The 72,089-nt window shown below is 43.4% G+C and overlaps 2 protein-coding genes across 2 annotated transcripts; both read left to right on the plus strand.

Moving 5' to 3' along the window:
- The first annotated feature begins 6,594 nt into the window (after nucleotides 1-6,594).
- Nucleotides 6,595-32,515, plus strand: LOC113887991 (melanoma-associated antigen B4-like). The gene is made up of 5 exons (XM_027535366.1): nucleotides 6,595-7,610; nucleotides 8,570-8,690; nucleotides 31,882-32,071; nucleotides 32,233-32,364; nucleotides 32,451-32,515. The coding sequence occupies exons 1-5, from the start codon at nucleotides 6,595-6,597 to the stop codon at nucleotides 32,513-32,515; spliced, it is 1,524 nt and encodes a 507-aa protein (XP_027391167.1).
- A 14,146-nt stretch (nucleotides 32,516-46,661) lies between these two features.
- Nucleotides 46,662-50,688, plus strand: LOC113886806 (melanoma-associated antigen B2-like). Its single transcript, XM_027533288.1, has 2 exons — nucleotides 46,662-46,749; nucleotides 49,275-50,688. Exon 2 carries the CDS (start codon nucleotides 49,336-49,338, stop codon nucleotides 50,443-50,445), a length of 1,110 nt encoding a protein of 369 aa, XP_027389089.1. The 5' UTR covers nucleotides 46,662-46,749; nucleotides 49,275-49,335; the 3' UTR covers nucleotides 50,446-50,688.
- The last annotated feature ends 21,401 nt before the right edge of the window (nucleotides 50,689-72,089 follow it).

The following is a 72,089-nucleotide window of genomic DNA, read 5'->3' on the forward strand; positions in this document are numbered from 1 at the left end:
GACAGATCCAGCCAGTAATCAGTTCCCTAAGTGTTCTCCACAGCCCGGAACACACTAAGAGATTCACCTAGTTGGGTAGAAAAGAAAAGGGGGAGGGGGGGAGATAGAGGTGACCTGGTGGAGAAAAAGGAGAGTCCTAAGAGGGATAGAGCAGTCAAGCCAGTAATCTCGCTCCCAAGTAAAAATGGGTACTGAAGATTGGGTTCTTAAAGGTACAAAATTGATAACAAATACCAAAAAGCAAAGATTAAAAATCTAGAGTAGACGTTAGAGTCTCAAAAATACAATATTAAAAAAACAAAGTCATAAAAATTATAAAATATATGTATATGAAGTTTGATTTAAAAAGAGGGTCTTTTTTTTGGCAAGGTAATAGTAGGTTATAAAAATGAAAATTAAAGGAGTAATAGAGAACTTAAATTTTTTTTAATTTTAATTAAAAAATTATAATAGTAAAAATACATCTAGGACTTTCTCTGGACCTTTTGTGGACAATGTTGTGTCAGTTCATTTTCAGATAGTTCCTTGATCCGGCTTATACTTCTCAAGATCTAAAGGCCCCTTCCTATGTAGTCATTGCTAACTACAGGGTTGTAATCTGTTGCACTTGTCACTTCCAAAGCAGTTCTCTCTGTTTATTTTAGCTTCTTCTGTTTGCTGGTCTCTTCAGTGTCTAATTTCCACCCTGACACAAGGGGGTGGTGGTGGTCACTTTTTTTAGGCTCCCTTGTTGAGTCGTGCTGCGGGGATGGAGGAATACTGCAAGCAAATGTTTGCGGGGAGTGCTCGTACCACACTGGGTTTGCCCACACTCACAGTGTGTGTGCTTTCCCAGTCTACACTGCTCAGGCTCTAGGCTGCTCTGCTGGGAACTATGTGAGGCGGGGCTTGGGGTGCATGCACTTCCCCAGTCTAAGCCTCTCAGGTTCAGGTTCTCAGGTACTCGACAAAGGCCCAGACGGTTGGGCCAGCGTTTTGTGCCCGTCCCAGGTCCGAGCAGCTCAGGTGACCAGGTGCTTGGCGAGCACAGTTGCCCCAGTTGGAGGCTGCGTCTTATCGCCTCCCCTGTCCCAGCTGCTCAGTTTTCTGGGTGTAAAACGGGCAGGTCTTCTCAGGTGTGCCATGTGTCTCTTCTGGGGAGCTAATCTCTGGCTGTGACCCTCCTGGTTGATCCTCTGGTCAACCATCCAGAATCCCAAGAAGTCTTGGTTAGCAATGAAGCCTGCTTGCAGTTTGGTAGAGGATGCCTCTCTGGAGCTGCAATTGCCCCCTTCTGGCTCTGGCTGCCCTCGCCTGCCTGTCTCCAGTGAGGGATGGGCCAGTCCACAGCTGGCTAGCTCTGCTCAGTCCTTTGCTCTGTGAGCAAGCCTGGCAGTGTCTTAGGTTAGGGCTTTTCGTGGCATAGCTATCCCACAGTCAGGGTTGCTGTCTCAATTTAGTTCCCTCAGATTGCCCTCGGGGCATTCAGGCCCGGGGTCTTTACCCTAAGCAATGCAGCTGGTGCCTCCCTGTCCAGCCCGCGCTTGCTAGTGGCAGATGCAAGTGTCTGGGCTGCTGTTCCGCTGGGAGTTGCCTTTAGGCACATAATCTGTGGGTTTTAATTATTTATGTATTTATTTATTTTTCCTCCCAGTTATGTTGCCCTCTGAGATTCCAAGGCTCGCCACAGACCTGCCAGTGAGAGTGTTTCCTTGTGTTTGGAATCTTCTCTCTTTTTTAAGACTCGCTTCCTGGGATGGATCTCTGTCCCTACCTCTTTTGTTTCTCGTGTTCTCTTTTATATTTTGTCCTATCTCCTTTCGATAAACAATAGGCTGCCTTTCTAGGTGTCTGATGTCCTCTGCCATCATTCATAAGTTGTTTTGTGGAATTTGCTCAGCATTCAAATTTTCTTTCGATGAATTTGTGGGGGAGAAAGTGGTCTCCCCATCCTATTCCTCTGCCATCTTAAGACCACCCCTTGCAACATGGGATCCTAATTCCACAATCAGGGTTTGAACTCATACCCCTTGCACTGGAAGCACAGTTTTGTTTTTTGTAATTTGAACGTTTATTTTTTGCGTGGGGATAACCAATTAACAATATTGTGACAGTTTCAGATGAACAGTGAAGGGACTCACCCATACATATACATGTATCCACTCTCCCCCAAACTCTCCTACCATCAATATTGCCACATAGCACATAACCAAAATAATTAAGAGAGATACAGGAGAGAAAGAGATAATGCTCAGTAACCATATGATTATCTGCATGTGCAAATTCAGACACCCTCAAGTCATCAAGGGCTTACAAGATTATCAGGTGCTATGCTTCTATGTAGAAAGTAAATACTTAATTTTTTTAATTAAAAATATTTATTTTTGGCTGCTGTGAGTCTTAGCTGTGACACTCGGGATCTTTGTTGCCACATGCAGGCTCTTTAGTTGTGGCATATGAAAGTTTTAGTTGTGGCACATGAACTCTTAGTTCTGGTATGTGGGATCCAATTACCTGACCAGGGATCGAACCTGGGCCCCCTTCACTGGGAGTACAGAGTCATAACCACTGGACCAACAGGAGAGTCCTGAAAGCAAACATTTTAGAACCACCCTAAATCTGGTGGCTCAGAAAGTAAAGAATCCACCTGCAATGTGGGAGTCCTGGGTTTGATTCCTGGGTTTGGTACATCCGCTGGAGGAGAGCAACTCACTCCAGGATTCTTGCCTGGAGAATCCCCATGGACAGAGGAGCCTGGCAGGCTACAGTCCATGGGGTTGCAAAGAGTAGGACATGACTGAGCAACTAAGCACACACTCAAAATCTGGCTGAGGAGAAGAAATATATCAGCTCTTTTTCTCTGACAGCATAACATCTGTCCTGAGTTCCTTGATTTCTGCTGCATTTTCCTAATCTTACATCACTTTGGGGACTGAGACCCATTTTCTCCAAGATTTGCTAGAAGGTAACTGCACAAGTGTTCATAGGAATATGCATTTCCCAGGAAGCCTTTAATCAAGCGACAGAAGCTGATATTAGAACTCCATGAAAGAGGACTGTGGAGACAGTGACTCCTGATTATAGTGGTCACCCAAAGAGCTATCTTAGATCAGTATAAGGAGCAGTCCCAGGCTGTGGTAGATGTAGTGAGGATGCTGAGCAAGAGCAATCAGAAGGACTCAAGTTGCATCCCCACTGCCTACTTTCAGAGGCCTTTATGGAGTACGATCACATGAGGGTCACCCTGACGTCCAACTTAGAATTCTCAAAGACTAGGATCTTGATGTAAGACAAGCAGCTTCACAAAGCAGAGACTGGAGTTACATGGTTCATCACATATCAATGTGAGGATGTGAAAGTGCACTCACAGTAGCACACACTGCATCAAAGGAGGCCCTGGAAAATCTCTGTCGCTGTTCTCCCCAGGAAGCTCAGGGCACAGATGTCAGGTTGATTTCAGTCTGGAAATTCTCAGTGGGGTGTGGCCTCTGTCTAATAGGATCTGCCTAGTTTCGTGGGTGGACGAACCTGAGCCCAAGCAGGACCTCAGATGACAATGCTGAGTGTTAGCGGGGACCGCTGGAGAGGGAGCCAAACAGCATTCTGTAAATTCTTAGCTCTGAGAGACCCAGAACAGCTACTTCTGAGTGGTCCCCTCATTCCACCTGTGTGAACTCAAGAAGGGCAAGGCCTTCTGTAGCAGGATAGGGCCCCAGGTCTGCAGAGGGGTGTCATCTTGACCATAACCGGACTTAAGGTGAGGACGATGAGAGATAATGAGAGGATCTCTCCCCAAAGAGGGAGGCTTACAGAGTGGTGCCCCTCCTGACAAGCAGAGATTCTCAGAGCAGTGCCCTGATACCTTCCACTAGGGACTTGGGTTGGAGAAGGAAATGGCAACCCACTCCAGTGTTCTTGCCTGGAGAATCCCAGGGATTGGGGAGCCTGGTGGGCTGCCATCTCTGGGGTCGCACGGAGTCGGACACGACGGAAGCGACATAGCAGCAGCAGTAGCGGAGACTTGGGAAGGCAAGGGCTTTGTTTGGGGGCTGTAGGACTTGTGTTCATAGATGGAGGCGTTTGGGGCTCTGATAAACTGCACACGGAGGACCCTGAGAGAGAATCCAGGGACGGATGAATATTGAGCTACAGGGGTTCCCGTAGCACGCCGCCCTTGCCGTCGACCGCAGGCGACGTCACGTAGGAGTGTACGCAGCTCCCCTCCACTTCTGCTTGGAAGGAGAGAAGCTTGACCGGTAGCCACTGCGACCGTTTGGCAAGACTTAGGTTCCAGGACTCATCCGGAACCAAGGTGAGGACCTGAATGTAGCTGAAGGGACTTTCCCAACCCTCCCAGTAATAAAAGTGACCCATCCACATCCCACCCCTGTGATATGGCTCTTGTGGGCCCCTCAGAGGGGTCTAGAGGTCTAGAGTGTCTCAGGCTAAGGTGTTGGTCTGTGGGGGTAGGCCCGGATTCTACCCCCGGAGGTGGTCTAGGACCTAGATTATGGCCCTGAGGGCTGAGGAGCAGAGTTCGACACTGCAAGGGGGCCCTACTGAGCGACTCCCCTATACTGGGCTCTGGGAGGCCTCGGGTAAGTTGGCCAACTGTGGTGCCCCCTGGTGTCCACTGGAGGTGGTTTTGGTGAAGTGACAGCCTTGCTCTAACAGAATAAAACCAGTTCAACAAAGGGAGCTAGTCTGCAACATGATTCATGGTTGTGACACTAAGGATGGTGGCCACTTCCTTAAGAAACGGGGCCACATAAAGCGCCAGCGCTGTTTTCAGGCCTGGGATAATCGGGTGTTTTGACATGACACTTCCCGGGACATCTCATGAACTGAGCAACCGGGTCAAAGGGGGCAGCCTCAGCTTGGCAAGGGAGGCGTTCAGATTTGGAGGGGTCATGGTGAGAACCTCGGGGGCTTTGGGGATGTTCCACACCACATCATTCGGACCAAATCCTCCCTGTCGTCATCCCTGGCAGACCTCAAGAATACATGTCGGTCCACACTTTGGGCTAGGAAGTGGTCAGCAGAGCGAGAACTCTTATACCCTGTCATGAGTCAAATGTAGACCTTGGTTACTTCTATGTCCTGGCTATTGTAAATAGTTCTGCAGTGAACATTTGAGTACAAGTGTCTTCTTCCATTACCATTTCTTTGGGGTATATGCCCAGTAGTAGGATTGTTGGCTCATGTGGTAGTTTTATTCCTAGTTTTTTATGCAAAGTGAATTAGGTCAGAAAGAGGAAAGGCAATATCATATATTAATGCATTTATATGGAATCCAGAAAGATGGTACTGATGAACCTCTTTGCAGGACAGCCTGGAGATGCAGACATAGAGAACACACTCGTGGACACAGTGGGGGAAGGGGAGGGAGGGACAGACTGAGAGAGTAACATTGAAAATGTACACATTACCATATGTAAAATAAATAACCAGTGGGAATTAGTTTTATGACTCAGGGCGCTCAAAGCCAGTGCTCTGACAGCTTAAGAAGGGTGGGATGGGGTGGGAGGTGGGAGAGAGTTTCAAGAGGGAGGGGATATACAGTATACCTATGGCTGATTCATATTGATGTGGGGCAGAAGATAACACAATATTGTAAAGATATTATCTTTCCATTAAAAGTAAATGAATTTGTTTAAAAAAGACATATAGAATAAAAGAGGAGCAAAAAAAATTTTTTTTAACTTTGAATTGGGATCTTGGATGGGACCACAGGGACATCAACCTGCCTGCAACAGCTTCCATTCTTAGGAGACGGTGTTTGGGAAGATGAGGTCATCTTCACTTCCTCCTGTGGGGACACAGGGTGATTGGCTTTTACTATCAGGCAGGTATCAGTTCAGGAGAAGAAGGAGGTTTTCTGCCAGGAGCTCAGTTGAGGAATCTGAGTGAAGACTCAGAGCATGCGCCCCAACCCTTGGATTTCAGCCCAGGAAATCTCAGGGATGGGCTGTTAGGTTGAACATCTGCTTTACTGTTTTATACCAAGTCTAGGGGAGGGGAAATGTCTAGTCTGAAGGTGCAACCACCAATCAGCAAGTGGAGAATAGTGCCCAGCGTTTTAAGGAGCCAAGGTAAGGACCATGAATGATGATGCCAGTGAACTCAGGATAGAAAAGACCCTACTGAGCTCTCAGCACTGGGTGTCCCCTGGGAGGGAGGTGGACTGAGGCATCCCTTCACTTGCTTCTGGATCATGTGGAGGTCTGAAGTGTCTGCATCAGAGTAGCAGAGAGAAGGGTGCCCAGGCTCCACTAGGACTTGATGTGATAATACTGAAGATGAGCTGAGAGGACCCCACTGCCAGCCCCTGCTGTCACCTCAGTAAGTCCAAAGCAGGGCTGAGAGGACGCAGAGGACAAGTAAGCCTCTGTTCTTCCTCTGGGATTCTCAGGGGACAGGCTAACGAGGAAAACAGGAGCCTTGTGGGTTCCTAGAGCAGTGTCCTCAAGGAAACCTGCAGAGGCGGCCTTTGATGAAGCCAAGGTAGAATCTCCCTGTTTTAAGGTGCTCATGTCACCTCATTCTCCATCCTCCAGGTGCCCCAATCTCCTGTCTATTGGCCCAGACCCCTGCCTGCAGTCCCTGACCACAGTCATGCCTCGTGGGCGGAAGAGTAAGCACTGTGCTCATGAGAAACGTCACCAAGACCGGGCTGAGACCCAGGGTCTTCATGATCATGCTACCACATCTGGGGAAGAGGAAACCACCTTCTCCTCCCCTCCTGATTCAGAGAGCACTCCCTCAAGCTCCTCTGCTGCTGGCACCCTGAAGGGTCGTCAGGGAGCCCAAGGCACCACCAGTGCTGCTGCAGGTGCTATATGCAAAAGATCTGGTGTCGGTGGCACAGCAGACTCGAGATCTGGTGTAGGTGCCAAGGGCCAAGTTCAGGAAGGTGAAAATTCCTCCCAGGCCTCAGCTGCTGCTGAGAGCTGTCACACAGATCTGACCAGGGAGTCAGAGAGTTTGCTGCGGTACATGCTGTTTAAGTATATGATGAGGGAGCTCATTAAGAGGTCAGAAATGCTGAAAGTTATCCACAGAAGTTACAGGAAGCAATTCCCTGAGATCCTCAGAAGGGACTCTGAGTGCATGGAGCTGGAGTTTGGCCTGGTGCTGAAGGAAGTCAGGCCCAACAATCACTGCTATACCCTGGTGAGCAACCTAGATCTCAGCGACAGTGAGTCTATGAGAGGTGACTGGGGGCTGCCGAAGAATGGTCTTCTGATGCCTCTGCTGGGTGTCACCTACCTGAATGGTCACTGCGCCTCTGAGGAGGCCATCTGGAAGTTCCTGAATATGTTGAGCATCTATGATGGAAGAAGGCACTTCATCTCTGGAGACACCGGGAAGCTCATCACACAAGATCTGGTGCAGGAAGTGTACCTGGAGTACCGCCAGGTGCCCGGCAGCGATCCCCCTCGCTATGAGTTCCTGTGGGGTCCTAACACGCTCACACAAAACAGCAAGACAAAAGTCCTGCAGATTTTGACCAGGGTCAATGATTCAGCCCCCGACACCTTACAGCCACGTTATGAGGACTCTTGGAGAGAGGAGGTAGAGAGCTCCAGAGCCAGAGCTGCAGCCGGGACCGGCCCGTCTGCCTCAGCCAGCACTGGCCCTTCTGCTCTGCCAGTGCTGGCCTTTCTGCCTCGGCCAGGCCTGGTACTTCTGCTGCAGCTAGGGCTGACATGTCTGCCACGGCCCGGCCCGGCCCTCCTGCCTCGGACAGTGCTGGCAATCCTTCCTCGGCCAGATATGTCACATTGGCCTCGGCCAGACATGGCACATCGGCCTCAGCCAGGGCTGACATATCTGCCAGGGCCAGTTCTGGCCCTTCTGCCTCAGCCAGTGCTGGCCCTTATGCCTTGGCCAGTGCTGGCCCTTATGCCTCAGCCAGTGCTGGCCCTTCTGCCTCGGTCAGTGCTGGCTCTTCTGCCTTGGCCAGACCTGGCATTTCTGGTGCAGCCAGGGCTAGCACTTCGGCCTCAGCCAGTGCTGACCCTTCTGCCTTGGCCAGAACTGGCACTTCTGCTCCAGCCAAGGCTGACATGTCTGCCAGGGCCAGGCCTGGCCCTTCTGCCTCAGCCAGTGCTGGCCCTTCGGCCTTGGCCAGTCCTGGCACTTCTGCTGCAGCCAGGGCTGGCACTTTGGCCTTGGCCAGTGCTGACATGTTTGCCAGGGCCAGGCCTGGCCCTTCGGCCTCAGCCAGTGCTGACCCTTCTGCCTTGGCCAGAACTGGCACTTCTGTTCCAGCCAGGGCTGACATGTCTGCCAGGGCCAGGCCTGGCCTTTCTGCCTCAGGCAGTGCTGGCCCCTCTATCTTGGCCAGGCCTGGCACTTCTGCTCCAGCCAGGACTGGCACTTTGGCCTCGGCCTGTGCTGACCCCTCTCCCTTGGCCAGACTTCGCACTTCTGCTGCAGCCATTGCTGGCCCTTCTGCCTCGGCCAGTGCTGACCCTTCTGCCTTGGCCACACCTGGCACTTCTGCTGCTGCCAGGGCTGGCAGTTTGGCGTCAGCTAGGGCTGACATGTCTGCCATGGCCAGGCGTGGCATTTCTGCCTCAGCCTAGCCAGGTCCTACTGCCTCGGCCAGTGCTACCACTTCTGCCTCGGCCAGTGCCCAGTCCAGGGCCACATCCAGCCACTCATCTCGCCCCTGGTGTTGTCCGAAGCCCGTTCTTCACTTCGTGGTTGGAAAAGCCTTTCAATCTGTGTTCCTAATATGCATCAATAACTTGTTGACTTCCCCCCCAAATTTTCAGTATTACTTTTCTCAACAGAAACTTTATTTAGTTTAATGATAGAAGTATATTATTTACATGGGTACACATTGTTTGCTGTTTGTTAGATTTAGGAGTAAGAGTTTTGTTTTTTGAAATACATACTGGAAATCCTTAAATCACTTGTGATCCAGGATGAGAATTACATCACTTTAGGATAAGAATATGCTTAGAAATGTGAAAGACACCACACTAAAAGAGGCTCAGAACATTGATACATAAATAGAGATATAGCTGAAAGCTAGTCAGGTTTTGGTTTACTTTCCTCTCTGTTTAGTTTCCCCTTTTGTAAAGGTAAAAGTTATATATCTGAATCTGCTTATGTTTTTGAAGAATGTTTGAGAATATAAATTATCACAAATGATTTATTCGTGGTTCTTCTTTTACACAAACATTAATTGAGCATCTGCTCTTAAGAAGTCTTCATGCTTATACTGGTGATATTTAGTCAAAAATGTCCCAGCCTCTTCCCATTCAATTATAGTCTCTCAGAGAAGCTGTCATCCTATGGAAGAGGCTGAGATGCTCTCTACCTCAAGAAGAAAAAAGGGTAAAGTGGGGTTGGAAACAGCATATTACTTTGTTTTCATTGCTAGGCAGAATTTTTGCTAGATTCAGGAGGTTGGGTATTTTTTTTCCCCTTCAGTTAGAATGCTGCATAGTACCTGATATCTCTTACATGCAAAGACAAAAAAACAAAAAACCAGCTGATGTAATCCCATCTGATTATCTGAGGTCAAGATAATCACAGTAATAACTGCCATTGCCCCTAATGTCTCAGTAGAGTCAAGCACCATGACAGATGCTTTCTGTAAATACATATATTCCACCAGTCCAATAGGACAGGGCCTATCAAACACAGTTCATGATGGAGAGCCCGAGGCGCATAGAGACAGTGTTTGATTTTTGCTGAAATACTTCTGGGTGGTAAATGTCAGAGCTGGGGCTAGACTCCTGCTCTATAAACTACTGTAGCACTCATACTATTTTCACCCCCACCCCAAGACATACCCTTGTCTTTTTTAAAAAAATACTTTTAATATTTGATATTTCATTTCCTTTTTCTTATTGATTTGGCTGTACTGGCTCTTAGTTGTGGCACGGCACGTGGGGTCCACTTCCCTGACCAGGGATCGAACCTGGGCCCCCTGCATTGGGAGCTTGGAGTCCTAGCCCCTGGACCACCAGGAAAGTCCCCACCCTGTATCTTTTATTTCAGGGTTTTTCTCAGCACTTCAGAATTTGTTCTAGGTGATAAAAAGGAATGCCCTTGTGCTCAAGCTACTGGATCAGAATGTGTAGCCAGAGCAGTAAGAATACCAAATACATTTAACAAAAAATACATACCCCTTATTCATTATTCACAGATTAATGACACAGTATTTGGTGCCAGCATAAGCATGTATGTTGGCCATGTTAGATAACCTCTGAAGACCAAGGGCTCTCCATATCATGCTTACAGTCTCTTGCCTGTAGAAAGTATACTGCTGTTACTGCTAAGTCACTTCAGTCGTGTCTGACTCTGTGTGACCCCATAGACGGCAGCCCACCAGGCTCCCCCATCCCTGGGATTCTCCAGGCAAGAACACTGGAGTGGGTTGCCATTTCCCTCTCCAATGCATGAAAGTGAAAAGTGAAAGTGAAGTCGCTCAGTTGTGTCCGACCCTCAGCGACCCCATGGACTGCAGCCCACCAGGCTCCTCCTTCCATGGGATTTTCCAGGCAGGAGTACTGGAGTGGGGTGCCATTGCCTTCTCCGGGTAGAAAGTATATCTATCAGAAATAACATGAGAATCTTCACCTGTCTGATGAGGAGATAGGTTAATGTACTTTTTTCCCTGATGGGTGACCACCTGTCCTGGGACTCCTGCCTTGGGCTATAGCTTCTCCATCTCCCATCACTCCTAGGACAGGGACCCATTCTCTGTAGCACTGCAGAGCAAACACGGCTCAAGAGTTTGCAGAAATGTATAATTTCCTCAGAAGCCTTTAATCCAAGACACAGCAAGCAAGATGGGGAGGACCCCATGTAGGAGGATTAAGGAGAGCATACCCCAGAAAAGGAGGGAGTGTTCACTGGAACAGCATTCCCGACTGCTCTCAGACACAGAAGACCTCAGAACTGTTAGGCAAAGCATAGCCTCGCTTATTCTTCAGGGTTCTCAGAGACCTAAGAAACTTGGAGTTGGGGCAGAGTTCTGAGGTTGGTTAGGAGTGAGGATCAGTCTCTCAGAATTGATGGTGATTAACGTGAATGGGGGTGATAAAAAGACCCAGCCATAATGGAAGCAGCCTGTAAAGACCTGTCCTCATTGGCAAGCCCAGAAAAAGTCCAGAAAAATCCAGGCTGCTGTGGTTAATGGCTTCACTCCAGGTCCCGGGAAGGTGGGGACATTGGGAATCAGCAGAGTCCTCAGCCTCAGTTCAGCAGACAATAGAACGCCACTGCTGCTGCTAAGTCACTTCAGTCGTGTCCAACTCTGTGCGACCCCATAGACGGCAGCCCACCAGGCCCTGCCGTCCCTGGGATTCTCCAGGCAAAAACACTGGAGTGGGTTGCCATTTCCTCCTCCAATGTATGAAAGTGAAAAGTGAAAGTGAAGTCGCTCAGTCGTGTCCGACTCTTAGTGACCCCATGGACTGCAGCCTACCAGGCTCCTCCGTCCATGGGATTTTCTAGGCAAGAATACTGGAGTGGGGTGCCATAGAACCCCAGGAAGGATGCAAATTGAAGACCCAGGGTGTGGATATGGAAACCCCTCAGCCCCAGCCGACAGGGCTACACTTAGTCCCTCCTCTCCAGTTAGCCCTGGTAGGCATAAGTGCTGGCCAGCTCAAGGGGCCCCTGACTTCTGCCTGGAGGGTGTCAAGGAGATATGGACATTGATTTATAGGCTGGCTCTTCATCAGAGAGTGGAAATCCCAGGCATGACATTTGCACAGTCCTGTATGAGGAGTGTGTCAGCCAACTATGCCATTACAGATAAATTCTTAGAAAGTCCTACAAATGTAATGGGCCCTGGGAGGGAACAGGCAGGGCTTTCAGACTAGGTTTATTCCTTAGTTTCTGAAGGTGAATGGCTTCAGTGCCTTAAAGTCCTTGGGCTAATGGAGGGAGCCTCTATCAGCTGAGGAAGGGTACCTCGTTCCTAACAGGAGTCAACTGATGATACTGACTGACAGCGAAGGATCCCTCCCAGAAAGAAGGGGGCTACAGAGGGCACTGTCCCTGTTGTCAGGCCTGAGACTGTGCCACTTAGGCCTGGTGACATGGTGAGTCCTACTCACTTCCTCCCAGAGGATCACATGGAGGTAAGGAACCTCATCCTGATCAAAGGGAGCAGCTAAAGCTCAGCAGAAGGATGATTTCCAGGTTGTGCCAGAAGTCAAGGTAAGGACCCTGAAGACTGAAAAGACTACCTGCCTCAAAACAGTGGGGGCAGAACATATTCCTTCCACTCCTGTTAGCCTTGGAAGACCATGTGCTGAGTGGCCCATGAGGCAAATTGCACTTCTACCTTGAGAGTCTCAGGGAATTGTGGGCCTGATTGGAGAAGCGTTAAGGCAATTCAGGGAATATTTCCAGGTTATTTCCAAGTCAAATTGAGGATGATAAAGAATGTGGGAACACACATACCAGGATGTCCACACAGAATCCTCCCTACTGTCAGGCTACAAGGCCCCAGGCAGAGTTATCAGGCCAAGGGCCCTTCAGTTCTGACCGAGGAGTAGCAGGAAAGTTAGGGTTTTGATCTGATGGTGGTGGTCCCATGTTAACAAGAGGGAATCTTGGGCTTGGCTGAGAGTCAAGTTTGGGACCCTGAGGGGAACCATCTGTCATCCTCAAGCAGCTTCCAGAGCTTTCATCGTTGTGAGACTATTGGCAGGCATGGCTAGTTAGGGCCACCCTTATTTCTTTCAGGCTCACAGGGAGGTATCGGTCTTACTATGAGGAGTTCAAGAAGGACGGGATTCCCCAGGCCCCACCAGAATTCAAATTGTGGAGCCCGAGTGGAGACTACCCATCCTTGAATAGAGGGGACAAAAGAGAGTCATGCCCTACCCTGTGAAGTCAGTTCTAGTAGATTAGGGCATGGCTGTCAGCACTCTCCCTAACTTCTTTATATCAAGCCTTTCTGTTATTATTGAATTGCTAAGTCATGTCTGACACTTTTGTGACACCATGGACTGTAGCCCACGAGGCCCCTCTGTCCATGAGATTTTCCAGGGAAGAATTCTGAAGTGGGTTGCCATTTCCTCCCCCAGGGGACCTTCCCGACCCAGGAATCAAATCTGTCTCCTGCGGTTCCTGTACCACAGGCGGATACTCTACCATTGAGCCACCAGGGAAGCCATGTATCAGGCATAAGGAAGGTCAAATCTTTGTTGGAAAGTGCAGCCACCAGTCATGAAAAGGGAGGGATATGGTGCCTGCTAGGCACTTTATTTACAGTTAGCACCAAGGCCACCAGTCCTTCCAGACAGGGCTTAGCACACTCAATTCACAGTTAAAAAGCTGAGGCACTCTCAGTTTAATAACGTGACACACTTCCCATGGCTGGTAAGTGACAGTGATGGTCGTAGGCCCTTGATTTGAGTTAGTCTAAAGCTCACCCTCTCACTCCTGCAAGCCTGAGCTGACCTTATGCTCCTAATTCCCTTTTTATTCGCATTACTGTGAAATGTATCTGAAGCAATAAGAAGAGGGACTCTCATGTCCAACTCTTGTATTGTAATACATAGCCAGAGCAATAAAAAAGCAAAATATATGTGACATATGAAGAGAGGAAAAAAAGAGTTATTATTCGCTGATCATCTATCCATACATATTAGGTCTCAGATAAGCTTAAAAGATCTGAAAGCTTTAAAGATTCAGATAAGCTCACAAGATCAGGATTCAAAAAAAAAAATCACCTCACAGCCATTTCTTTGTATAAAGACATATCTATTAGATCTAAAATATAAAGTTTATTTAGAACAGAGGTTCCCTGAGAAGTCTGGCTGAAAGAGAGAAGGGACAGGTTACCACGTTTTGTTTCCCTCACAGGTCTCTACCTGGACCCCCTTACTTATGCCATGGATTTTCCCATCTCTCATCACTTGTAGGACAGGGACTCCCCTGCAAGGTTTGGAGTAGGGAAGCTGATCAGGGCTTTTCAGGGATGCAGCATTTCCCAAGAAGCCTCTAATCTAAGGGGCAAGGGCCTATAGGAGGACACCGTGCACCTGGACCGAGGAATGCAACGCCCCAGAATATTAGGTGTAAGAGGCTTCAGGCAGAGCTCTCAAGCTGAATATCTCCTTGCTGTGTTGTCACAGTATAGTTGTCAGGGTTTGAGACCCTAAGGAGGGCAATCTCAGGTCACAGAAGGAATTGTCAGATATATATGTGAAGCCCCTTGAAAGGAAGTGAAAGAAATAGCCACCCAGAACCATTGGGGTTCTGTAGCATCCAGTTCCTGATATCAGCCCTTGGAGGTCCTGAATTCCATAATAGGATGAGGAAGATAGAGGCCTTGAGAGCTGAGAAAGACAGCACTACTGCCATGGGTAGGACACATTCCAGAACCAAGTCCTCCAGCTCCTCCCACATAGTGACATCCAGGGCAGATCCTTCATCTTGTGATTGAAAAGAGAAGTAAGTATTCCACGTAGCTGAGTGCCAAGGTGGAGCTGAAGGGAACACATTCTATGTCTTTTTTTGTTCTTGCTTGACCTCAGTAACTGGGAGATGTATCTTTTTCTGTTTAGGGCTTTCTTTCTGATACACTTAAAATACTATTCCTTATAATTGAAGGTTTATTTGACATCCATATCTGTGTTTATGAACAAAGTATATCCCATTTATTGCTGTATTTCAGTATAGGTATAAAAGTTTTGGTATTTTGTATAATGAATCAGAAATCCTTGGATCGCCTTTTGTGGTTAGAACAAGACATGTCAAGAGAGTTGGAATTTTCTTGCCAGTGTGAAAGAACACTGAGTAAAATAGTTGGTATCAGAAAATAAAAGGATCTTGACTGAGTGGCATCTGCAGTACAGTGGAACAGGAATTCCCAGCCCCTTTACCTACAGCAACCCAGCTTTTAAAATTGTACAAGTAACCAAATACCTTTATAGAAGATCCAAAATGCAATTAAGAAATTGCAGTACCACACATAAGCATATAACTTGGATCAGCTGCACTTGAAATGGGTAAGAACAGCAATTTGACTTTATTGGCATCAGGCCCTGTCTCAGGATGGCAGAGCTTAGTAACAAGAGAGATTGTGACCTTTCTTGGTGGGGGAAAGTGAGAGTGGGGTGAATGTTTTGAGTGTCCAGGAAAATGTTAGAACTAAGAAAGCTGCAGGACACAAAATAACACACAAACAGAGTTGTGTTTGTAAACACTAACAACAAACTATCTGAAAAAGAAATTAAGAAAACAGTTCTATTTCAAAAACATCAAAAAGAGTAAAATACTTAGGAATAAATTTAACGAAGAAAGTGAAAGAGCTATACACTACAAGCAACAAGACATTGATGGAAGAAAGTGGAAAAGACACAAATAAAAAGATGTCCCAAGTATATGGACTAGAAGAATTCACACTGTTAAAATATTCATACTACCCAAAGTGATCTGCAGATTTAATGTAATGTGTGTCATAATTCCAGTGGAATTTTCCAGAGAAATAGAAATGCTAAAATTCATATGAAACCACAGAAGACCTTGAATAGACCAAGTAATCTTGACAAAGAGGAGCAAATGTGGAAGCATGGTACTTCTTGACTTGAACTATAGTACAAGACAGTGTGATACCAGCATAAACATAGACACACAGACCAACGGAACAGAAGAGAGCCTAGAAATAAACATATGCATATATAGGCATGTAATCCTTGACAAAGACACTAAGAATACATAACGGAAAAAACATACATCCTCAACCAAGAGTGTTGAGAAATGTGGATATCTGCATGAAAAGAGTAAAACTGGAGTCTTATCTTACATCATATTTTTTTAAAAATGCAAAATGGATTCAAGACTTAAAAATGAGACCAGAAACCATAAAATTCTTAGAAGAAAACATGGGGGAAAGCTCCTTGTCATTGGTCTTGGCAAAGTTCTGGGTGTTTTTTTGTTTTTTTTGTTGTTGTTCATTTGTTTTTAATTTGACAGCATAAACCCAAGGAAGAAAAACAAAAATAAGTTGGACTACATCAAATTAAAAGATTCTGTATAGCAATGGATACAATCAACAAAATGAAAAGGTGAAATAGAGAAAATATTTTCAAGCCATATATCTGATAAATTAATATCTAAATCATAAAAGGAAGTCATACAACTCAATAACAGAATAATTAATAAAAAATAACTTAAAAATGAGCAAAGAACCTAAATATTTTCCAAAGGAGACATACAAATGGCCAACAGCTATGTGAAAAAGGGCTCAGCAACACTATTCATCAGGGAGATGATAATCCAGACCACAATAACAGATCACCTCATACCTGTTGGGAGAGCTATTATCAAAAAGCCAAGTGATAAGAAGCGTTGGCAAGGGTGTTGAGAAAAGGGAACCTTTGCACACAGTTGCTGGGAATATAAATTGGCACAGCCACTATGGAAAACAGTGTGGAGGTTCCTCAGAATATCACAACTGTAACTATCGTACGACTCAGCATTTCCACGTCTGAGTATGCAGTTGACCCTTGAACAACACAAGATTGAACTGTGCAGGTCCACTTATAGATGAATTTTTTTCAATAAATACATGGGAAAACTATTCCGAGATTTGAGATGACTTGAAAAAACTCATAGGGGACTCGCATAGCCTAGAAATATAAAAAATTGAGAAAAGGTGTCATGAATGCATAAAATTTATATAGATACTAGTCTATTTTATCACTTACTACCATAAAATATACACAAATATAAAAGGATTAAATTTATCAAAAGTTATGCACACATACACTTATGGAACATGAATAGCACTGTTCATCCCTGATGAGCAATTTCTATAGTAAGCTGTGATCTCAAAGTGATCACTGATGGTCCATGGGTATTTCTCATTGTGTTTAGTACAATACCATAACCTTGAATAACACCATAGGACTCAAATGAAGTGCCCCTAGTGGTGCTGGAAGTGCTCACAAGAAACAGAGAGAAGTCATGACTTTATACAAAAAGTTGAATTGCTTGTTATGTACCACAGTTTGGGTCTGCAGTCGTGGTTGCCACCATTTCAAGATGAATGAATCCAGCATAAGGACCACTGTAAGAAAAAGAAAAGGAAATTTATGAAGCCATCACTGCAGCTACACCAGCAGGTGTGAAAACCGTGTGCTTTTTGTGACATACCTTTTTATCTTGTATTGAAAATATAGCTTGTATGTGGGTGCAGGATTGCTACAAGCAAGGCATATCTATAGACTCTAATATGATTGAAGAAAAATCAAAGTCATTATGACAACCTAAAGCAAAAGGGTGGTAAAGGATCTAAAGCTAGAGAATTTTATCCCAGTAAAGGATGGTCTGATAATTTTAGAAAGAGGTTTGACTTAAAATATCAAAATAATAGTAGAAGCAACTTTTGAGAAATCAAGAGGCAACAGATGCATTCCCAGATGCCATTAAGAAAATCACTGGGTATTAATCTTGTATCCTGCAAATTTACCAATTTATTGATGAGCTCTAGTAGTTTTCTGGTAGCATCTTTAGGCTTTTCTATGTCTAGTATCATGCCATCTGCAAACAGTGCCAGTTTCACTTCTTTCCAACTTGGATCCTTTCATTTTTTATCGTCTCTGCTTGCTACAGCTAGTACTTCTGAAATCATGTTGAGTAAAAGTGGAGACCGTGGACATCCTTGAGATTTTCATATTAAGTGAAGTCAGAAAAAGAGAGATATCACATCACTCATGTGGAAATATAATTTTTTTAATTGAAGGATAATTTCTTTACAGAATTTTGTTGTTTTCTGTCAAAGCTCAACATGAATCAGCCATGCTGCTGCTGCTGCTAAGTCGCTTCAGTCATGTCCGACTCTGTGCGACCCCATAGACGGCAGCCCACCAGGCTCCCCCATCCCTGGGATTCTCCAGGCAAGAACACTGGAGTGGGTTGCCGTTTCCTTCTCCAATGCATGAAAGTGAAAAGTGAAAGTGAAGTCACTCAGTCGTGTTGGACTCTTAGCGACCCCATGGACTGCAGCCTACCAGGCTCCTCTGTCCATGGGATTTTCAAGGCAAGAGTACTGGAGTGGGTTGCCACTGCCTAGGTATACATATATCCCCTCCCTTTTGAAATTCCCTCCATTTCTTCTCCTTTCCACCCCTCTAGATTGATACAAAGCCCCCTTTTAGCTTCCTGAGACAAACAGCAAATTCCCATTGGCTATATATTTTACACACAGTGATGTAAGTTTCCGTGTTACACACTCCATACATCTCACCCTCTCCTCCCCTCTCCCCATGCCCATAAGTCTATTCTCTATGACTGTTTCTGCATTAAGTTCAGTTCAGTTCAGTCACTCAGTTGTGTCCAACTCTTTGTGACCCCATGAACCACAGCACACCAGGCCTCCCTGTCCATCACCAACTCCCAGAGCCTACCCAAACTCATGTCCATTGAGTCGGTGATGCCATTTAGCCATCTCATCCTTTGTCGTCCACTTCTCCTCCTGCCCTCAATCTTTCCCAGCATCAGGGTCTTTTCAAATGAGTCCGCTCTTTGCATCAGGTGGCCAAAGTATTGGAGTTTCAGCTTCAACATTAGTCCTACCAATGAACACCCACGACTGATCTCCTTTAGGATGGACTGGTTGGATCTCCTTGCAGTACAAGGGACTTTCACGAGTCTTCTCCAACACCACAGTTCAAAAGCATCAATTCTTCAGGGCTCAGCTTTCTTTATAGTCCAACTCTCACATCCATACATGACCACTGGAAAAACCATAGCCTTGACTACACAGACCTTTCTTGACAAAGTAATGTCTCTGCTTTTGAATATGCTATCTAGGATGGTCATAACTTTCCTTCCAAGGAGTAAGGGTCTTTTAATTTCATGGCTGCAATAACCATCTGCAGTGATTTTTGGAGCCCCCAAAAATAAATTCAGCCACTGTTTCCCCATCTATTTCCCATGAAGTGATGGGGCCGGATGCCATGATCTTAGTTTTCTGAATGTTGAGCTTTAAGCCAACATTTTCACTCTCCTCTTTCACTTTCATCAAGAGGCTCTTCAGTTCTTCACTTTCTGCCATAAGGGTGGTGTCATCTGCATATTGGAGGTTATTGATATTTCTCCCGGCAATCTTGATTCCAGCTTGTGCTTCTTCCAGTCCAGCGTTTCTCATGATGTACTCTGCATATAAGTTAAATAAGCAGGGTGACAATATACAGTTTTTACGTATCACTTCTCCTATTTGGAACCAGTCTTTTGTTCCATGTCATGTTCTAACTGTTGCTTCCTGACCTGCATAGAGGTTTCTCAAGAGGCAGGTCAGGTGGTCTGGTATTCCCATCTCTTTCAGAATTTTCCACAGTTTATTGTGATCCACACAGTCAAAGGATTTGGCAGAGTCAATAAAGCAGAAATAGATGTTTTTGTGGAACTCTCTTGCTTTTTCCATGATCCAGCGGATGTTGGCAATTTGATCTCTTGTTCCTCTGCCTTTTGTAAAACCACCTTGAACATCTGGAAGTTCACGGTTCAGGTATTGCTGAAGCCTGGCTTGGAGAATTTTGAGCATGCCTTTACTAGCGTGTGAGATGAGTGCAATTGTGTGGTAATTTGAGCATTCTTTGGCATTGCCTTTCTTTGGGATTGGAATGAAAACTGACCTTTCTCAGTCCTGTGGCCACTGCTGAGTTTTCCAAATTTGCTGGCATATTTAGTGCAGCACTTTCACAGCATTGTCTTTCAGGATTTGAAATAGCTCAACTGGAATTCCATCACCTCCACTAGCTTTGTTCGTCTCCATTGCTGCCCTGTAAATAAATTCTTCAGTACCATTTTTCTAGATTCTGTATACATGCGTTGGAATACAATTATTTATTTTTCTCTTTTTGACTTGCTTCACTCTGTATAATAGGCTCTAGGTTCATCCACCTCATTAGAACTGACTCAAACATTTTCCTTTTTATGGCTGAGTAATATTCCATTGTGTATATATACCACAACTTCTTTACCCATTCATCTGTTGACGGACATCTTGGTTGCTTCCATGTTCTAGATATTGTAGATAGTGCTGCAGTGAACAATGGATATATGTGTCTTTTTCAATTTTGGCTTCCTCAGGGCATATGCCAGGGAGTGGGATTGCTGGGTCACATGGTGGTTTTATTCCTAGTTTTTTAAGGAATATTTGCATCATCTTTCATAGTGGCTATATCAATTTACATTCCCACAAACAGTGCAAGAGTGATCGTTTGTCTCCACACCTTCTCCAGCCTTTATTGTTTGTAGACTTTTGGATGATGGCCATTCTGACTGGAGTGAGATGCTATCTCATTGTAGTTTTGATTTGCATTTCTCTAATAATGAGTGATTTTCAACATCTGTTCATGTGTTTGTTAACCACCTATATGTCTTTGGAGAAATGTCTGTTTAGGTGTTTTTCCACTTTTTGATTGGTTGTTTGTTTTCCTGGTATTGAGTTGTATGAGCTGCTTGTATATTTTGAAAATTACTCCTCTGTCAGTTGTTTCATCTGATATTATTTTCTCCCATTCTGAGGGTTGTCTTTTTACCTTGCTTATAGTTTCCTTTGCTGTGCAAAAGCTTTTAAGTTTAACCAGGCCCCACTTGTTTACTTTTATTTTTATTTCCTTTACTCCAGGAGGTGGGACATAGAGGCTCTTGCTTTGATTTATGTCATCAAGTATTCTGCCTATGTTTTCCTCTAAGAGTTTTATAGTTTCTGGTCTTACATTGAGGTTTTTAATCCATTTTGAGCTTATCTTTGTGTATGGTATTAGAAAGTGTTCTAATTTATTCTTTTACACGTAGCTGTCCAGTTTTCACAGCACCATTTATTGAAGAGGCTGTCCTTGCCCCATTGTATATTCTTTCATCCTTTGTGAAAAATAAGTAGGTTCATGGGTTTATTGCTGGGCTTTCTATCTTGTTCCATTGGTCTATATTTCTGTTTTTGTGCCAGTACCATACTGTCTTGATGATTGTAGCTTTGTAGTATAATCTGAAGTCAAGAAGGTTGATCCCTCCAGCTCCATTCTTCTTTCTCAAGACCGCTTTGGCTATTTGGGGTCTTTTGCGTGTTCCATATGAATTGTGAAATGTTTTGTTCTAGTTCTGTGAAAAATGCCATTGGTGATTTGATAGGGATCACATTGAATCTGTAGATTGCGTTTGGTAGGATAGTCATTTTCACAATATTGATTCTTCCTACCCAGGAACATGGAATATCTCTCCATCTGTTTATGTCATCTTTGATTTCTTTCATCAGTGTCTTATAATTTTCTGTGTACAATCATTTGTCTCCTTAGGTAAGTTTATTCTTAGATATTTAATTCATTTTGTTGCAGTGGAAAGTGGGATTGATTCCTTGATTTCCCTCTCTGATTTTTCATTGTTAGTATACAGAAATGCAAGTGATTCCTGTGTATTGATTTTGTATCCTGCAACTTTGCTAAATTCACTGATTAGTGCTAGTAATTGCTGATACTATCTTTAGGGTTTTTTATGTACAGTATCATGTCATCTGCAAACAGTGAGAGGTTTACTTCTTTTCTGATCTGGATTCCTTTTATTTCTTTTTCTTCTCTGATTGCTGTAGCTAGGACTTCCAGAACTATGTTGAATAATAGTGGTGAAAGGGGACACCCTTGCCGTGTTCCTGATCTTACGGGGAATGCTTTCAATTTTTCACCATTGACAATACTGTGTGCTGTAGGCTTATCATATATGGCCTTTACTATGTTCAGGTAGGTTCCTTCTATGCCCATTTTTTGAAGAGTTTTAATCGTAAATGGGTGCTGAATTTTGTCAAATGCTTTTCCTGCATCTAATATCATTTTTTTATGTTTCAGTTTGTTAATATGATGTATCACATTGATTGATTTGCATACAATAAAGAATTCTTGCATCCCTGAAATAAACCCAACTTGATCATGGTGTATGAGCTTTTTGATGTGTTGCTGAATTCTGTTTGCTAAAATTTTGTTGAGGATTTTTGTATCTATGTTCATCAGTGATATTGACCTGTACTTTTCTTTTTTTGTGTGTTGTCTTTGTCTGGTTTTGGTATCAGGGAGATAGTGGCCTTGTAGGATGAGTTTCGAAGTGTTCTTTCCTCTGCAATTTTTTGAAAGAGTTTTAGAAGTATAGGCATTAGCTCTTCTCTAAATGTTTGATGGAAGTCTCCTGTAAAGCCACCTGGTCCTGGGCTTTTGTTTTTTGGAAGATTTTTAATCACAGCTTCAACTGCAGTGCTTGTAATTGGGTCATTCATAATTTCTCTTTCTTCCTGTTTTATTCTTGGAAGATTGAATTTTCTAAGAATGTGTCCATTTCTTCCAGGTTATCCATTTTATTGCCATACAGTTGCTCATAATAGCCTCTTATAATCCTTTGTATTTCTACATTATCTATTGTAACCTCTCATTTTCCTTTCTAATTTTATTGATTTGATTCTTCTCTCTTTTGTTCTTGATGAGTCTGGCTAAAGGTTTGTCAGCTTTATCTTCTAAAAGAACCAACTTTTAGTTCTATTAATCTTTACTATTATTTCTTTTAATTCTTTTTCAATTATTTCTGCTCTGATCTTTATGATTTCTTTCCTTCTTCTAATTTTGGGATATTTTTTGTTCTTTTTTTTCCAGTTGTTTTAAGTGTAGTTAGGTTGTCTATTTGATGTTTTTTTTGTCTTTTGAGGTAGGAATGTATTGCTATAAACTTCCCTCTTAGAACTGCTTTTGCTGCATCCCATAGGTTTTCAGTTGTCGTGTTTTCATTGTTATTTGTTTCTAGAAATTTTTTGATTTCTCTTTTGCTTTCTTCAGTAACCTGTTGGATATTTAGAAACATATTATTTATTCTCCATGTGTTTCTGTTTTTTAAAGTTTTTGCTTGTAATTGGTATCTAGTCTCATAGCTGGAGAAGGCAATGGCACCCTACTCCAGTACTCTTGCCTGGAAAACCCCATGGACGGAGGAGCCTGGTAGGCTGCAGTCCATGGGGTCGCTAAGTCAGACCCGACTGAGCAACTTCACTTTCACTTTTCACTTTCATGCATTGGAGAAGGCAATGGCAACTCCAGTGTTCTTGCCTGGAAAATCCCAGGGACGGGGGAGCCCAATGGGCTGCAGTCGATGGGGTCGCACCGAGTCGGACACGACTGAAGCGACTTAGCAGCAGCAGCAGCAGCAGCAGCAGTCTCATAGCATTATTGTCAGAGAAGATGCTTGATATAATTTCAGTTTTCTTAAATTTACTGAGGTTTGATCTGTGACCCAGGATATGGTCTATCCTGGAGAATGTTCCATGTGCACTTAAGAAGAAGGTGTATTTTTCTGCATTTGGATGGAATGTGCTGAAGATATCAATGAGATCCATCTCATTTAATGTATCATTTAAGACTTGTGTTTCCTTATTAATTTTCTGTTTTGATGATCTGTCCATTGGTGTGAGTGGGGTGTTAAAGTCTCCTACTATTATTGTGTTACTGTCAATTTCTTAATGGCACCCCACTCAAGTACTCTTGCCTGGATAATCCCATGGGCAGAGGAGCCTGGTAGGCTGCAGTCCATGGGGATGCTAAGAGTCAGACACAACTGAGCAACTTCACTTTCACTTTTCACTTTCATGCATTGGAGAAGGAAATGGCAAGCCACTCCAGTGTTATTGCCTGGAGAATCCCAAGGGCGGGGGAGCCTGGTGGGCTGCCGTCTATGGGGTCGCACAGAGTCGGACACGACTGAAGTGACTTAGCAGCAGCAGCAGTGTTTGTCTTATGTATTGAGGTGCTTCTATGTTGGGTGCATAGATATTTACAATTGTTATGTCTTCCTCTTGGATTGATCCCTTGATCATTATGTAGTGTCCTTTCTTATCTCTTGTAATCTTCTTTATTTTAAGATCTATTTTGTCTGATATGAGGATTGATACTCCAGCTTGCTTTTGCTTCCCGTTTGCATGGAATATATTTTTCCATCCTCTCACTTTCAGTCTATATGTGTCTTTAGGTCTGAAGTGGGTTTCTTGTAGACAGCATATATATGGGTTTTGTTTTTGTATCCATTCAGCCAATCTGTGTCTTTTGGTTGGAGCCTTTAATCCATTTATATTTAAAGTAATTATTGATATATATGCTCCTATTGCCATTTTCTTAATTGTTTGGGTGTGATTTTGTGGATCTTTTTCTTCCATTGTATTTCTTGACTATATAAGTCCTTTTAACATTTGATGTAAATATGGTTTGGTGGTACTGAATTCTCTTAACTTCTGCTAGTCTGAAAAGCTTTTTATTACTCCATCAATTTTGAATGAGATCCTTGCCAGGTACAGTAATCTTGGTTGTAGATTTTTCCCTTTCAGAACTTTAAATATATCCTGCCCTTCCCTTATGGCCTGCAGAGTTTCTGCTGAAATATCAGCTGTTAGATGTATGGGGTTTACCTTGTATGTCACATGTTGCTTTTCCCTTACTGCTTTTAATATTCTTTTTTGTGTGTGTTTAATCTTTGTTAGTTTGATTAGTATGTATCTTGGCATGTTTCTCCTTGGATTTATCCTGTATGGGACTCCTTACACCTCTTGGACTTGATTGGCTATTTCCTTTTCCATGTTAGGGAAAATTTCAACTATAATCTCTTGGAAAATTTTCTCATCCCCTTTCTTTTTCTCTTCTTCTTCTGGGACCCCTATAATTCGACTGTTGGTACGTTTGATATTGTCCCAGAGGTCTCTGAGACTATCCTCAGTTCTTTTCATTCCTTTTACCTTATTCTGCTCTTCAGAAGTTATTTCCACCATTTTCTCTTCCAGCTCTCTGATTCGTTCTTCTGCTTCAGATATTCTTCTCTTGATTCCTTCTAGCATATTTTTAATTTCAGTAATTGTGTTGTTTGTTTTGGCATGCTTATTCTTTAATTCTTATAGAGCTTTGTTAGTTGATATTTGAATTTTCTCCATTTTGTTTTCAAGGTTTTTGATCATCTTTACTCTCATTATTCTGAAATTTTTTTCAGGTAGTTTGACTATTTCCTCTTCATTTATTTGGACTTCTGTGTTTATACTTTGTTCCTTCACTTGTGTAGTATTTTTTTTTTGCCTTTCCTTTCTTTTTTGTTTGTTTGTTTGAGGTCTCCTTTTCCCAGGCTTCAAGGTTGAATTCTTTCTCCCTTTTGGCTCATGCCCTCCTAGGTTTGCCCAGTGGTTTGTGTAACCTTGTATATGGTGAGATTTGTGCTGAGATGTTTTGTTTGTTTGTTTGTTTTTCCTCTAATGGGCAAGGCTGAGTGAGATTGGTAATCCTGTCTGCTGATGATTGGAATTGTATTTTTGTTTTGTTTGTTGTTTAGATGAGGTGTCCTGCAGAGGGTGCTACAGGTGGTTGGGTGATGCTGGGTCTTGTGTTCAGGTGATTTCTTTTGTGTGAGTTCTCACTATTTGATACTCCCTAGGGCAGCAGCAGCAGGGTTAGTTCTCCAGTTATCTAGGGTCTTGCAGTCAGTACTCCCACTGCCAAAGGTTCAGGGCTTGACCTCTGTCAGGAATGAAGATTCCACAAGTGATTTGTTATGGCATTAAATGAGATTAAAACAAATACTCAAAAACAAGAAACCAAAGATGAACCCCAGGCAAATGGCAGTTACAAAATCAGGCAAATAATAATTAAAATAATGGAATATACACATATACATATGAACCCATAAGCAAAATCAAAACAGTCCAATGAAAATAAAGTACAATAGATTGACCCAACAAACAAAAGAAACTAAAAATCATATCTACAATTTAAGAACAAAGCTTACTAAAGCACAAACTGGAAAACAAAACTAAAGCAAGATGGCAAGTGGAGAATAAAGCAATGAAAACAAAAGTAACAAATGTGTTGAGAGGAAAGGAAAGAAAGAATAGACATGTAAAGTTAAATAGAGGTAGATAAAGAAGATTTATATACATTAAAGATTAACTGCAAGGGGAAAACACAGTAGGAAAAGCAAACAAAGGAATATATGTAGAATAAATAATAATAGCTTTAAAAATTAAAATAGAAAAAAAGAAAGGAAAAAAAAAAAAAGGAAAACTCCACAGAATTGCAAAAACCCAACGTGGAGGCAGAGGTTTATAACAACAGAAAAAAGTGTGACTAAAAAAAAAACCAAACAAACCCAAAAGCTTAATTAGATTTAATAGCGCCAATAAAATTGAAAACAGGGGTAGGGGGAAGAAAAAGAAAAATATCCAAAAGAATCTACAGAACAAGTCAAAACATAAGAATAATGAATGTTTTCTTGAGTCACTGCTGTCAGAGTCCTTTCCCTCGCTGGGAGACACAGTCCACCTCACCTCCCTAGGATGCCCTCCAACACTGTGCTGGTCTCTGGACCTGCTGTGGGGGCAGCTCAGATTCTAATCTGGTCCTACTACTCTGTGTTCTTGCCTCCAATGTCCACAGCTATCAGAACTAGTACATTTTCTTTTGCGGGAGCTCTCAATGACCTTTTATATATTCCATAGACACAGAGTCTGCCTAGTTGATTATGTGGATTTCATCTGCAGCTTGTACAGCTGGTGGGAAGGTTTTGCGTCTTCTTCCTTAGCCACACTGCCCTGGGGTTTCAATTGTGGTTTTATTTCCACCTCTGCATGTGAGTCATCCACTGGGGTTACTCCTGAGGCAGCCCTGGAGGACTGAGGTCTGCCCCAATGAGGGCCAGATGTGGAGGTGCTGCAGCTGCTTGGATCACAGTGGTTCTGGCATCACCAGGTACTCAGGAGAGTTGGTAGCTAGGGCAGCAGGAAATATAGTGCTCTAGAGGGGTATGGCAACCAGTATTGGCCAATACACTCCTGTATTCTTTCCTGGCTAACCCCCCTGACAGAGAAGCTTGGCAGGCTACAGTCCACAGGGTTGCAAGAGTTGGACATGAATGGAGCAACCCTACATGCATGGACACAAGACTGTTTTGCCTGTGGCAGCTTAGCCCCAGTGAGGGTTGATTGTGAAGGTGGCACAGCTACTTGGGTTGTGGGGACCCTGGCATCACCAAGTGTGCAGGGACATGGACTGCCTCCACTGCAGGAGTTGTGGCCCTATCAGAGTCTTTTTTCAAGCTTCTTGTAGCTGGTGATCAGAAGGCCTCTTTGGCTAGTCTTTCTCTGTAGCTCTTCCCATTCAGGCACTTAGAGGGCTCCCTTACCTGTGGTCCTTCTCTGTTGTGTACATTAGGCACATAGCGGGCCCCCCCGCCCCGGGCTGGGGCTCTACTCTGTAGATTGGCATGTCAGGCACTTAAAGGGACACCCTGGATGTGATCCTATCCTGTAGTTCAGTGCGTCAGGCGTTTGATGGGCCAGCCTTTCTATTCTTCAGCTGTCGATGCTGGCATGTTGGGGGAGAGAGGCTATGGTGATGGCTCCACTCTCTATATGTGACTCAGTAGTATTGCCTTGCTTCCATGGCTGCCTCTCTTTCCTCCACAGGCATTTCCCACCACAATCTCCTCTCACATCCCCCCAATTGTTCTCTCCACGGTCAACAGCAGCCCTCGCCAGAGGATTGCTCCACAATCCCTAAACTCCAGTTCCAAGCTGCTGTGCCTTCTAGGGGACCCGCATCCCTGTCTAGGGTATGTATGGGTGCGGCAAGGACTGTCTGATTCTCATTCCATTTAGGCTGCCACAGACCAGCTGTTTCACTCTCAGCCTTAAATGTTTTTCCTCTGACTCAGACAGTTGCCCTGATGTGGGGATCAAACCCCTGCTTCAGTGCCCCCACCCGCCGAGGGCAGGTCCAGTCCTACTAACACTCCTGTTTTTTCCCCTAGTTCCTTCCTCCTACCAAGTTTTGCCTGGTTCTGTATATTCTTTTCTGCTGGTCAGGTACTCCTGTCCACTCTCAGCTGGTGTTCTGCATGCACTTCTGTGTCTGAAGGTGTAGTCCTGATGTATCCATGGAGAGAGATGTACTCCACATCCACCTATTCCTCTGCCATCTTGTTCTCATCTGAAAATGTAGTTCTTTAAAAAAAATTATACGAATGAACTTCTTTAGAAAATATAAACAGACTGAACAGATATCAAAGGCGAAGTCATGGTTACCAAAGAGGAAATAGGAGAAAACGTGTCAGGGAGGGATAAATCAGGAGCTTGGGACGAACATATACATACTACTGTATATAAGGTAGATAACCAACAAGGACCTACTGTATAGACCAGGAAACTCAATATTCTGTGATAACTTACATGAGGTAAGATTCTCTAAAAGGATGCATATATGTATATGAATAACTGAATCACTTTGCAGTATACCTGAAACTAACACAATATTGTAAATTAAATATACTCCAATAAGATTTAAAAAAGAAAATCACTGAGGAGAAAGATCTGTCTGGACAGGTTTTAAGGCAGATGAAAGTACCCTATTCTGGACGAAATGCCACAAAGTACATTCATTGGTAAGGAAGGGAAATGAGCTCCAGGACTGAGACAGAGATAGGCTAATTCTCTGATTTTGTGCAAATGTCATCAGGTTTTTGTGCAAATGATCAGGACTCCCCTAACCTATACAGCTGCTAACCCTGAGCTTTAAAGGGAAACTATAAACATCATCGGCCAGGGTTTCAGTTGTACAACAAGAAGGCTGGACAGCATGAAACCTTGGGGGGATTGGTTTCATCAGTGTTTTGTCCCTGAATTCAGGAAGTACCTTGCCAGTAAGGGACTGCCTTTTAAAATTCTTTTGATATTGGACAATGCGCTTGGTCACCAAGAACCCTGTGAGTTCAACACCGAAGGCATGAAAGTGGTCTCCTTTCCTCTAAACACAACATCTGTAAGTCAGCCTATAGATCAGAGGGTCAAAAGGACCTTTCAGGCTCATTACACAGGGTACTGTATGGAAATGATTGTCAATGCTATGGAAGAGAACCCTGATAGAACATCATGAACTCTGGAAGGATTACACAACTGAAGATGCGATTGTTGTTACCAAAAAAAAAAAACAAAAACCATGAAAGCCCAAAACAATAAATTCCTTCTAAAGAAAACAGTCCAGGTGTTGTGTATGCCTTCACAGGATTTGTTACAGAGTCAAGGAAATCATGAAAGAGACTGTGGATATGACATGAAAGGGTGGGAGGGGGTGCAGAGTCCCAAAATACAGATCTTGGAAAAACCCAAGTGCTAACAGACACTACAGCAGAGGAATTAACAAAATATGACTTGATGGAGATGAATGGTTCTGAACCAGAGCTGGATGATGAGGAACAAGATGTAGAAGAAGCAGTGCCAGAAAACAAATTGACATTAGACAATCTGGCAGAAGCATTCTGAGGACTCAAGACTGCTTTTGACTCTTGTATGGCATGGACCCTTCTATGATAAAGGCACTGAAAAGAAAGCAAGTGGTGGAAGGAGGACTGATAACACACAGAAATGTTTTTAGAGAAATGAAAAAGCAAAATCTTCAGACAGAAATTACAATGTATTTCCATAAAGGTACACTGAGTGTGCCTGCTTCCCCTGCCTCCCTTTCCACCTCCTCTGCTCTTCCATCTCTGCCACTCATCACGGTCAACCCCTCCTCTTCCTCCTCCTCTTCAGCCTACTCAGCAAGAAGGTGTGAGGAATGAAGACCTACATGATGATCCACTTCCAGTCAATGAGTAGTAAATAATCATTGTGCCGTATGGGTAATCAGCTTATCTGTTGAGTATGTGTGTGAGTGTCTTTGTTCTAAGAGCTAATAACTGTAGGCAAGGACTGTATGAGATGTTTCTGTGTCATCATCTTCATCATCACCACCAGCTAAGGATTCATCATGTAGAACATTGGGTGCAAGACTTATATTGAAATGGATAGCCTACCATTGCATAGGCAGAAGGTGAGTGATATTTAATATAAAATTAATAATGTTTCATTTTTTACTGTTTTATGACTTTACTTTCAAGGAATTATATTACTGTACATTGTCCTACCTCTCTCTTGTGAATGGATAAACATAAATGCATATCAGGCTGTCATCACAGGTGTTTTCTCTTAAAGTAACAATGTTTTCAGTACTCTATTATAAATATGACCATAATAGTGTATGATATAAAAAAAATTTAGCGATTCATTCACTACTGTATATTCTCAGCTACCACGAAGCAATCCTATCAAGTACACTAGGCTGCTGCTACTGTTACTTCTAAGTCACTTCAGTCGTGTCCGACTCTGTGTGATCCCATAGATGGCAGCCCCCGTCAGATAACCAGATAACCAGATAACAGATAACCAGGCTCCCCCGTCCCTGGGATTCTCCAGGCAAGAACACTGGAGTGGGTTGCCATTTCCTTCTCCAATGCCTGAAAGTGAAAAGTGAAAGTGAAGTTGCTCAGTCATGTCCGACTTTTAGCGACCCCACGGACTGCAGCCCACCAGGCTCCTCCCATCCATGTTTACCTCAAACTCTGGATTGAGGAGACAGATTTGAGAGCCCCACTTTTGTCTTCTTGCTACTCCACCTTGGATTAAAGTTTTTCTCTCAAGCCCGTTCCATAGTATTGGCTTCTAGGTGCATCAGGCAGTGAGCCCTTGCTGGGGAACACTAGTGACTGATAGGCCTGGAATTAGATTCCTCTCTGAATTCCTCTAGATCCGACGCTGTTATTCTCCTCTTGCCCTAAAGCAGAGCTTGTGTTCCTTAACACTCAAATGTATATTGGGATAAAAGTAAGGACCCTGGATATATTCCAGTACACTTCTTTAGTCACAAAGCCTTCAAGGCTATATCAATAAATGACAGGAATAAAGAAGAGAAACAGACGATAGGGACAGTAAGATCGTCCTCTGTACAGTGTCAGATAACCTCATTCAGAATAGCACAAAACCATCTTAGATGGTCTTTTTCCTTTAGAATTGTACTCATCTCTGATATGGTGACTTGGGTTCTAGATTACTGCAATAAAGTGAAAATTGCCATAGAATAAATCATTAGGAATTTGGGGGATTCCCAGTGCTTATAAAACTTGTTAAGCCTATTGTACACTTACTAGAAGATGTCTAAAAAATGCACATAGCTTAATTTACAAATGTAAGGCAGTTACAATAGTAACAAAGACAACTGATCAGAGCACCATAAGAAACAAAATAAGGAAAGAGTTTAAAATATTAAAGAATTAACAACATGTGTAATAGGGACCCCAAGTGAATACATGATGTTGGGAAATGATGCCATAGACATGTTCAATGCACGGTTACCATAAACTTTCAGTTTGTAACGAAACACAGTATTTGTGACGCATGATTACATGCAGTACAATGTTTGAAAAGTATGCCTGTCAATCAATTAAAACAAGTCATGAAAAGAGACTGACTCTGGCTTTTGAAAAGGATGGAGCAGCATTTTTCTCTGGGAAGACACCCCATTTTGCCCTCTGCCTTCTGTGTTATTTTACCCATCTCAGATCAAGTCTGAGACATGAAACTGTAAGGTTTGCATTAGGGACACTATGAAGAGTTTGCCGGAATGTGGTGCTCCCCAGGAATCCTTTAATCTAAGAGATAGACAAAATTTGGGCTCCCATAGGTGAGGACTGGAGAGACAAGCACCGTAAAATACAGGTCATTCAGAGACCTACCCAAACTTGCTCTCAGGCCTAAAATGCCCAGACAGGACATTCTGTCTTATAATCCTTGTAGCTCTCTGTGAGGTCAAAGTCTCAGTCTAAGAAAAATGGCCTCAGTTCAGTAGAGGGAGAATCTCAGGTTGGAGGGTCAGGTCCCAGGACTGCCCAGGACCATGGTGAGTTCCCTGAGTGAAGAAAGAAGTATCACTAGACCCACAAATGAGGAGGCTTTACAGACCCCTGCCCCTATTCCTAACCCCAGAGGCTCCAGGCAGAGTTATAGGGATGAGAAGCCTCTTCATTTCTATCTGGTCTCAGCGAAGGAATGGATGGAACCCCCGTTCTGAGGAGGGTGGCATCATGGCCATCACCACCGGGAAGATGAGGACCATCAGTGCTGATGAGAGGGTCTCTCCCACCAAGGAGGAAGGCTCACGGAGTGACTCTGCCCCTGTCAAGGAGAGATGCACAGAGAAGTGCCCTGATTCCCCACTAGGGACTCGGAGAGGTGAGGGCTTCGTTTGGGGGCAGGAGGACTCCAGTCCGTAGTGCGAAAGGTCCTGGGCTCTGACAGACCGCATGGTGAGGACCCTAAGGGATGACCCAGGGACCGCTGAACACTGAATGACCGGGTCCCCACAGAGCCCCGCCCCTTCCATCATCCCTCAGAGATCGTGCACAGGGCAGCCATAGCCGGAAGCGTCTCTGCAAAACTTCCGTGCTGGTGGCGAACAGCTCGGACTGATGTTCAGCGCGTTCGTGTGGCTAAGAGTGGATTCCCAGGACTGATCTGTAGGCAAGGTAAGGACCTGAATGTGGACTCAAGGGACCATTCCCCCGTCCTGCAACAAAGATAACGCCCAAAGTCTCATCTCTGTGATCGGCAGGGGACGGTTCTACAACTCTCTTAGGCCGATTTCTTCAGTACATCTTGATCGAAGACATTCTGTAAGACAAGCGATTACTTGATTCTGTAAATGAAGGAAACCTAGGCCCTAACTCCAGTCACTGGGAGAGCGCCGAGTGCGAACGAGGCATGGGGCAGTAAAGATGGAGACACAAAGCGGCACCCATGCACTCAATTCCCGGACTTCTCCCCTGCCGATCTCTAAGAGGTGAAACTTTGGAGGCTTGTGGACACAGTTCAGGAAATGGAGGAGTGTCAGACTCTGAGAGATACAAAGATGGGGACTCTGAGGACTGTAGAACACCCCGCCAGTCTTCTTCCCTCCCCCCAACCCCACCCCTTCTGTCAGCTATCAGAGATCCTGGGTATCACAGCTTTGAGAGGTGAGGAAGAGAGGGCCCAAGCCAGCGGATGTCCCAGTGTTCCTCCAGCAATTCTTCCCACACCTAATGAAGCTGAGCCAAATTCTGTACTTTGTGGCTGAAGATAGCATTCAGTGTTCTATAAGTAGTATAGAATTGGGCATCCCAGAGGGTGCACAGTGTACAGTTCCTTGGGGTTTGTGTTCTGTATGAGGAATTTAGAGATAAATCTGTGTTTTTATGTTCTTGCTACTTTTCAAAGGTTGCTCCTCAAAGCTTATAATCTAAGTGTACCAATGACATGAGTCACACTTACTGTTGTTTATTGGTCTTAAGGATAAGAGTTTTTCTGTTGTATTAAATAATGGTAAAGCTTCCATCTTATTTAATAAGCTGGTGCAAGATAACATGGCATTACAATATGTTATTTTCTTGACAATATGAAAAAATTAAGCAGTGCAATATGTGGGATCAAGAAATAGAGGGAAAGTAAGATGGATGGTATTTTGTTTCCTCATCTTTTCTAGTTGTGTTTTACAAAATTATAAGTGACTGTGTATGCTTTGTTAATTCAAAAATGTAAAATTAAATTCTAAGAAATTCATCCTCATGCTCACAGACTCATTTATTCCCTAAACAGCAATTGAGCCTCTGCTCATAGAAGACTCCATGCTAGTACTTGGAGAACTGAGAAAAAGATCTAGCCACTGACCATAAAATTATAGAGTCGAGAAGTAGCTGTCATGTAAAGGAAATGGTGACATGACAGCAGTCAAATGTGAATTCCCTGATGCAAGGGAGTGGTGGGCCTTGGGAAAGTATAAGTCTTTCGGTGGGAAGTAATTATAAGTTGTGTGCATGGCGGGCTGGATGAGGCTGTGGTAATCGTGACCAGGGACCAGGTTCTCACATGGTGGGCCGCGTAGTTAAAGACAAAGCCTGGGATGGGAAACTGCCCTTAACAGTTACAGGCACACTTCACTCTGTTGCCCGTTGCTTTATTGTATTTCACAGGTACTGCTTTTCTTTTCTTTGTTCTTTTTCTTTACCAAATTAAAAGTTTGTGTTAGTCAACCTTGCTTCCAGCAAGTCTTTCGGCTCCATGTTTCCAACACCGTTTGCTCACTTCATGTCTGTGTGTCACGTTTTGATACCTCTTGCAATGTTCACACCCTCAACAGCAAAAATGATGGACTCAATGAAGGCTCAGATAGTGGTTAGCATCTTTTTTGTTTTAGCAAAAAAGTGTTTCTATTTAAGACATCAGGGATTGGGGGCAAGAGGAGAAGGGGACGACAGAGTATGAGATAGCTGGATGGCATCACTGACTCGATGGACGTGAGTCTCAGTGAACTCTGGGAGTTGGTGATGGACAGGGAGGCCTGACGTGCTGCAATTCATGGGGTCGCAAAGAGTCAGACACGACTGAGTGACTGATCTAATCTGATATTGTTCTGAGGCACGATGCTATTGCCCACTTAATAACCTGTAGTATAGTATAAACATAAATTTTTTGAAAGCACTGGAAACCAAAAAATTTGTATGACTCAATTGTGATATGGACTTTCTTTGGGGGTTGAGACCCAAACCTGTAGTATTTTCTGAGTCTGCCTGTGCTTTGGGATTGTGAGTAAATCAGAGAGACATCATGTGAAGCTGGCATGGAATGTGTCCTGTGCTGTTATTCCAGTACAGGGAAACCCTGGGCAGATTAGATGGTTTATTCATGTTTTCTCCTGTCTGTGGTTTCCCAGAAATCAAGGTGGCACTCCCCTGAGGTGGGATGATGCCTTGAAGCCGCTGGACTGGCACTCTCTGCCCTTGGTGGGGGATCTAGAGCCCACACCACTAAAATAATAATAATAATTGAAATCAAGTTATCTTGACTGTAATTTGGCAAACAATAGGGAAGGAATAGACACTTGTGGGTGGTTAAATGAATGAAAGTGGGAGTGGTTTATGAAAAAGGTCAAGTGAGAGATAGGTAAGATTGGGGCCCTTGAAACATTTTGGAGCTTTCTGTTACATCCACTGAGGATGTCTACCTCATGGTGACGTTCAGTGGCATACTCCTAACTGGGATATGCTAGTTTTCCTTGCTAACCAGTATTTTTCTGATTTATTTATTGATGAGTTTGGAGATAAGTGTACTCCTGTGAAATGACCACCACAGTTTATGCCATAAACATATCCATTACCTCCAAAATTTCCCTCTCATCCTTTTTTTTTTTTCCTCTCATCCTTTTTAAGTTTATTTTTAATTGGAGTATATAGTTGCTTTACAATATTGTGTTGGTTTCTGCCATACATCAACATGAATCGGCCATAGGTATACATATGTCCCCTCCCCCTTGAACATCCCCCCACCTCCCACTTCTTCCCACCCATCTAGGTTTTCACAGAGCACCAGTTTGAGCTCCCTGCATCACACAGCAAATCCCCATTGGCTGTCGATGTTCCATATGGTAATGTGTATGTTTCAGTATTACTCTCGGTTTGTCCCTCCCTCTCATCCACCCCTGTGTCACCAAGTCTGTCCTCTATGTCTGCATCTCCATCCTGCCCTGCAAATACATTCATCAATGCTGTCTCCTAGATTCCATGTATATGTGTCAGGATACGATGTTTATATTTCTCTTTCTGACTTTCTTCACTCCGTATAATAGGCTCTAGGTTCACCCAGTACATTGGAACTCACTCAAATATGGTCTTTTTATGGCTGAGTAGTATTTCATTGTATACATGAACCAGAGCTCCTTTATCCATTCAGCGATGGACATCTGGGTTGCTTCTGTGGCCTATCTGTTATAAATAGTGCTGCAATGAACATCGGAGTACATGTGTCTTATTCAGTTATGGTTTCCTAAGGGTTTATGCCCAGTAGTGGGATGGTTGGGTCATGTGGTAATTTTATTCCTAATTTTTTAGGAAACTTTATATTCTTCTCCATAGAGGCTGTATCAATGTACATTCCCACCAACAACGCAAGAGAGTTCCCTTTTCTCCACACCCTCTCCAGCATTTATTGTTTATAGACTTTTTGATGATGGCCATTTTGACAGATGCCTTCTCACACTTTATGTTTTGTGTCTGGGATAAGAACACTTGCCATAAGATTTGACCTCTTAGAGAGTATACAATATAGTATTTTTAACTATATTTTTAACTATAAGTATTTTAAACTATAAGTATTTTTAACTATAATATATATTATATATATATAATAATAACTACTATATTATATAGTAGATCCTTAGAACTTATTCATTTTGTATAATTAAACTTTGTAATTTTTGATTAATACTGAGAATTGGAATACTGCCTGCTGTATCAGTGAATAAACACTGTCAGTTATCGACAGTTGCAGCCACCACGGATGGTGAACCCTGAGGGAACACAGGATGCAAAAATACAGGATACGGGCCCCAGATATGTGAAGTTCATATCAAAGGAATGATTTCAGTGAGCCCCGATTCTTGCATCTTTCCATATATGGAAAAGTGCTAAATTCCTTAACCAGGGTTATCTGGTTTTCCTTCATTTATCTTAATCTTTTGATATTCAGACTACCTGCCCTTTGTTGCAAAACTTCTATGTAACCTGGCTCCTCCCCTCCCTTCTTTGGAGCAGTTCTCTCAGGGTTACTCGAGACACTGCCTCCTGGGTTGAAGTCCTAAACGTCTGTACCAAAGGGAACATACCTGTCAGCTTTTAGGCTGTGAATGTTTTTTTTTTTTTTTTTTCTTTTAATTTATTTATTTTAATTGGAGGCTAATTACTTTACAATATTGTAGTGGCTTTTGCCATACATTGACATGAATCAGCCATGGGTGTACATTGTTCCCTTTCCTGACCCCCCTCCCACCTCCCTCCCCATCCCATCTCTCAGGGTCATCCCAGTACACCAGCCCTGAACACCCTGTCTCATGCAGAGACTGTGAATGTTTTTTAAGTCTACAGTTCCTTCTCATTCACCCTCCCATAGACCATGGTAACCATTACTCTGCTCTCTGTTTTTTTGACTTTGACCAATTTAGATTCTTCATATAAATGACATGCAGTATTTGTCCTTCTGTGTCTGGCTTATTTCACCGTAGCAGAAGGTCCTCTAGGTTTATCCACGCTGTCATAACTGGGGAGGTTAGCTTCTTTTTAAGGCTGAATGGCATTCCATTATATGTATATTTTGCATCTTCTTTATCCATTCATCTGTCACTGGACACCTAGGATGCTTCCCTTTCTTGGCCATTGTGAGTAGTGCTGCAATGAACATGGGAGTGCAGAGCTCTCTTCGAGGTCCTGATTTCAGTTCCTTTGGATAGTGGTGGAATGTGGAAAGTATTATGTGTTATTTTTGATTTTTTAAGGAACTGCTACACTGTTTTCCCTGTAAATTGGCTGTACCAATTTATATTCGTACCAGCAGTTTTGAGTATGTATAGTTTACTAAGAAACTTGCAAACTGTCTTCCAAAGTGGCTCTACCATTTTGCATCACCACCACTGAGGAATGAGAGTTCTTGTTGATTCACTTCCTTACCAGCATTTGGTGTTGTCAGTCCTTTGAATGCTGGCCATTCTGAAAGGGTTGTTGTGATATCTGTTTGTTTTTTTTTTTTTTAATTTGCAGTTCCCTAATGGTATATGGGGAGAAGGCAATGGCACCCCACTCCAGTACTGTTGCCCGGAAAATCCCATGGATGGAGGAGCCTGGTAGGCTGCAGTCCATGTGGTCGCTAAGAGTCAAACATGACTGAGCAACTTCACTTTCATTTTCCACTTTCATGCATTGGAGAAGGAAATGGCAACCCACTCCAGTGTTCTTGCCTGGAGAATCCCATGGATGGAGAAGCCTGGTAGGCTGCAGTCCATGGGGTTGCACAGAGTCAAACACGACTGAAGCCACTTAGCAGCAGCAGCAGCAGCAGCAATGGTATATGATGTGGAGCATTTTTCCATATGCTTGTTTGCCATCTCTGTATCTTCTTGGGCAAGGTATCTATTCCTATCTTTTGTCCATTTTTTTTTAGATGTTAGTTTTCTTCTTATTAATATTAAGAGGTCTTTGTATATTTTAGATTAGAGCCTTCATCAGATATGTCTTTTGCAAGTATTTTCTCCCAGACTATGGCTCATCTTCTAGTTCTCTTGGTGTATTTTTATAGAGCAGCAGTTGAAGGGAATAAAATCTACCTTATCAATTATTTCTTTCATGGATCCCCATCACTTTTTTCTGTGATGATATTTTGTGGATTGGTTTGCTCTGTGGCACATGGGATCTTAATTCCCCATCCAGGGTTTGAACTCACAGCCCTTGCACTGGAGGCACAGTGTTTGTAAAATTTTAGCTTTTTTATTTTGTGTTGGGGTATAGCAAATTAACACTATTGTGACAGTTTTCAGGTGAACAGTGAAGGGACTCAGCCATACATATACACGTATCCACTCTCCCCCAAACTTCCATCAGTACTGCCACATAATACTAAGCAGAGTTCCCTGTGTTATACGGTACATCCTTGTTGCTTATTCATTTTAAATATAGCAGTGTGTACATGTCCATCGGAAATCCCCTAACTATCCCTGTCCCACATCCTTCCCCAGCGACAACCATAAATTTGTTCTCTGAGACTGTAAGTCTATTTTGTAGTTAAATTCATTTGTATCATCTCTTTTTAAATTATACATCTAAGATATGTCATATAATATTTCTCCTTCTCTGTCTGAGTCACTTCAACCAGTAACAATCTCTAGGTCCATCATGTTGCAGATTGGCGGTTGCCACAAGAAGGGTTTGGAGGATGGATGAAATGGGTGTAAGTGACCAAATGGCATAAACATTCACAACTTTCACTTACAAAATAAAGAAGCCCTATTGTTCTTGCCTGGAGAATCCCAGGGATTGGGGAGCCTGGTGGGCTGCCATCTATGGGGTCGCACATATTCGGACAGACTGAAGCGACGTAGCAGCAGCAGCAGCAGCAGGCATATAATGTACAGAATGGTGACTGTAGTTAATCATTGCTGTTGCTAGTGGCCAAGTGGTTTCCTACTCTCTGCAACCCCATGGATTGTGGCTTGCCAGCCTCCTCTGTCTTTGGAATTTTCCATGCAAGAATACTGGATTGGGTTGTCGTGTCCTCCTCCAGGGCATCTTCCCGACCCAGGAATTGAATCCACATCTCCTGTATCAACAGGAAGATTCTTTACCACTGCGCCACCAAGGAAGCACATAGTTAATAATACTGTATTGTATATGTGAAAGTTCCTGAGAGAATATATATATTTTTTTTAATTTAATTTTATTTTTTAAGTTTACAATATTGTATAGGTTTTGCCATATATAAAAATGAATCCGCCACAGGTATACATTTGTTCCCCATGCTGAACCCTCCTCCCTCCTCCCTCCCCATACCATCCCTCTGGGTCATCCCAATAACCCTGGGTATGAGACAACAAAAGAGACACTGATGTATAGAACAGTCTTTTGGCTCTGTGGGAGAGGGAGAGGGTGGGATGATTTGGGAGAATATATACATTTTTAAAGTGAGGTATAGTTGTTGTGGGCTTCCCTGGTGGCTCAGATGGCAAAGAATCTTCCTGCAATGTAGGAGAACTGGGTTTGATCACTTAGTCAGGAAGATCCCCTGGAGAAGGGAATGGTTACCCACTCCAGTGGGTAATTCTTACTTGGAGAATTCCATCGATAGAGGAGCCTGGCAGGCTACTGTCCTTAGGGTCAAAAAGAGTTGAACAAGACTGAGCAACTAACATTTTCACTTCATTTTCATAGATGATGTACAATATTTTATGTTTCAGGGACACAACAAAGTGATTCACAATTTGTAAATGTGATGTTCCATTTATAGTTATTATAAAATATTGGTATATCCCCTTTGTTTTGCAGTATATCATTGTAGCTTATCTATTTTATACATATAAGTTTGCACCTCTTAATCTTCCATCCCTGCCCTTACCCTCCCCCTTGCTGCTCTCCCCTGGTAACCACTGCTAGCTTGTTCTCTGTATCTGTCAGTCTGCTTCATCTCCCTAGTCTGTTTTATTTTTTAATTCTCCATATAAATGGTATTATACAGCATTTGTCTTCCTCTCTCTCACATATTTCACTTAACATAATGCCTTCCAATCAATCCATGTTCTTGAAAATGGCAAAAGTTCATTCTTTTTTATGATTGAGTAATATTCCATTGTGTGTGTGTGTGGATCTTTTCAAATTAGTGGGTTTTTTTTTTTTCATTTGTAGCAGTAATTTAAAGTAAGTTGAGCGCCGAAGAATTGATGCTTTTGAACTGTGCTGTTGGAGAAGACTCTTGAGAGTCCCTTGTACTACAAGGAGATCCAACCAATCCATTCTGAAGGAGATCAGCCCTGGGATTTCTTTGGAAGGACTGATGCTAAAGCAGAAACTCCAGTACTTTGGCCACTTCATGTGAAGAGTTGTCTCATTGGAAAAGACTGTGACAGAGGATGAGATGGCTGGATGGCATCACCGATTCGGATGTGAGTCTGAGTGAACTGCGGGAATTGGTGATGGACAGGGAGGCCCGGCATGCTGCACTTCTTGGGGTCGCAAAGAGTCACCTGAGCGACTTAACTGAACTGGAAGTTTATTCAAGCTTTAATGCAGGTTATTCTGACTTTAAGGTAGCATCACATGGCATACTTCTGAGTACATTCCTGAAAAATTCTTTTGTACTTATTTCTGTTTTATAGGTCTATGCAACGTCTGGCACTGGGGAGGCTATCATCTGGGTTCTGATCACATAGCAGTGAACAAATGGATACCAGAACTTTAGAAATCATGAAAGCAAGAGACCACAGTGATCCTAGAGTAGCGAACCAAGTGTTGCCATTAGTTTTCATCTCTGGATGATAAATTCTGTTGCAAATGCAACCCAGGTAGTATGAACGGATAGTCTTTAAGGAAATGAATTGTCACAGAGAATAAACTGCCTTGATATGTATGGGTTGCCATTCTTTTCCGTAATTGTGATTTGCCCATGAAATGTATCATCCCCAACTGGACCTGCAGAATATTGTCCTGGAGGGTCACTGGCCCCATCACTAAGTGCCTTAGTAATCCATTTCAGCACCACAGTCTGTGCTTTTTGTCTGACTCCTCACTGTCTCAGTGTGTGCTCAAAGGTCTGGCCAAAACTCCTGATTATCTGGTGGTTGGGAAGGACTGTCTCTTCATGTCACACTGGCTGTGCCAGTCACAGGTGCCTTCTTAATAAACAGGGAGGTTGGACTGGGGTGGGGTCACTGGCACAGAGTAGATGAGGCTGTAGGGGAAGGGGCGATGACCAGTGGAAACCCTTAGACTCAGAAAAGCATCGAGTACCTGACGGAGACCATCCAAATTAGTGGGTTTTTTTTTTTCCAGATACACAACCAGGCATGGGATTGCTGGGTCATGTGTTAGTTCTGGTTTTAGATTTTGAGGACCCTCCTTACTGTTATCCATTGTAGCTGCACCAATTGACATTCCCACCAACAGTGTACAAATCTTGTCCACATGCTCACCAACATTTGTTATTTCTGTTCCTTTTGAATGATAGCCCTTCTGATAGATATAAGATAATACCTCATTGTGGTTTAAATTTGCATTCATATGATGATTAACGATGTTAAACATCGTTTCATGTGCCTCTCAGCTATTTGTATGTCTTCTTTGGAAAAATGTGTATTTAAGTCTTCCACCCATATCTTTCTTGATTTTTTTTAAACTGTTATATCAACTGTTTATATATTTTGGATATTAACCCTTTATTGCTTACATCATTGGCAAATATTTTATCCCATATAATAGGTTGGCTTTTCATTTTGTTGATGGTTTCCTTTGCTGTACAAAAGCTTTTAACTTTAATTACAACCCATTTATTTATTTTTGCTTTTATTTCCCTAACTTTAGGAGACAGAACCAAAAAAATATTGTTATGATTTATGTCAAAGTGTGTTCTGCTCATATTATCTTCTAAGAGTTTTATGGTTTCCACTCTTATAGCTAGGTCTTTAATCCCTTTTCAGTTTACTTTTGTATATAGTTTTAGAGAATATACTGATCTCATTCTTTGAGAGCTACATGTCAAAGAATGAGATTAGAGCATAAATATAATTTGGTAATGTCAGAAAATTAAATGTGCTTTTATATTTGAGCCAGTAATTCAGTGTTTTCAGAAATTAACTCTGAAGAGACATCCACAACCATATGAAAATATGTAAATGCCTATGCACATGTTAATTGAGGGAACATGATATATCCACAGAGTGGAGTACTACAAAGCTATAAAAAGGAATGAGTACAATTTTGTAAACTAATATGGAGTGCTTCCATGATAGATATAGATATATAAAAGAATGTGGGAGTCTGGAGTTAATGTCAATGATACCAAGTGCAGTGCCTTCCCATTCTGGTATGAAGAGGCTTTGAGAGCTGAAGAAGGAGAACCAGAGCCAGAGCTGCAGCCAGGGCTCTTATGGTGCCAGGGCCAGTGCACTTTCTGGAGCATGTCCAAATTTCCTCCTACCCCTAGTGAAGTCTGAGCAGATACTTCACATTGCATTTCAGGAAAGCAGGCAATCTTCCCACTAGCGGAGGGCCACGGTGGGGCTCATGGAAATTCAGCATATAACGTATTTATTTGTGTTCCTATACAATATGCACAAATTGGAGGTTTTTCTTTTCTCTGTTTTTAAATGTTGTTCCTTTTAATTAAAGATGTGTTTAGCTTCAGAGTGCAAGTACACTAATGGCACAGCTCCGACATGTACTGCAGATTATCAAATTGAAAACTAAGAAATTTCGTATTACATAGCACAGACTGAAATTCTTGGATCATTTCTTGTCATTCGGAACAAGATAACATGATATTGCAATATGCATTTTTTTGTGAAAATGGAAATTTTTCCACAGTGAAGTCTGTGTGATTATCAGATACAGAAAAAAATCTTAACAGGTATTCACTTCTTCGTTTGTTTTATTTGTTTAGTCTTTCTTTGTAAAATTGAAGTTTATTTATCTGGATTGGCTTTGCTTATTTAAGAATGTGGGAGAAGTGAAATTCCAAAACACTGCTTTCTTGCACACTTGCACTATAGTTGTTCAAATATCAATTTAGCATCTGCTCTTTGGAAGGCTTCTGGGTGGTTTTGGGGATGCTAAGAAAAATAAACTCAAGCCCTTCTTATAGAATTCTAGAGTCTTAAGAGCAGCATTCAATAAAGTAGCTGGTGAACTGAGATCTAAGGGCCCAATAAAAATGAGGTGTAAGGAGGTGAGGGGATTGAGGGCTTCCTCATGAGGAGTCTAGTGTAAATACACTGAGGCAAGGCACTTGGAGACTTTAGGACAATAAAAGTCTGGCAGTGGAAAGTAGTTTTAAGTTAGGCTACAGGGCGAGCCCACCAGGGAGGCTGTGGAAACACTGAATAGGGGTCAGACCCTCAGATGGTGGGTCTCAAAGTTGAGAGACTTAAGCCTGGAATGGAAAACTACCCTGAACAATTGCTTTGGAATCATGGGGCTTCCCAGGTGGCTCAGTGGTAAAGAACCCGCCTGCCAATGCAGGAGACATGGGTTCAATCCCTGGGTCAGGAAGCTGCCCCTGGAGGAGGAAATGGCTACCCAATCCAGTATTTTTGCCTGGAGAATCCCATGGACAGAGCAATCTGTTCAGTCCATGGGGTAGAAAAGGGTCACACACGGCGAGTGACTAAACAGCAACACGAGTAGACCAGAGAGAAATCCCCCCTGGGGAGGGGATGGAGTGTGCCCTGTGCTCCTGTCCCAGTGCCGGTGAACACAGGGCACAACCTAGATGTCTCATGCACATCATCTCCAAGGAGATTCTGTGAAATAAAAGTAGTAGTAGAATGAACCCGGAAACTCAGAAGCAAGTGGGCTGACACTCTTTGCTGTGAGTCGTGGAAACAGAGCTCATTTTATTGAAAGGGCATTCCATTCAGCGTTTTTGGCTATGTTGATAATTCCACCAAAGTCTGTGAGGTGAGTCTATTTTAGGTGATGGTGTAATTGATGAAGATGGGGGCTTATATTATTTAGTTACTTATTTATTTGGCTATGCTTGCTCTTATCTTTGGCATGCATGATCCTTGATCTTCCTTGCAGCCTGCGAGTTCTTTAGTTGCAGCATGAGGAATGTTTCAGTTGTGGCATATAGGATCTTTAGTTGTGGCATGTGAACTGTTGGTTGTGGCAAGCTGTGGCATGTGGGACCTAGTTCCCTGATCATCAGTGGATCCCAGGCCTCCTGCATTGGGAGTGCAGAGTCTTAACCCCTGGACCACTAAGGAAGTCTCTAGGAGTTGTTCAGATGAAAGAGCAGCCGGGAAGGAAGACAGAATTAGTCTCAGAATCAAATTTAGATTCTTTGAATTTTTTCCAGTTAAAAAACTACCCCCTCACTCAAAATACGATCTAGTAGTGGAAATGAAAGATTCTTTCCAAACAGCATTTTGGACTGATTTGGTGTTTCATGTCCAAGAATGCCACAGATTCTCTGACATCTCCTGGATTTAAAAGATTCCTCAGGGTCGGTGGTATCCTCCAGGATGAAAATGATCATAATCATAGTAAAAACAGATATTGTGTAAAGTCCAGTGTGGTCCAGGCAGTGTGCCAGGTGCTTTAGCTACATGCCACTAGCCCTACAAAAGCCACTTCACCTGAGGCTCCTGGATTTTGGGGATGGACCCAAGTCCACACAACTGATAAGAGACAGAGCTGGGACTAGAGTGCTGGTCTGAATTTGTCCACAGCATGTACCCTTCCACTTGTCCTGGCCTGAGGTGCTAATGAGTCAGTTAATTCACTGTCTTCTAGCACTCAAACATGTATCTTGAGTGACAGAAAGAAGGACTCTGTGATGGAAACACTGGGATGGAATACATAGCTAATGCAATACAAACACCAAAATAATTAAGAGCTGTGAATAAAGGAGAGAAGGAGATAATGCTCAGTTAGCAAATGATCACCTGCATGTGCAAATTCAGACACCCTCAAGTGATTGAGGGCTTACAAGATTATCTGGCGCTATCCTTCTATGTAGAAGGTAATTTTATTTGTTTTAATTAAAAATAGTTATTTCTATTGATTTTTTGACTGCTCTGGGTCTTAGTTGTGGCACTTGGAATCTTTGTTGCCACGTGCAGGCTCTTTAGTTGTGGAATGTGAGATTTTAGGTGTGGCACGAGAACTCTTAGTTGTTGGATGTGAGATTTTTAGTTGTGGCATGTGGGATCATGTTACCTGACTAGGGATCAAACAAAGGACCCCTGCATTGGGAGCGCATAACCACTGGACCAACAGGGAGGTGCTGAGAGTAAATTTAGAACTACCCTAAATCTGGTGACTCAGATGGTACCGAATGCGCCTGCAACGCAGGAGACCTGGGTTCGATCTCTGGGTTGGGCACAATCCCTGTGGAGGGCATGTAACACACTTCAGTATTCTTGCCTGGAGAATCTGCATCGACAGAGGAGCCTGGCGAGCTACAGTACATGGGGTCACAAAGAGTGGGACATGACTGAGTGATTAAGCACACACCCTAAATCTGGCTGAAGAGCAGGAATATATCACCTCTATCTCTTTGACATCATAACATCTGTCCTGAGTCCCTTAATTTCTGCTGCGTTTTCCTAATTTTACATCACTTCTGGGACTGAGACCCATTTTCTCCAAGATTTGCTAGAGGGTAACTGCTCACTGTTTGTAGGAATATGCATTCCCCAGGAAGACTTTAATCAAGGGACAGAAGCTGATATGAGAACCTCCATGAAGGAGGACTGAGGAGACAATCACCCCTGAATATAGTGGTCACCCAAAGACTAAGAAGAGGAATCTTAGATCAGTAGAAGGAGCAGTCCCAGGCTGTGGTAGATGTAGTGAGGATGCTAAGCAATAGGAATCAGAAGGACTCAAATTGCATCCCCACTGTCTATTCTCAGAGGCCCTGATGGACTAGTATCACATGAGGATCATCCTGACTTCCAACTTGGAATTCTCAGGAGACTAGGACCTTGATGTAAGACAAGAAGCTTCATAAAACAGAGAGTGGAGTTACAGGATTCGTCATGGGTCAATGTGAGGGCCTGAAAGTGCACTCACAGTAGCACACACTAGGCCCTGGAAAATCACTGATGCTGTGGTCCCCAGGAAGCTCTGGGCACAGGTGTCAGGTTGATTTCAGCCTAGAAATCTTAGCGAGGTGAGACCTCTGTCTGATACAATCAGCCGCAGTTTCGCAGAGCGAGGGACCTGAATCCAAGGAGGACGTCACATGCGATGCTGAGTGTTAGCGGGGACCCCTGCAGAGGGAGCCGAACAGAATTCTGTAAATTCTTAGCCCTGAAGCCCATAGGAGCTACTTCTGAGTGGCCCGCTCATTCAACCTGTGTGATCTTAGGGAGGATTGAGTCTCCTTTAGCCATATCAGAAGCCAGATCTGCAGATGGGGGTGTCTTGACCATAACCGGACTTAAGGTGAGGACCATCAGTGCTAGTGAGAGGATCTCTCCCCCAACGAAGGAGGCTCACAGAGTGGCAAACCACCTGACAAGCAGAGATGCTCAGCCCAGTGCTGGCCTCCCACCACTAGGGACTTGGGAAGGCGAGGGCTTTGTTTGGGAGCTGGAAGACTTGGGTTCATGGGAGGGGGCATCCTGGGCTCCGATACACTGCACAAGGAGGACCCAAGGATGGATGAATATTGAGCTACCGGGTTCCTGTAGCACGCTGCCCCTGCTGTCATCACTGGGAGACCCCACGTAGGACCTTACGCAGCTCCCTCCACTTCCGCTTTGAAATCCAGCAGATTGACCGGTAGCCGTGGCGACCGTATGGCGGAGACTTAGTGCTCAGGACTCGTCCAGAACCAAGGTGAGGACGTGAATGTAGCTCATGGGACTTTCCCAACCCTCCCAGTAATAAAAGTGAGCCATGCACATCCCACCCTTGTGATATGGCTCTTTTGAGTCCCTCAGGGCTATCGGCTGAATGTGGTCTAGAGTGTCTCAGGCTAAGGTGTTGGTCTCCGGGGGTAGGCCCAGATTCTACCCCCGGAGGAGCTCTAGGACCTAGATGAGGGCCCTGAGGGCTGATGAGCAGACTTCGACACAACCAAGGGGACCACACTGAGCAGACCCCCTGTACTGGGCTCTAGGAGGCCCCAGGTAGAGCTGGCCAACTGTGGTGCCCCCTGGTGTCCACTGGAGGTAGTTTTGGGGAAGTGAGAGCCTTGCTGTAATGGAATAAACCCAGTTCAACAAAGGGAACTAGTCCGCAACAATATTAATGGCTGTGATGCTGAGTGAGGATGGGGTCTCCTCCCATAAGAAATGGAGTCACATAAGGCACCAGTCCTATTTTGAGGACTGGGAGAATCGGGCGTTTCGACATGACACTTCCTGGGACATCTCAGGGAAGTGAGAGACCAGGTCAGTGGGGGCAGCCTCAGGTTGACAAGGGCGGGTTTCAGGTGTCCTGGTGGATAGTGAGAACCTTGGGGGCTGTGGATGTTCCACACCGCGTCATTCGGACCACATCTCCCTGTCGTCATCCCTGGGAGACTTCAAGGATACATGTCGGTCCCCACTACGGGCTAATGGGGAAGTAAGGGTCTTGGTCTGAATGGAGTGGTCAGCAGAGGGAGAAACCTTAGACCCTGTCATGAGTCAAATGTAGAGCTTGGTTGCTTCTGTGTCGTGGCTATTGTAAATAGTGCTGCAGTGAAGACGAGTACAAGTGTCTTTTTCCGTTACTGTTTCCTCAGGGTATATGACCACTAGTGGGGTTGTTGGCTTATGTGGTAGTTTTATTCCTAGTTTTTGTAAGCAGAGTGAATTAAGTCAGAAAGAGGAAAGCCAATATCATATATTAATGCATATATATGGAATCCAGAAAGATGGTACTGATGAACCTATTTGCAGGGCAGCCTGGAGATACCCATATGGAGAACACATTCATGGACCCAGTGGGGGAAGGAGAAGGAGGGGCAGATTGAGAGAGTAACATTGAAAACGTACACATTACCATATGGAAAATAGATAACCAGTAGGAAGTAGTTTTATGACCAGGGAGTTCAAAGCCAGTGCTCTGTAATAACTTAAGAGGGTGTGACGTGGGAGGGAGTTTCAAGATGGAGGAGACATAAGATATACCTATGACTGATTCATATTGATGTGTGGCAGAAACTGGTACACTATTATAAATTAATATTGTAATAATATAAAAAATAATTTTATTTTCAAAAAGACATATAGGAGAAACCAGAAGCAAAAAAATATTTTAGACCTTGAATTGGGATCTTGTGAGGGTCCACAGGGACATCAACCTGCCTACACCAGATTTTGTTCTCAGGAGACCGTGTTTGGTAAGATAAGGTCATCTTCACTTCCTGATTTTGGGACATGGAGTGATTGGATTTTACTATCAAGCAGTCATCACTTCAGGAGAAAGTTGAGCTTCTCTACCAGGAGCCCAATTGAATAACCTGAGTGAGGACTCAGTACATCCATCCCAACCCTCAGATTTCAGCCCAGGAAATCTCAGGGATGGCCTGTGAGGCTGAGCACCTTCTTTACTGTTTTATATGAAGTCTACGGGAGGGGAAATGTCTAGTATGAAGGTGCAGACACCAGTCCACAAATGGATAATGGTGCCCAACGTTTTAAGGAGCCAAGGTAAGGACCTTGAATGATGATCCCAGTGAACTCAGGATAGAAAAGACCCTAATGAACTCTCAGCACTGGTTATATATCTCCTGGCAGGGAGGTGGACTGGGGCATCCCTTCACTTACCTCTGGATCATGGGGAAGTCTAAAGTGTCTACATCAGAGTAGCGGAGGGAAGGGTGCCAAGGCTCCTCCAGGACTTGACGTGATAATACTGAAGTAGAACTTAGAAAACCCCACTGCTGGCACCTGCTGTCACCTGAGTAAATCCAGAGGAGGGCTGAGAGGATGCAGAGGAAAAGTAAGGCCTCTGTTCTTCCTCTGTGGGATTCTGTGGGAACGTGGGAGGGAGTTTCAAGATGGAGGAGACATAAGATATACCTATGGCTGATTCATATTGATGTGTGGCAGAAACTGGTACACTATTATAAATTAATATTGTAATATTGCAAAAAATAATTTTATTTTCAAAAAGACATATGGGAGAAACCAGAAGCAAAAAAATACTTTAGACCTTGAATTGGGATCTTGTGGGGGTCCACAGGGACGTCAACCTGCCTGCACCAGATTTTGTTCTCAGGAGACCGTGAATGGTCTGAGCAGGAAAACAGGAGCCTTGTGGGTTCTTAGAGCAGTGTCCTCAAGGACACCTGCAGAGGCAGCCTTTGATTAAGCCAAGGTAGAGTCTCCCTGTTTTAAGGTGCTCATGTCACCTCATTCTCCATCCTCCAGGTGCCCCAGTCTCCTGTGTATTGGCCCAGACTCCTGCCTGTGGTCCCTGACCACAGCCATCATGCCTTGTGGGCAGAAGAGTAAGCACTGTGCTCGTGAGAAATGTCCCCAAGCCCGAGCTGAGACCCAGGGTCTTCATGATCAGGCTACCACATCTGGGGGAGAAGAGACCACCTCCTCCTCCCCTCCTGATTCAGAAAGTGCTCTCTCAAGCTTGTCTGCTGCTGGCACCTCCAAGGGGCCTCCGGGAGCCCAAGGCACCACCAGTGCTGCTGCAGGTGCTATACGCAAAAGATGTGGTGGTGGTGGCGCAGCACGCTCAAGATCTGGTGTAGGTGCTGAGGGCCAAGTTCAGGAAGGTGAAAATTCCTCCCAGGCCTCAGCTGCTGCTGAGAGCTCTCACACAGATCTTCTGACCAGGAAGGCAGAGCTATTGGTGCAATACATGCTGTATAAGTATAAGATGAGGGAACGCATTAAGAGGTCTGAAATGCTGCAGGAAATCAACAGAAGGTACAAGGAACGATTCCCTGAGATCCTTAGCAGGGCCTCCGAGCGCATGGAGATGGTGTTTGGCCTGGTGCTGAAGGAAGTCAGGCCCAACAGTCACTGCTATACCCTGGTGAGCAACCTAGATCTCAGCGACACTGAGTGCATGAGAGGTGACTTGGGGCTGCCGAAGAATGGTCTTCTGATGCCTCTGCTGGGTGTCATCTACCTGAATGGCAACCACGCCCCTGAGGAGAAGATCTGGAAGTTCCTGAATTTGCTGGGCATCTATGATGGAAGAAGTCACTTCATCTTTGGAGAGCCCAGGAAGCTCATCACAGAAGATCTGGTGCGGGAAGAGTACCTGGAGTACCGCCAGGTGCCTGGCAGCGATCCCCCTCGCTATGAGTTCCTGTGGGGTCCTAAAGCGCTCACAGAAACCAGCAAAACAAAAGTCCTGCAGTTTTTGGCCAAGGTCAAGGATTCGGTCCATCCTGCTTTGCAGCCGCAATATGAAGAGGCTTGGAGAGAGGAAGTAGAGAGCACCGGAGCCAGAGGTGCAGCCAGGGCTGGCACTTCTGCCTCAACCAGGCCTGGTGCTGCCGCCTCAGCTGCTGCTGGCCGTTCTGCTTCGGCCACTGCGCACCCCAGGGCCGCATCCAGCCACTCATCTTGCGCCTAGTGTGATCTGAAGCCCGTTGTTCACTTTGTGGCTGGACAAGCCGGTCAACCTGTGTTCCTGATATGCATCAATAACTTGTTGACTTCATTTCCCCCAATTTTCAGTTGTTAAAACTTTTCAACAGAAAGGTCATTTAGAGTCATGATATAAGTATATGAATGCATTGGTCACACACACTTTGCTGTTTGTCAAATTTAGGAGTAAGAATTTTGTTTTCTCAAATAAATATTGGAATTCCTCACATCACTTTTGTGATCCAGGATGAGAATATCATCACTTTAAGATGAGACTGTCCTTAGAAATATGAAAGACACCACACTAATAGAGGCTCAGAACATTGATACATCATTAGGGAGATAGCTGAAATTTCTTCAGATTTTGGCTGGCTTTACTCTCTGCTTAGTCTGCCTTTTTGTAAATGTAAAAGAAACATACTTGCCTCTGCTTATGGTTTATGGTTTTCAAGAATGAGAATATAAATTATAGCAAATGATTTATTCGTGGCTCTTCTTTTACACAAACATTGAGAATCTGCTCTTAAGAAGTCTTCATGCTTGTACTGGTGATGTTTAGTCAAAAAAAGTCCTAGCCTCTATCCACTCATTATAGTTTCTCAGAGATGCTGTCGTTCTATGGAGGAGGCTGAGATACTCTCTACTTCAGGAAGAACATGAAAGAAGCAGGGTAAAGAGGGCTTGGAGAGAACATATTATTTTGGTTTCATTGCTAAGTGGAATTTTGGCTGATTTGGGAGGTTGGGTCTTTTTTTTCCCCCACTTGGAACACTGCATAGTTTCTGACATCTGATATATTGAAAAAAGAATCCAGCTGATGTAACATCTGAGGTCAAGATAATCATAGAAATAACTGCCGTGGCTCCAAATGTCTCAATAGAGACAGGCACCGTGATAGAAGCTTTCCATAAATACTTATATTCCACCAATCTGACAAGAAAAGGCTTATCAAACTTACTTCACAGGGGAGAGCCCAAGGCTCATAGAGTTAGGGTTTGGTTTTGTGCTGAAATACATGAGGCTGGTAAATGACAGCTGGCAATAGACTCCTGCTCTACACTACTTATCACTCATACTGTTGTTCTCCCCCCAACCTGAGACATACCCTTGTCTTTGTTCTTTAACAAGTCCTTTTAACATTTGACAATTCCTTATTTATTTATCATTTATTTTGGCTGTGCTGGATCTTAGTTGCTCCATGTGTGGTCTAGTTCCCTGACCAGGGATTGAACCTGGGCCCCCTGCATTGGGAGCCTGGAGTCCTAGCCATTGGACCACCAGGAAAGTCCCCACCCTGTATCTTTTATTTCAGTGTTTTTCTCAGCACTTCAGAATTTGTCCTAGGTGATAGGAAAGAATGCCCTCGTGCTCAAGCTACTGGATCAAAATGTGTAGCCAGAGCAGTAAGAATACCAGATATACTTAACCAACAATATGTATCCCTTATTCATTACTCATAGATAAGTGAAAGAAACAATATTCAGGGACAGTACAAGCATGTACATTGGCCATGTTAGATAACCTCTGAAGAGCAAGGAGTCTCCATATCATCCTTACAGTCTCTTCCCTGTGGAAAGTAAACCTATCAGAATAGAAATGACATGAGAATCTTCACCTGGCTGATGAGATAGATTGATCAACTTTTTTCTCCCTAAAGGACTGCCACCTGTCCTGGGACTCCTGCCTTGGACTATAGCTTCTCGATCTCCTGTCATTCCTGGGACATGGACCCATTCTCTTTAGCCCTGCAGAGCAAACAGCTCAGGAGTTTGTAGAGACGTGGAATTTCCCCAGTGGCCTTTAATCCATGACAGAAAGCAAGATGAGGGCCCCAGGTAGGATTGAAGAGAGCAAGACCCAAGAATATGGGGGATGGTGGTCACTGGGACAGCACTCCCTTCTGATCTCAGACACACAGGAATTCAGAACTGGTGGGCTGAGCCTATGAGCCTTAGCATAGCCTCACTTATTCTTTAGGCTTCTCAGAGACCTAAGAAACTTGGTCTCGGCACAGAGTTCTGAGGTTGGTAGACAGAATCAATCTCACATAAATGATAGTGATTAACCTGAATGAGGGTGATGGAAAGACCCATCCAGAACAGAAGGATCCTGTTAAGACCCGTCCTCATTGGCAAGCCCATGAAGTCCAGAACTATCTGGGCTGCTGTGGTTAACACTTTCAACTCAGGTCCTGGGGAGGTGGGGACATTGGGAATCTGCAGAGAATATTGCCCCAAGAAGGGTGCAGAGTCAAAGTGAGGACCCAGAGTGTGGACATGAAGCCCCTCAATCCACAGCCGACAGGGCTACACTTAGTCCCTCCTCTCCAGTTAGCCCTGGGAGGCATAGGGAAGTGCTGGCCAGCTCAAGGGCCCCGTGACTTCTGCCTGGAGGGTTTCAAGGAGATGACCTTGGTTTATAGGCTGGCTCTTCATCAGAGAGTGGAAATCCCAGGCATGACATGTGTATAGTCCTGTATGAAGAGTGTGGCAACCAACTACCCCATTACAGATAAATCCTTAGAAAGTCCTGCAAATGTAATGGGCCCTGGGAGGGAACAGGCAGGGCTTTCAGACTAGGTTTATCCCTTAGTTTCTGAAGGCGAATGGCTTCAGGGCCTTAAAGTCTTTGGGCTAATGGAGGGAGGCTGTATCAGCTGAGGAAGGGTACCCCGTTCCTAACAGGAGTCAACTGATGATACTGACCGACAGCAAAGGATCCCTCCCAGAAAGAAGGGGGCTACAGAAGGCACTGTCCCTTTTGTCAGGCCTGAGACTGTGCCACTTAGGCCTGGTGACATGGTGAATCCTACTCACTTCCTCCCAGAGGATCACATGGAGGTAAGGAACCTCATCCTGATCAAAGGGAGCAGCCGAAGCTCAGCAGAAGGATGATTTCCATGTTGTGCCAGAAGTCAAGGTAAGGACCCTGAATTCTTGAAAAGACCACTCGCCTCAAAGCAGTTGGGGCAGAACATATTCCTTCCACTCCTGTTAGCCTCAGAAGACCATGGCCTGTGGTGGCCCTATGAGGCAAACTCCTCTTCTTCCTCAGGGATCAGGGAACTATTGGCCTGGGTGGAGAAGCTTTAAGGCAAGTCAGGGAATGTTTCCAGTTGGGGAATATTTCCAGGTTCTTTCCAAGACGGTGAGGACAGCAAAGAACGTGGGAACACAAATACCAGGATGGCCACACAGTATTTTCCCTACTCTAAGCCTAGAAGGCTTCAGGCAAATTTACCAGGCCAAGGGACACTTCAGCTCTGACGGAGGAGTAGCAGGAAAGTCAGGGTTTGGTCTGATGGTGGCATCAACAGAAGGGGGAGTCTTGGGCTTGGCTGAGAGTCAAATTTGAGACCCCGATTTGGGCCCCTGAGAGGAACTGTCTGTCATTCCCAAGAAGCTTGCCACAGCTTTCATTCTTGTGAAACTATGGGTAGGGGTGGATAGATAAGGCCACCCTTATTTCCTCCTTCAGGCTCACAGGGAGGTGTCGGTCTTACTATGAGGAGATAGGCCTCATGTCAAGAAGTAGGGGATTCCCCAGGCTCCACCAGAAGTCAATTTGTGAAGCCCGAGTGGAGACTGAGGGGTATACTCATCCCTGAATAGAGGGAACAAAGGAGAGTCATGCCTTCCCCTTTGATGTCAGTTCTAGAAAGCTCAAGGGAAGACTGTCAGGCAAGGCTCTCCCTCACTTCTTATACCAGGCCTTCTTCTTCTTCATCATCTTCTTATTCTTCTTGAATTGCTAAGTCATGTCTAACTCTTTTGGGACTCCATGGACTGTAGGCCACCAGGCTCCTTTGTCCATGGGATATTCCAAGGAAGAATTCTAGGCTGGGTTGCCATTTCCTCCTCCAGGGGATCTTCCTACCCAGAGACTGAGTCTGCGTCTCCTGCAGCTCCTATATCTCAGGCAGATCCTTTACTGCTGAGCCATCAGGGAAGCCCTATGTCAGGCCTAAGGGAGGTGAGATCTTTGTTGGAAAGTATAGCCACCAGTCCTGAGAAGGGAGGGATATGGTTGGTGCCTGCCAGGCACTGTGGCAGGTGGCTTTACAGTTACCACCACATGCCAGCCGTCCTTCCAGACAGGGCTTGTCAAACTCCCTTCACAGTTAAAGAGCCCGAGGCACTCTCAGAGAGTTTAATGATGTGACAAACTTTTCCATGGCTGTTTAAGTGACAGGGATGTCCGTAGGCCCTTGATCTGAGTTAGTCTAAAGCTCACCCTCTCACTCCTGCAAGCCTGATCTGACCTTGTGCCCTTAATTCCCTTTTTATACGCATTACTGTGAAATGTATGAAGCATTAACAAGAGGGACTCTTGAGTCAAACTATTATATTGTAATACATAGCCAGAGCAATAATAATAATAATGCCAAAATAAATGTGACATATGAAGAGAGGAAAAAAGAGATAGTATTTGCTGACAATAGGGTCATCTGTCCATACATATGAGGGTTCAGACATCTTAAAAGATACGAACATTTTAAGTTTCAGATAAGCTTATAAGATCAGTAAGGGACTCAAAAACATCTCACAGCCATTCCTTTGTATAAAAAATATCTATTAGATCTAAAATATAAAGTTTATTTATTAGAACAGAGGTTGCCTGAGAAGTCTGGCTGAAGGAGAGAAGGGACAGGTTACCACGTTTTGTTTCCCTCACAGGACTCTGCCTGGGCCCCCTTACTTATGCCATGGATTTCCTATCTCTTATCACTCCTAGGACAGGGATTCCTTCTCTGCAAGGTCCGCAGTAGAGAAAGTACTCAGGGCCTTTCAGGGATGTGGCATTTCCCTAGAAGGCTTTAATCAAAGGGGCAAGGGCCTTTAGGAAGTCACCCATGCAACTGGACTGAGGAATGCAACGCCCCAGAATATTAGGTGTAAGAAGGCTTCAGGCAGAACTCTCAAGCTGAACATCTCTTTTCTCTGTTGTCTCAGTACAGTTGTCAGGGACGTGAGACCTTTGGTCTAAGGAGGGCAATCTCAGGTCAGAGTAGGAATTGTCAAATATATATGTGAAGCCCCTTAAAAAGAAGTGAAAGAAATAGCCACCCAGAGCCACTGGGGTTCTGTAGTGTCCACTTGCTGCTGTCAGCCCTCGGAGGTCCTGAATCCCATCATAGGATGAGGTAGAGAGAGGCCTTGAGAGCTGAGAAAGAGAGCGCTACCGCCATGGGCAGGGCACGTTCCAGAACCAAGTCTGCCAGCTCCTCCCACATAGTGACATCCAGGGAAGATCCTTCAACTTGAGGTTGAAAAGAGAAGTAAGTATTCCAAGTAATTGAGTGCCAAGGTGGATCTGAAGGGAACACATTTTATGTCTTGTTTTGTCCTTGCTTGACCTCAGTAACTGGGAGATGTATCTTTTGCTGTTTAGGGCTTTCTTTTTGGCACTATTGAAATACGCTTCTTGTAATTGAAGGTTAATTTGACTTCCGTATTTGTGTTTATGAACAAAGTATATCCCATTTATTGCTGTATTTCAGTATAAGTACAAAGGTTTTTATATTGAGTCAGAAATCCTTGAATCTCCTTTGTGGTTCAGAAAAAGATGACAGGACAAGAGAATTGGGAGTTTCTTGCCAATGATAAAGGACAGTGAGTGAAATTGTTCATATAAAAAAAAATGGTCTTGTCTGTGTGGCATCTGCAATACAGTGGAACAGGAATTCCCAGCCCCTGTTTCCCCTCAGCAACCCAGATCTTAAAAGTATATAAGTAGTAAAATAACCTTTATAGAAGGTCCAGAGTCCAATTAAGAAATTGCAGTACCACAGGTAAGCATACAACTTAGATCAGCTGCACTTGAAATGAGTAAGAACAACACACACACACACATACACACACACACACATGGATCATGAATAGCACTATTCATCTATGATGAACAGTTTGTGTACTAAACTGTTATCTCAACAAATGTGATCACCAATGGTTCACAGCTATTTCTTACTCTGTTTAGTACGATACTCTAAACTTTGAGTAACACAACAGGACTCATGTGAAGTGCCCCTAGTGGTGCTGGAAGTGCTCTCACGAAGCAGAGAGAAGTCATGACATTATACAAAAAAGTTGAGTTGCTCCTTGTATACTGGTTTGGATCTGCAGTTGTGGTTGCCACCATTTCAAGATGAATGAATCCAGCATAAGAACCACTGTAAGAAAAAGAAAAGGAACTTTATGAAGCCATCACTGCAGCTACACCAGCAGGTGTGAAAATCTTGTGCTTTTTGTGAAGTATGTTTTTATCTTTTTTTTCGAGCTTAATTAAATATTCTTTTGTTTGTTTTTGTTTTTATTTTTTAACTTTACAATATTTTATTGGTTTTGCCATATATCAACATGAATCCGCCACAGGTATACACGTGTTGCCCATCCTGAACCCTCCTCCCTCCCCATACCATAGCTTGTATGTGGGTGCAGGATTGCTATAAGCAAGGCATATCTATAGACTCAAACATGATTGAAGAAAAAGCAAAGTCATTATGACAACCTAAAGCAAAAATGGGTGAAGGATTTAAAGCTGGAAAATTTAATGCCAGCGAAGGATGATCTGATAATTTCAGACAGAGATTTGACTTCAAAATATCTAAATAATAGGGGAAGCAGCTTTTGCAAACAAGAAGCAACAGGTGGTTTCCCATATGTCATCAAGAAAATCACTGGGTATTAATTTTGTATCCTGCAACTTTACCAATTCATTGATGAGCTCTAGTGGTTTTCTCATAGCAACTTATGGCTTTTCTATGTCTAGCATCATGTCATCTGCAAACAGTGCCAGTTTCACTTCTTTTCCAACTTGGATTCCTTTTATTTCTTCTGTTCTCTGATGGCCACGGCTAGGACTTCTGAAATCATGTTGAGTAAAAGTGGAGAAAATGGACATCTTTGAAATTTTCATATTAAGTGAAGTCTGCTGCTGCTGCTAAGTCGCTTCAGTCTTGTCCGACTCTGTGCCACCCCATAGACGGCAGCCCACCAGGCTCCCCCATCCCCGGGATTCTCCAGGCAAGAACACTGGAGTGGGTTGCCATTTCCTTCTCCAATGCATGAAAGTGAAAAGTGAAAGTGAAGTGGCTCAGTCCTGTCCGACTCTTCCCGACCCCATGGACTGCAGCCTACCAGGCTCCTCCATCCATGGGATTTTCCAGGCAAGAGTACTGGAGTGGGGTGCCATCGCCTTCTCCTTAAGTGAAGTCAGACAAAGACAAATATCAAATCACTCAAATGTGGAAATATAATTTGAAAAAATGATAGAAATAAGCTTATTTACAAAACAGAAAAAGAGTGAACAGATGTCAAAAATGAACCTATGGTTACCAAGGAGGAAATGTGGCAGGGAGGGTTAAATCAGAAGCTTGGGATGAACATATAAACAGTACTGTATTTAAGATAGATAGCCAACAAGGATCTATTGTATAGCACAGGAAAGTCAACGGTCTGTGATAACTTATATGAGGGAAGATTGTCTAAAAGGATGCATATATGTATATGAATAACTGAATCACTTTGCAGTACACCTGAAACTAACACAACATTGCAAATCAAATATACTCCAATAAAATTTAAAAAAGAAAATCCCTGAGGAGAAAGGAGATCTGTCTGGACAGGTTTTAAGGTAGATTAAAGTACCCTATTCTGGACAAAATACCACAAAGTACATTCATTGGTAAGGAAGGGAAATGAGCTCCAGAATTTGAGACAGAATGAGATAGGCTAATTCTATGATTTTGTGCAAAAGCCATCAGGTTTTTGTGCAAATGATCAGGACTCCCCTAACCTATAGAGCTGCTAACCCTGAGCTTTAAAGGGAAATGATAAACATCATCTGCCAGTGTTTCAGTTGTACAGCAAGAAGGCTGGACAGCAGGAACCCTTTGGGGGATTGATTTCATCAGTGCTTCGTCCCTGGATGCAGAAAGTACCTTGCCAGTAAGGGACTGCCTTTTAAAATTCTTTTGATACTGGACAATGCTTTGGCCACCCAGAACCCTATGAGTTCAACACTGAAGGCGTCAAAGTGTCTCCTTTCCCCTAAACACAACATCTTTAAGTCAGCCTATAGATCAAAGGGTCAAAGGGACCGTTAAAGCTCATTACACAGGGTACTCTACAGAAATGATTGTCAATGCTATGGAAGAGAACCCTGATAAAACATCATGAAGTCTGGAAGGATTACACGACTGAAGATCCGATTGTTGTTACCAAAAAAAAAATAAATAAATAAATAAATAAAACCATGAAAGTCCCAAACAATAAATTCCTGCTAAAAAAAGAAAACTGTTCAGGTGTTGTGCATGCCTTCACAGATTTGTGACAGTGTCAGCTAAGAAAATCATGACAGAGACTGTGGATACAGCATGAAAAGGTGGGAGGGGGTGAAGAGTCCCAAAATATGGATCTTGGAAATATTGAAGAGCTAGCAGACCCTACAGCAGAGGAATTAACAGAATATGACTTGATGGAGATTAGTGGTGCTGAACCAGAGCTGGATGATGAGGAAGAAGACATAGAAGAAGCAGTGCCAGAAAACAAATTGACATTAGACAATCTGGCAGAAGCGTTCTGAGCACTCAAGACTGCTTTTGACTCTTGTATGGCATGGATCCTTCTATGATATGGGCACTGAAAAGAAAGCAAATGGTGGAAGGAGGACTGATAATACACAAACATTTTTAGAGAAACAAAAAAGCAAAATCTTCAGACAGAAATTACAATGCATTTCCATAAAGGTACACTGAGTGTGCCTGCTTCCCCCTGCCTCCCCTTCCACCTCCTCTGCTCTTCCATCTCTGCCACTCATCAAGGTCAACCCCTCCTCTTCCTCCTCCTCTTCAGCCTACTCAGCAAGAAGGTGTCAGGAATGAAGACCTATATGATGATCCACTTCCCCTCAATGAGTATTAAATAATCTTTGTGCCATACCAGTAATAATCTTATCTGTTGAGTATGTGTGTGAGTGTCTTTGTGCTAAGAGCTCATAACTGTAGGCAAGGATTGTATGAAATGTTTCTGTGTCATCATCTTCATCATCACCACCAGCTAAGTTAGTATCCATTATGTAGAACATAGCATGTATTGAAGTGGATAGCCTACCATTGCATAGGCAGAAGGTGACTGACATTTAATATAAAATTAATAATTTTATATTCTCTGTTTTATAATTTTGCTTTCAAAGAATTCTATTACTATACACTGTCCCATCTCTCTCTTGTGAATGGATAAACGGCACATCAGCCTGTCATCACAGGTAAGTGTTTTCTCTTAAAGTAACAATGTTTTCAGTACTTTATTATAAATATGACTGAAATAGCAAAGGATATAAAAATTTAAGTGATCCATTCATTACTATAAATGCTTGGCTACCATGAAGCAATCCTATCAGTTACACTAGGCTACTATAAAGCAATCATATTGCTGCTTCTTCATTATCGATGCTTGAATCATTATACCTGTAACTAACTATGAATTGCTTTTCACATTATTTTTTCATTGTTGATATTTAGTGTTTTGCATCTATAGTCTTTTTGTCATATAAGGCAATATAGATGTATGTACTGACAGACAACTCTTGCAAATGCATGCTGTAAACTTACAATATTGATAAATACAGTCCTGTGAATATATTTTCTCTTAAGATTTTCTTAATAAAATTTTGTTTTCTCTAGCTTACATTATTATAAGAATACAATAGCTAATACTTATAGCTACGTCAACTAGAAAGAAAGGAATACATCAAGGTTGTATATTGTCACCCTGCTTATTTAACTTATATGCAGAGTACATCTTGCAAAATGCTTGGCTGGATGAAGCACAAGCTGGAATCAATATTGCAGGGAGAAATATCAATAACCTAGGATTCACAGATGATACCATCCTTATGGCAGAAAGCAAAGAAGAACTAAAGAGCCTTGATGAAAGTGAAAAAGAATAGAAAAAGCTGGCTTAAAACTCAACATTCAAAAACCAAAGATCATGGCATCCGGTCCCATCACTTCATGGCAAATAGATGGAGAAACAATGGAAATGGTGAGAGACTTCATTTTGGGGGGCTCCAAGATCACTGCACATGGTGACTGCATGTGCATGTGCAGTTGCTTTTCACTTGGTATAATGTTTCAGTTATGCAAGATGAACCAATTCCAGAGATCTGCTGGGTAACATTGTGCCTATATTTAACATTACTGTATTGTGGGCCTAAATATTTAAGTGAGTAGATCTGATGTTAAGTGGTTTTACCACAACAATCATTTGAAAAGTTGATTGTCTTGCTCCCTCTCCAGGACAGAGGAAGATGATTAAGTGCAAGCATTTAGAGAATTCTTTTATAATGTTAGTGAGAATGTTGATGGGTGCAACCATCATGGAAAACAGTATTTGAGGTTCCTCAAAAAATTAAAAATTGAATTACCATATGATTCAGCAAGCCCACTTCTGGGTTTTAAACCAAATGAATTAAAATTAGACTCTCCAAGAGATATTTTCTTTGCTGTATTTGTTGCAGCAGTATTCACAATAACCGATACAGGGAAGCAGCCTAAATGTCCGTTGATGTATCAATGGATAGATATATGATATATACATGTAATGGAGTGGGGTGTGTGTGTGTGTGTGTGTGTGTGTGTGTGTGTGTTGCATCCTCAGTCACTCAGTTGTGTCTGATTCTTTGAGATCCCATGGACTGCAGCTCACCAGGCCTCCCTGCCCTTCACTGTCTCCAAGAGTTTTCTCAAACTCATGTCCATTGAGTCAGTGATGCCATCCAACCATCTTGCCCTCTGCTGCCCCCTTCTCCTCTTACCCTCAGTCTTTCATTCCTAGCATCAGGGTCTTTTCCAATGAGCCGGCTCTTTGCATCAGGTGGCCAGGGTATTGCAGTCAGATTCAGCATCAGTCCTTCCAATATATATTCAGGGTTGATTTCCTTTAGGATGGACTGGCTTTATCTCCTTGCTGTCCAAGAGACTCTCAAGAGTCTTCTCCAAGACGACAGTTTGAAAGCATCAGTTCTTCAGCACTCAGTCTTCTTTATGGTCGAACTCTCACATCCATACATGACTATTGGGGAAACCCTAGCTTTGACTACAGGGACCTTTGTCGGCAAACAGATGTCTCCGTTTTTAATACACTGTCTCGCTTTGGAGCCTTAGGAACGCAGAGCCTTCAGCGAGAGGTCATTTCAAGGGAAGTTGCCTGGTGGGCTAGAGAGACAGTGGGAGTAGTGAGCACGGCCAGATCCTCAGATGGAGGGCCTCAGAGAATCCACAGTCTCCTGGACTGGTGACCTTTACCCTGGGTTGAGGGAGCCAGAGACCTCTCCTTAAGGACCTACTCCATTATTTTATCTTGTGTGTAATTGGGCAAATTCTAGGCAAGTTCTAGATTTTTTGTTGGTACTTAAATGCGTGGAAATATTCATTAATTAGATGAAAGGGTATCTGGGAGAGAAGATACTGGTGAATGACAAAAATTCTAAGAATTCTGAGTTGTTTCCAACTGGGAAAGATTCTACCTCAAGCACATTCTATGTTACATCCTGTGATGGGAATGTTACATGATTGTCCTTGCTAGGCAACATTTAGTTCACTGTGATTTTCTTTGTCTTGGAGTTTGGGTAATGTGCTAGAGTTCAGGGGGCTAGTGAAACAGCATGAGAAGCAATTGACCAGCTTAAACTGGTTTGACCTTCTCAAATAGATTGTTGATTAGTCACACCTTGAGTCATTTTACAAAGAAAGAACTGCATGTGTCCAAGAAGGAACACATGACCTCAGGATGACCCCGGAGCCAAGCTCTTCAGTCTGTAAAACTCAAGAGAAGAGAAGTATTTCCCCGGGCCATTTACATAGTGAGAAGTCCTTCAATGAGGAAAACCTGGCTTCCTGTAACCTGAGTAGCTGAAATGGACTAATTGAAGACTAGCCAATTAGCTTCCAAGTTAGAAATTCCCATGGCCCCTTAGATTGCACCCAGGCTCCTGGATTGAAGAGAGGTTTGATACCTTTCCTCCTGCATTGGTTGGCCTTGCAGTAAAGCTCTTTTCTCTAAAGCTCTTGCCATAAGTATTGACTTCTCTGAGCATCAGGCTTGAGCCCATGTTCCGTTAGTCTGGGCAGCCTTGTTGAGGTTTAGGACTTGTGACCATCTGCTTGATGCACTGTAGCCCCTGGTGGGCACTCAACAGCAACCCTGAGTGGCCACCTATACTGAGTTTGTCTAGAGAGTTGGCTCTCGTGTTCCTGTTTCCTAGCCATGGCACTCTGGGCTCCTCTGGCTTCTGGGGCTCCTTTCACTTTTAAGGAAGGAAACAGCTCCTGGATCAGACATCTTTGGGGTGAGTAAACTCCTTAAAATATGCCTGTAATTAAGTGTGCTATATGAAGTTAGAATGTGCCGGTAGTCTAATAATCTCATCAGGACTGTGTGTTAGAGAGGATGAGACGGTTGGATGGCATCACTGACTCAATGGGCATGAGTTTGAGCAAACCCGAGGAGAAAGTGAAGGACAGGGAAGCCTGGTATGCTGCAGTCCATTGGGTTGCACAGAGTCAGACGTGACGAATTGATTGAAGAACGACAACACCACTGTGGGTTAGAGTCCCACCTAGGAGAGTTTCTTCTGTCTGATTAGAATCCTAAGGCTACAGTCGTGGGATAAGACCCACCCTAAGAGGACAATATCAGAGGTTATAGCTACTGAGGTGCTCAAATGATTGGGTTAGAGCTCTGAACACTGGCTTAAGATTCCAGGCCTTTGGATTTAATTGCCTGTGTTTGTCTGTGTCTGACTGTTTTATGTGTTGGGATTGGCTAGTAGGAGTTGGCTATGGGATGAATGTGGCGAGACTGTATTCAAGCTGTAATTAATGAGGGTCCTCTGAATCGGGAGATAAAACACCTTGCTCCTGGACTGGAAACTTTGCTTTATGGAGGTGATGGGGGTTTTCCCCTTTGCCTAAGGTGACAGCACAGAGGTATTATTACAGATGGATATTCTTTTAAAAAAAAATTTTATTGGAGGTTTGTTGATTTACAATCTTGTGTTACTTTCAGGTGTAAAGCAAAGTGATTCAGTTACACATATATTCAATCTTTTCCAGATTCTTTTCCCATATTGGCTATTACAGAATATTGAGTATAGGAGGTCCTGTTCAGTTATCTATTTTCTATAATGGTTGTATGTGTATGTTCATCTCAAGCTTCTAATGTATCCCTGCCCACAAAGTTCTGCTAGGTAACCATGAATCTGTTTCAAATTGTGAGTCTGTTTCTGTTTTGTAAATAAGTCCATCAGTGTCATTTTAAAAAATTAGATTTTCCTGTGAGCAATATACTACGGTATTTGTCTTTGACTTACTCAGACAATCTCTAGGTCCATCCATGTTGCTGAAAATGGCATTCTTTCATTCTTTCTTATGGCTGAGTATTCTTCCACTGTATTTATGTATCACATCTTTTTCATCTGTTGATGGACCTTTAGGTCGTTTCCATGTTTTGGCTCTTGTAAACAGTGCTGCAAGGAACATGGGGGTGCTTGTTCCTATTCAAATTATGGTTTTCTTCAGATATATTCCCAGGTAGTCTATTTCTTAAAATTTATTGGAGTATAGTTGTTTTACAATGTTGTGTTAGTTTTAGGCATATAGCAAAGTAATGCTGTTACAGACACACACACATACACACACACACACACACACACATATATATATATATAAATTCATTTTCAGTTTCTTTTCTCACATAGGTTATCCCAGAATATTGATTAGAGTTCCCTGTGCTATGCAGGAGGTCCTTATTGGTTATATATTTTATATATAGGGGTGTATGTATGTTGATCCCAAGCTCCTGATTTTTCCCTCCCTCACTACATTTCCCCTTTAGTATCCATAAGTTCGTTTTCAGGATCCGTAAGTTTTCTGTTTTGTATTAAGTTCATTTTATCACTTTTTAAAATTAGATTCCACATATGAAGGATATATTTGTCTTTAACTTACTTCACTTAGTATGACAGTCCCTAGGTCCATCCATGTTGCTGCAAATGGCATTCTTTCCTATGGCTGAGTAATATTCCTTTGTATTTCTGGACCACATGTTTATCTACTCCTCTGTTGATGGACATTTAGTTTGCTCCCATGTCTTGGGTATTGTAAATATTGCTGCAATTTACATTGGGGTGATTGTTCCATTTTCAAATTATGATTTTCTCAGGATATATGCTCAGGAGTCAGATTGCTGGATATTATGGTAGTATTATTTTTCTATTGTGTTTTTTTGAGTATAATTTATTTAAAATGTTGTGTTAGTTTCAGGTGATTCAGTTATACATACACATATTCACTCATTTTCAGATTCTTTTGTCATAGAGATTACTACAGATTATTGAGTAGAGTTCCCTGTGTTATACAGTAGGCACTTTGGGGTTATTGCTATTATATATATATCTTAGTTGTAGATGTGGGCTTCCCAAGTGGCACAGTGGTAAAGAATCACCTGCTAATGCAGGAGACACAAGAGAAGTGGGTTCAGTCCCTGGGTCAGGAAGATCCCCTAGAGCAGGAAATAGCAACTCACTCCAGTATTCTGACCTGGAAAATTCCATGGATGGAGGGTCCTGGTGGACTACAGTCCATGGAGTCATGAAGAGTCAGACACAACAGTCGTGTATGTTTATCTCGGGCTCCTAAAGTATCCCTCCCCCAACATTTCTCCAGTGGTAATCATAAGCTTGTTTTTGATATCCATAAGTCAGTTTCTATTTTGTAAATGAGTTTATTTGTGAAGTGAAATGAAAGTCGCTGTCTTATCCGACTCTTTGTGACCCCATGGCCTATACAGTCCATGGAATTCTCCAGGCCAGGATACTGGAGTGGGTAGCCGTTCCCTTCTCCAGGGGGTCTTCCCAACCCAGGGATCAAATCCAGGTCTCCCACATTGCAGGTAGATTCGTTACTAGCTGAGCCACCAGGGAAGCAAGTTCATTTGTGTCATTTTTTAAAAATTAGATTCCACTTATGAGTGATAACATATGCTATTTGTCTTTCTCTGTCTTACTTTACTTAGTATGACATTCCCTAGGTCCATCCATGTTGCTGCACATGTCATTAATTAATTCTTTTTATGGCTGAGTAATATTCCATTGTATATATGTACGACATTTGCTTTATTCATTCCTCTGTTGATAGACATTGAGGTTACTTCCATATCTTCGCTAATGTAAATAGTGCTGCAGTGAAGATTGGAGTGCATGTATATTTATGAATCATGGTTTTCTCTGGATATGTACCAGGAGTGGGATTGGTAAATCATATGGTAACTCTATTTTTCGTTTTTCAAGGAACTTCCATAATGTTCTCCATAGTGACTGTGTCAATTTTCATTCCCACTGAGAGTGCAGCAGTGTTCCCTTTTTTCCACACTCCATCATTTGTTGTTTGCAGATTTGGGGATGATGACCATTCTGGCTGGTGTGAGGTGATACCTCATTGTACTTTTCATTTGCATTTTTCTGATAATTTTGATGTTGAGCATCTTTTCATATGCTTTTGGTCATCTGTACGTCTTCTTTGAGGGAATGTTTGTTTATACACTCTGGCTAATTTTTATGGGATTGTTTATTTGACACAGAGGTGCATGAGCTATTATATATTTTGGAGATTATTGTGCTGTTGTTTGCTTTGTTTGCCAATATTTCCTCTGATTCTGTGAGTTGTCTTTTTGTTTTTGGTTTCTTTTGCTGTGTGGAAGCTTTTGACTTTAATTAAAGGTCACCTGTTTGTGTTTGTTTTTATTTTCATTACTCCAGGAGGTGAATCAAAAACCATTTTACTAAAACAAAAAAATATTGCTGCAACTTATGTCAAACAGTGTTCTGCCTAGGTTTTCCTCTGAGGGTTTTATAGAATCTGGGTTTACATTTCGGTCTTTGATCCATTTTGAGTTTATTTTTTGTATGGTGTTATAGAATGTTCTCATTTCATTATTTTACATGTAACTGTCCAGTTTTCAAGGCACCACTTATTGAAGAGACTGTCTTTTTTGGTTCGCTAGTATTTTGTTCAGGATTTTTCCATCTGTGTTCTTCAGTGATATTGGCCTGTCATTTTCTTTTCTTTTTCTTTTGTTTTTGTGCATGCTTCTCTGTCTGGTTTTGCTCTCAGGGTGATGGTGGCCTCATAGAATGAGCTTAGGAGTGTTCCTCCCTCTGTAATTCTTTTTGGAGGAGGTTGATAGAATTACCCGAGAAGCCACCTGGTCCTGGACATGTTATTGGAAAATTTTAAATCACTCTTTCAGTACTTGTGATCCGTCTACTCACGTTCTCTATTTCTTCCTTGTTTAGTCTCGAAAGGCTGTACCTCTCTAAGAATCTGTGCTTTTCTTCTAGATTGTCCATTTTATTTGCATATAGTTGTTTGTAGTAGTCTCTTATGATACTTGGAGTTCCACACGAGTGTATTCTTAATGAAACCAGCCCTGATTACCTTGTTGTGGTGTGAGCATAAATGTAAGATGAGGGAGTATAAAGCAGGAAAAGTCTCCCCCGACACACAGAAGAATGCACCCTAATCTGGCTAATAATTTCATGCAATAGGGCACATTCTGGTGTTTCCTCACTAAAAAGTCTAGTCCTATTCTGTATCAGCCAGAATAGCAGGGAGGTAGTACTGAACTACTTTTATATATTTAGGCATGCGTGATGTTAAAAATGAAATTTTACCAGGAAAAATTGCCATTGGTTGTGGTCTTAAAGGCCATGGGCTACATAGAGGCCTTGGAGTGAATGTATTTCCCCTGGAAATTGCCCAGACATCTAGATTTGCTTGTCGGTGATCTGTGCTGGAGGGGTAAAGTATTTTGGTCATCTATCAGAAAGATTAAACCCCAGCATGCTCAGAAAGGAAGTGAGGAAATCGGTGTTTGAATGTGTGTGCTCCTGAATTGCTCTCTGAAAGTCAGCTCTGCCTGAGTCTAAGACAGCTTCCTCTTTCACTTTCTTCAATGTGATGCAATCACTGTCTCAGCCTCCTACTCTGTAGGTAAGTTTTTCTCCGTGGAGACTGAGACAGAGCCTGAACTTCTATAGGACCCTCCTCAGTAGACAAGCATGCCCTCAGCACATGGCGGGGCAGAAATACCCAGCCTGTGACCAAATGGGCTCCAGTCTTGGAACTGGTGGGACAGATTCCTTGGAAGCTGGGTAGCACGTGTGCCTTTCAAGCTACAGTTTGACAACCACATATAATAATGGAAAACTTTTCAGGGTTCTTTAAGTGAACCCTCAGATCCAAGCTGGTCAACTTGAGACTGTCCATTTTTCTCAGTGGTTTCTTTAGGGAACTCATACAGCCAACACTTTCCAGAAACCAAACTAGGAGATGGAATTGGGTCCTAAATTAAGGGGAGATGCCTCAAGTTTGCCCATTTTCTTCCTAGAGAGGAACAAAGCGCTCTGAGCCACAGATAGAGAAGCGCTGAAGGCTTTCGTACAGCTCCCACGAATGCAAGGGCTTTCCAGGGAGACCTCAAGTTCCTGATAAGAGTGCTGGTTGACGTCAACTTAAATCCATGAAGGCTGGGAAGAGGCAGCAAGCATTGGTTAAAGACAGTTGGTCCAGGCTCTGCTGGCCAAAAGGTAAACTATTTTCAGCACTACAGTGGAATAAATTGGTCAGTCAACTGCAGAGCTCAGTTTGGGCTGAGGAGTGGCCAGGAAGAGCCAAGACAGATGACCCAATAGTAATAAATTCCATCCAGGCAGCAAAATGCCAAACTTCAAGCAATAGCCGGAAAAGAGACATGTGAAGGAAACAAAGCCTCTGATAATCACTTTTCTTAAATACCAATTAATCCAACCTTGTCAGTGCTTATGTAACACTCCAGTCCTGGTGGTACAAAACTCTGGGACCTGGGATTATCATTTTCTACAGAATTTGAGGCTCATTAACCAAATTGAGGATGATTTCCCACAAGCTTGAAGAACGTACAAAGAGAAATGGGGGGATTGAAGCATAAAGCATTGACCAGTTTAAAGTGGTTTTGCCTCCTTAAAACAGGTTGTTGATTAATCAAACCTTGAGTTATTTTTAGAGGCAGCACTATGCATGTGCCAAAAAGGAGCCTATGTTTCCAGGATGACTGCAGAACCAAGAGGGTTCAGTCTGTGGAACTCTCAGAGTAGGAATGTGGCCAGGGGAGAACTGTATGAAGTCCTTCAATACGGAAAATCGGGCTTCTAGCAGCGTGAATAGCTTACATAAACGAATTCAAGACTAGCCAATTAGGTTCCAAGGTTGCAGTTCCCCTAAACCCTTTCATTTTACCTCAAACTCTGGATTGAGGAGGCAGATTTGAGAGCCCAACTTCCTGTCTTCTTGCTACTCCACCTTGGATTAAAGTTTTTCTCTCAAAAGCCGTTCCATAGTATTGGCTTCTAGGTGCATCAGGCAGTGAGCCCTTGCTGGGGAACACTAGTGACTGATAGGCCTGGAGTTAGATTCCTCTCTGAATTCCTCTAGATCCAACGCTGTTCTACTCCTCTTGGCCTAAAGCAGAGCTTGTGTTCCTTAACACTCAAATGTATCTTGGGATAAAAGCAAGGACTCTGGATATATTCCAATACACTTCTTCAGGCACAAAGCCTTGAAGGCTACATCAATAAATGACAGGAATAAAGAAGAGAAACAGATGATAGGGACAGTAAGATCATCTCTCTTTGCGGTGTCAGATAACCTCATTCAGAATAGCACAAAACCATCTTAGATGGCTTTTTTCCTTTAGAATTGTACTCATATCTCAGATATGGTGACTTGGGTTCTAGATCACTGCAGTAAAGGTAAAATGGCCATAGAGTAAATCATTAGGAATTTGGGGGATTCCCAGTGCTTATAAAAGTTGTTAATCCTATTGTACACTTACTAGAAGATGTCTAAAAAATGCACATAGCTTAATTACAAATGTGTTACAATAGTAACAAAGACAACTGATCAGAGCACCATAAGAAATAAAATAAGGAAAGAGTTTAAAATATTTAAAGAATTAACAATATGTGGAACAGGCCCCAAGTGAATACATGATGTTGGGAAAATGATGCCATAGACATGTTCAATGCATGGTTACCATAAACTTTCAGTTTGTAACGAAACACAGTATTTGTGATGCATGATTATATGCAATACAATGTTTGAAAAGTATGCCTGTCAATCAATTTTAAAAAGTCATGAAAAGAGACTGACTCTGGCTTTTGAAAAGGATGGAGCAGCATTTTTCTCTGGGAGCACACCTCATTCTGCCCCCTGCCTTCTGTGTTATTTTCTCCATCTCAGGTCAAGTCTGGGACATGAAACTGTAAGGTTTGCATTAGGGACACTGCTCAAGAGTTTGCTGGGATGTGGTGTTCCCCAGGAATCTTTTAATCCGAGAGAGAGAGACAAAATTTGGGCCCCCATAAGTGAGGACTGGAGAGAAAACCACCATAAAATACAGGTCATTCAGAGACCTACCCAAACTTGCTCTCAGGCCTAAAATGCCCAGACAGGACATTCCCTCTTATAAGCCTTGTAGTTCTCTGTGAGGTCAAAGTCTGTCTAAGAAGAATGGCCTCAGTTCAGTAGAGGGAGAATCTCAGGTTGGAGGGTCAGGTTCCAGGACTGGCCAGGACCATGGTGAGGTCCCTGAGTGAAGAAAGAAGTATCACTAGACCCACAAATGAGGAGGCTTTATAGACCCCTGCCCCTGTTCCTAACTCCAGAGGCTCCAGGCAGAGTTGTAGGGATGAGAAGCTTCTTCATTTCTGTCTGGTCTTATCGAGGGAATGGATGGAACCCCAGTTCTTAGGAGGGTGGCATCTTGGCCATCAGCACTGGGAAGATGAGGACCATCAGTGCTGATGAGAGGGTCTCTCCCACCAAGGAGGAAGGCTCACGGAGTGGCTCTGCCCCTGTCAAGGAGAGATGCACAGAGAAGCTCCCTGATTCCCCACTAGGGACTTCGAGAGGTGAGGGCTTCGTTTGGGGGCAGGAGGACTCAAGTCCGTAGTGCGAATGGTTCCGGGCCTGACAGACAGCATGGTGAGGACCCTAAGGGATGACCCAGGGACCACTGAACACTGAACAACGGGGTCCCCACAGAGCCCTGCCCCTTCCATCATCCCTCAGAGATCGTGCACAGGGCAGCCATAGCCGGAAGGGTCTCTGCAAAACTTCCGTGCTGGTGGCAAAGAGCTCGGACTGATGTTCAGCGTGTTCGTGTGGCTAAGAGTGGATTCCCAGGACTGATCTGAAGGCAAGGTGAGGACCTGAATGTGGACTCAAGGGACCATTCCCCCGTCCTGTAACAAAGATAACTCCCAAAGTCTCATCTCTGTGATCAGCAGGGGACGGTTCCTACCACTCTCTTAGGCGGATTTCTTCCGTATATCTTGATCTAAGACATTCTGTAAGATAAGCGATTACTTGATTCTGTACATGAAGGAACTACTACTACTACTAAGTCACTTCCCTCATGTCGGACTCTGTGCAACCCCATAGATGGCAGGCCACCAGGCTCCCCCGTCCCTGGGATTCTCCCGGCAAGAACACTGTAGTGGGTTGCCATTTCCTTTTCCAATGCATGAGAGTGAAAGTGAAGTTGCTCAGTCGTGTCCGACCCTCAGCGACCCCATGGACTGCAGCCTTCCAGGCTCCTCCGTCCATGGGATTTTCAAAGCAAGAGTACTGGAGTGGGGTGCCATTAACCTAGGCCCGAACTCCAGTCACAGGGAGAATGCCGAGTGCGAACGAGACAGGGGGCAGTAAAGATGGTGACACAAAGCAGCACCCATGCACTCAATTCCCGGACTTCTTCCCTGCCTAACTCTAAAAGGTGAAACTTTGTTTGGAGGCTTGTGGACACAGTTCGGGAAAGGGAGGAGTGTCAGATTCTGAGAGATATGAAGATGGGGACTCTGAATGAGGACTGTAGAACACCCCGCCAGGCTTCTCCCCACCCCCCCACCAAGCCCACCCCTTCTGTCAGCTATCGGACATCCTGGGTATCACAGCTTTGAGAGGTGAGGAAGAGAGGGTCCAAGCCAGCGGATGTCCCAGTGTTCCTCCAGCAATTCTTCCCACACTTAATGAAGCTGAGCCAAATTCCGTACTTTGTGACTGAAGATAGCATTCAGTGTTCTATAAGTAGTATAAAAGGGGGCATCCCAGAGGGTGCACAGTGTATAATTCCTTGGGGTTTGTGTTCTGTATGAGGAACTTAGAGATAAATCTGTGTTTTTATGTTCTTGCTACTTTTCAAAGGTTGCTCCTCAATGAAAGCTTATAATCTTAAGTGTATGAATGGCATGAGTCATACTTACTGTTGTTTATCGGTCTTAAGGATAAGAGTTTTTCTGTTGTGTAAAACAAATGGGAAAGCTTCCATCTTATTTAGTAAGCTGGTGCAAGATAACTTGGCATTTCAATATGTTATTTCCTTGACAATATGAAAACACTAAGCAGGGCAATATGTGGGATCAAGAAATAGAGGGTAAGTAAGGTGGATGGTATTTTGTTTCCTCATCTTTTTAGTCTGTGTTTTACAAAATTATAAGTGACCATGCATGCTTCGTTAATTCAAAACTGTAAAA

This window comes from Bos indicus x Bos taurus, chromosome X, assembly GCF_003369695.1.
Source record: "Bos indicus x Bos taurus breed Angus x Brahman F1 hybrid chromosome X, Bos_hybrid_MaternalHap_v2.0, whole genome shotgun sequence".
NCBI lineage: Eukaryota > Metazoa > Chordata > Mammalia > Artiodactyla > Bovidae > Bos > Bos indicus x Bos taurus.

Coding starts and splice junctions, on each gene's coding strand:
- LOC113886806 (XM_027533288.1), top strand. CDS start 49,336: ATGCCTTGTGGGCAGAAGAGTAAGCACTGTGCTCGTGAGAAATGTCCC.
- LOC113887991 (XM_027535366.1), top strand. CDS start 6,595: ATGCCTCGTGGGCGGAAGAGTAAGCACTGTGCTCATGAGAAACGTCAC. Junction 8,691..31,881: donor AGCCCGTTCTTCACTTCGTG/GTTGGAAAAGCC, acceptor ATCTGGTCTCAG/CGAAGGAATGGATGGAACCC. Junction 32,365..32,450: donor AGGACTGATCTGTAGGCAAG/GTAAGGACCTGA, acceptor TGTGATCGGCAG/GGGACGGTTCTACAACTCTC.